Source organism: Gossypium hirsutum, chromosome D05 (genome assembly GCF_007990345.1).
Source record: "Gossypium hirsutum isolate 1008001.06 chromosome D05, Gossypium_hirsutum_v2.1, whole genome shotgun sequence".
In the NCBI taxonomy this organism is placed as follows: domain Eukaryota; kingdom Viridiplantae; phylum Streptophyta; class Magnoliopsida; order Malvales; family Malvaceae; genus Gossypium; species Gossypium hirsutum.
The window spans coordinates 35,696,096-35,768,184 of NC_053441.1; the positions used below are offsets into that span (position 1 = coordinate 35,696,096).

Below are 72,089 nucleotides of genomic sequence, written 5' to 3' on the forward strand. Positions count from 1 at the left end.
AAACTCGTCGCGACACATACTTACAATTTTTTTTTACAATTTTTCTAAATTTTTATAATTTTTTTCAAATGAAACACTTACCTAAAATTTCAAGTTAACTTATGCACACATTCTAACTATATTTCTAGTCAAATCATACAATACACATGGACTATAATGCCTTATCATTCAATTACTACATCTACTTGATTTGTAACAAATCAAGACATATCAACTACTTCAAACATTAAAACACCAACTTTACCTATACCAAACCACCTTGAGAACATGACCTTTTACTTTCAATATAAGCACTTATAAACGCATGTATATAGCTATGACTTATAAGTCTTATGCATAACTATCAACTATCCAATTTAGGCTACATTTCATAAGCGTACCTCAAATTATAAGAATTCAAACTCAATTTCATCTCAATCACTTACTAACCAAGTTATCAATTTGATTTTTCTACCTCAATTATGTCATTTCAATACCATACATATCTCAAACATGTCAATCAAAATACACAATCACCACCAGGCATTAACCATTGCCAAATTATACATTTCAAATCATATATCAAAATAACATTCAAACTCATCACAAGTTCCCAAATCAACAAGACTCTTATACATTAAAGTATATACCAAAACACTTATATACATGCTACAATTCTTTGACTCAAAATTATCAAAAAGCTACCAATTCAGCGATAGGATAGTGTGAGCTTCAAAATGATCCAACTTGATGTGTTCTGCAAGGTAACGATCTACAAGAAAAAGGAAAAACAATTAGGTGAGCATATAAAATGCTTAGTAAGTTCATAGGCATTTAAACAAAAACTTACATTATCTTTTAGTTAGATACAATAAGCTATTAAGCTTGACATAGTTAACTAGACATGGCAAAACACAACATAAACAAGGTGAGTTTAACATAAAATCAAACCATATGATATCTCAATCATATATCATGCCAATTCATATCATTTTAACAACAAATCTCAAAACTCATTCAATTAAGAATTGATTCAATCATATATATATATATCAAGTCATGGTTCCAATACATGGTTCAAGATCAATTCAACATTTTTTTTCCAAGTGAACTTCAAGATTATTATATCTCATATCAATTTCACATTTCATATAAACCGTTTCACCCGATGAACCCTAGTAAATGGACTTGGATACACAGATATCTATGTCACACCAATTGCTTGTCCAAGTTGTATATACATGTCAGGTTACCAGTTCAGGCTAAACCTTTATAACGACATATCCAATTGCTTGTCCAAGCTGAATATGTATATTTTAGTTACCTATCTGGGTTGAACTTTTAAAACGACATCAAGTTACCAATCCAGGCTAAACCTGCGTCACATGTATCTTTGAGTCCGCAACAAATGCTAAATCTGGGTAATATTTGTAATCAGTCATGTAAAAGCCTACACAAAACCCTATTGACATGCCAACCGTATACTAACCTTTACAAAGTTCACTTAGGCCTCTTTTTCAATTATAATCATCATTTTACAATTTAGTCCAATTCTCACCTTTTTCATCAATTCACAAGTAAACACATATATAATTACAAATCAAATACACAACAACCTATATATAAAAAAAAATATCATATGAACTTACCTAGCCAAAACAACAAACAAGTTGAACCTCCAGGGACTAATCAATAATTTTGACTTTGCTCCGATTATCTCCAGTTTGATTCAATTCTTAATCTAAACAATTATTTTAAACAATTCATTAATACCAAAAAATTTTGTGTTATGCCACAATATGTATGAGCCTATATAATTTCATTTTTTTGATACCGCTAATTTTTTACATTTTATTCAATTTAGTCCCTAAAATTGAATAGCAATATCTTTCAATTTTGAGCTTCTATTAAAAAATCGGTTCCAATTACATCCCTTAGGGACTCTGTACTTTCTATTATTACTAAAATTTCACATCAATGTCACAATTTATTCACTTTAGTCTTTTTGCACAAAACTAATAATTAAACATTACAATCTAGTCCTTTTTCACATCTAAGATTAAAACCTATCTATTTAACACCAATTTCTTCAAGAAATCATTAATGAAAACTTTCAAAAACTTCAACAATTTTACAAATTTGTACATCGGTTAGTTAAATCAAAAGCTTTTATGACCTCAAAAACATAAAAATTACGAGCAAATGACTTAATTGAACTCACCAATTGAGGACAGAAAGCTTAAAACTAAAAAATGGATTCCTTAGGTTTTTCTTCATGTTTGTTTGGTGAAGAAGAAAGAAAAAGATGACAAATTCCACTTTCACAAGCTTTTTATACCTTAATTTATTATTTAATCACCTAATTAACATTAATTTAACTTAATCACAATTACTTAAAATTAATGGATGTTAACATCATCCTCCACCAATTGATGAAACAAAATTGTTTATTTACCATTTTGAACCTTTAGCTATTTAAAAATATATAATGATAAGACTTTTACAATTTAGTCCATGTACTTTAATTAAACAATTAATAGGAAAATTTGAAGGATCAAACTTCAATATTATTTTATAACAACTCTGTAAATATTTATATTTAATATTTATGGACTCTATTTAAGGAAATGGGATCCAAAACCATATTTTCCAGCACCATTAAAAATCAGGTTGTTACAACTATCCCCCTTAAGAAATTTCATCCTCCAAATTTTTACCTGAGAAAAAATGGGGGTGTTATGATTTCATAGTTTCTTCTGGCTCCCACGAAGCCTCTTCTATACCGTGACGGTGCCATATCACTTTTACAAATATTACACGTTTATTTCTCAACTCTTTTACTTCCCCGAGCCAAAATCTTAACCGGTTCTTCAACATACGTTAAATCAGGTTGTAACTCGACTTTCTCCGAAGTTAACACATGAGAGGGATTGGATTTGTATCTTTGAAACATCGATACATGAAAAACATTATGAATCTGATCTAATTACGGAGGCAGAGCTAATCGATAAGCTACAGAACCAATTCTCTCAAGAATTTCATACGACCCAACAAACCTCAGACTAAGCTTTTCTTTCCTGCCGAAATGTAGAACATTTTTCCAAGACTGTACTTTCAGAAAGACTTTATCACCAATCTCAAATTCAATGTCTTTTATTTTTAAATCAACATAAGATTTTTGTCGATCGAAAGCAGCTTTCAAATAGTCTCAAATAATCCTGACTTTTTCTTCTATTTCACGTATCAAATAACTTCTTGCCAGCTTTATTTCACTCAACTTTGACCAACATAAAAGAGTTCGACATTTACGACCATATAAATCCTCTTAATGGTCATTTTAATGCTCGACTGATAACTGTTGTTGTAAGCAAATTCAGTTAACAGTAGGAATCTTTCCCAACTACCTTCAAATACAATTACACAGCATATCTTCGAATATCTGAATAATTCGCTTTGATTGCCCATCCATCTAAAGATGAAAAGTTGTACTGAAATTTAACTTAGTACCTAGAGCTTCATATAACTTATCCCAACATCTTGAGGTAAATCTCAAATCCCAGTCTAAAATGATAGACAAAGGTACACCATGCAATCTCATGATCTCAGAGATATAAATTTCAGCTAATTTCTCAAGTGAATAGTAGATTCTTAGAGGAATAAAATGAGTCGATTAAATTAACCTGACAACTATCACCCAAACTGCATCTTTCTTTTTCAGTGTTAACGACAAACTTGATACGAAATCCATAGTGATTCACTCTCATTTCCATTCAGGAATTATTATAGGCTGCAATAAACCTGACCAGACCTGATGTTCTGGTTTAACATGTTAACATACCAGATTTTTTCCACGTATTCTGTGATCTCTCATTTCATACTCGGCCACCAATACAATGGTTTCTAATCATTATACATCTTGTTGCTATCTGGATGCATCCTATAGTACTATTGTAAGCTTCGTACAGGATGTATTATTTCAATTCAGTATTCTTCGGTACACACAAACGGTTCTGAAAGTATAGACTCTCGTTATTATCAATACTTGTCTTCAACAAATTTCTGACACCACTGAAAATCAGGTTGTTACAAGTTTGCTGGAAATGAAGAAGAGAATATGAAAATGACTTTTGGTTTGAAGAAGAAGAGGAAAGAGAGAACCTGTGTGGAGAAAGAAAGAATAAAAAATAATTTAATTTAAGGTTAATATATAATATATTAATTCCACATGGATGATGATGTGTGTAAAAAATGGCATGTGAGATGCTTTGATTGTCTCCACATGGTTGACTGTATTTTTTTAACAGTGTTAACTCAAATGGGTTGAACTGGTTGACAAAAGTGAAGTTAAGGTACCAATATGGGACAAAAAAAATATTTAAGTACCTATATGGGAAAACAAGTATAGTTTAGGGGCTAAATTGTGAATAAAACCTTTTAATTTTACCATTTCAACCAAATTCACATTTAAATTTAAAAAAGGTCACATTTAATTTTTATATCAATCTTTTTATAAATTTATAATGGTAGTGTTTGGAAAGCACCTAGTAATTGGATTTGTGTGTAACTGCTTTTAATTATATAGGTGTGACATATTTAGGTAACCATCGTAATTGATGGGTCTCATTGAATTGAATACATTGAAACTCCCCAGTATACTTTCTAATTCTTATGGAGAGGTTGAGAATTGGGGTAATTATGCAGATAATTATAAGCAATTACTAATTATCTTATAGCTTTCCAAACAAACATTCATTATATAAGTTTAAAAAATTATTTCTTTTATGTAAGTTTGTAAAAGTTATTTTTATACACTAGCATGAATGTTATAAAAATTATTGAACATTTTATAAAAACCTTTTTTTTATAAAGACTATATTATAGATTTTATATTATTATTTACCTAATTTGCATAGAGTAATAGTAATCAAAAGATTATAAAAAGGGTCATAAACTTGGCTAGCTATTGGAAACCTTAGCATAAGTCAAGTTTAAAAAAGCTATTATAATCAAAGGATTATAAAATTAGTTTGCGCCCCAAATTCTAGAATGTTAAGAAATATTGTTTTGGAGAGATCTCAAAATAGGTTAAAAATTGCATCTGGCCGTAATCCACTAACATTATCATCATCTTATTGTTTTTTATTTTATTTTTCTTATAAATTATTCAAACTATTATATGTTATTTTTTAAGGAAATATTATGCAGTAGATGTTAGTTATGTAAATACAAAAAAAAAATTTACACCATATCCTGTGATACGATATCATATGAGAGAATAGAGCGAGACATAAGCAGTAAAGATGACTCATGAACTCTTTAATTTAATACAAATATGAAGAAATTGGTTAAAGACCAATAAATGATGATAATGAGTATATAATGTTAAAGAGAAAATAGCCTAATAAATATGGAATGCTAAAGTAATTAAATAAAACTTACGTATGGTGTTTATTTTTCTTGTTACTTTTATTAGCAATTTTATTGTTAACTACTTTCTTGAACTAACATATGACATACGATGATTTGATTATAATTTATTTTACTTGTTTAGAAAGTTTTCTCAAGTATTATTGATACTTCTTTATAATAATTAATATTTTTTTTAAATATAAGTTTTATAATTTTATTATTACTACTTATACTACCAAACATTTATATAGAATTACAATATAATTACATTCTATTAACCAAACATAAAACTATTACCCGAATAATTTTATTTTCATCCAATTACTTGGTAATGTTAAAACACATTTTATATAATTTTCCACTGCTATAATACTACTGGTGATGGTAGTATGCAAAATTTTGAATGGTCTTTCATTACTTTGTTTTATGATGTATTGAAGTTGTCACCCACTCATCATAATTTTAAGGGTGTGGTTATTATTGGATAAGTTTAACCACTAAAGGATTATATATAGTACTGTTTAAAAATATTAAAATATAATATAACATCAAATAATAATATAAACACCATATTATCCATATGTCAAAATCTAAATAAAAATATCCATCAATATTCTATTCTTTTATTTGTATATAAAACATATTTATCTCCAATCCTAATGAATATAAAGAAAATCATAATAAATAAAATAAAATATACTTTATATATGGGTTGTATTTAGTACATACTCACAACCATTTTTAACTCTACAAATAAATTTAAAAAATTGTCATGTTTTCTTTTTTTTATTTATTTTTAAAATGTTTTATTATGGTACAATGTTAATGAAATTTTTAGACTTCACAAGTAAGGCCCAAGGTTAACAAGTGTTCTATAAAGATATAGTAAAACATTAGGAAAAGAAATATTTAAACAAAAGAGAAATACAGTAATAATTTTTAAGGCTACTTATGTAATAATAAAAAATACACTGGCAGTATACAAAACACTAACCCTTTTACTATACATTATAGGACACTTGTCATCACCCCAACACTACTTGTGGGGTCTAAAAATTCCACTAACAGTGTATTAAATATTTTCACTTTATATATTTATTAAAAGATAGGGTGAGTATTTGGTACACTAGTAGTATGTTTTTTTTTAATTCCACAAGTAGCCTTAAAAATTAGTATGTGTCCCCTTTTTTTAAAAAAATATTTAATTTTTTTTAATATTTTACAATGAAATGATATTTGGTGGAGTTTTTAGACTCCATAAACAGAGTGAGAGGGTTGGCAAGTACCCTATAGAAGTATAGTAAAATATTAAAAATAAATAAATATTTAAAAAAAGATACATGATAATTTTTAAGACTATTTGTATGAATACACTAAATATTAATGTTAGGTGTAAAATCTAAAATTAGGGTAGGATATATTTTCCGTAAAAGATAATAAGATGACGTTTGGATGCCCCACTTCTTCACTTACGTACCCATTCTGATTCCTTTTGGCTTTATGTATCCATTATAATTAAAATGGCGTATGTCACATTTGTTGTCTTTAATTCATGTATGTGAATAATAAAAGTAGGTACTTTTTTTGACTTTGGCCTATCATATTTACCACCACAAATCTCCAATCCCATAATTTTGAAGATATAAGATATTTAATTAACAAGTTGCTTTCGAAAAATATTTAATTAATAAACGTAAAAATCATAAATAAATGCAACTCCTCCTTAATCCTCAAATAATTGAAAGTTCACCATAGTAATTAACATACACTGAACTCAGCATATGATATGTTGTAGATATAAACAAAATGGAAGGATGATGGCAGAAGCAGTGGAGGAAAATGAGTGGGAAGGAGGTGCGTCCAAAATCTAAAAACGACATTCAAAGGCTCCACATCAATCATAGTGTTCCAATTTCATCACATCCCAGCATTAGGGTTTTTATATATAATTTTAATTTATATGGAAATCCACCTCTTCCTCAACTGCAAGAATTCATGTCCAAAAACGATGTAGCACAAGTGAAAGTGTAGTGACTAATTAAGGCTTCTCCCCACAAATTTAATATCAAATCTTTTACTTTTTTGTTTCTTACAGACCTTTGCTTGTTATTAAAAGACTCAAAAAAATACCATCAACATGGTATATATCTACACTCTATATCATTTAATTTAAGCAAAAAGAAAATGGATGTGCTATTTAAATGCTACATAAAATTGAACAAAAGAGAGAGTAAATTATAAAAAATGGTAAACAACAAAGGAGTTAGGATGAAATTGACTCAAAATGTCCCCCTCCCAATTAAATACGATATCAACACTCTTCCAAAAAACTGCTTTACTATTCGCTTATAATTATCTCTAAACAAGGAATGGAAACAGAAGATTGTCATTCATTATCCTAATTTATTGTCATTTCATCCTGTATACTAATTCTCATCTTCTTCACATCATGTTTAAAACTATTCATAAACCCTTTCCAACCCATAAATAAAGAGATAATGTGCTTCACTACACTTAAACACACATCCTTCTGAATTGACAATAATCCTCATACTAAAACGAAGAAAGAAAAGGCTCCATCTTAGAGAAATGTAGGTCAACCGTCGGGGTTGGATGATTTCCAAGCTAAAAGTTTGTTTGGTTTTAAAGCATCCACTAAAGCCCCCACTATTATATATTTCTTACCCACAAATTTTCTACAACTGAAATATAAAATTAATGGAGAATTTGAAGGGTAATGAAGTTTTCATCAAAGTTTAAGGGGTAAGTATTTTCCAAGGAGTAAATCATTTGTTTTATCAAATCTCACGGTGATTCCAGCACTTTTCTCTTATATGATGAGACTCAAATGTAAAATTTTAAAAATATTGGTGAATGTATTTAGAAAATCTTTCTTTGGATTAAAATGGATCAATTTAGTCTTTTTACTATTAAAAAAAATTTTAAAGGACAAATTGGAACATAGTTAACATTTATACATGAAATTTATTATTTTTCATTTACACTTCAAATCTAAATAAAAGTATCTACAAAATTATGAAATTTTCAAATATAACTCTAAACAAAAAATGACTTTTTTAACCATAAATGTTAGGGTAAACTACCCCGTTGTCACCCTAAAATATGGTTGTTCTTATTTTATCACTCTAAAAAAACTTTTTAATTTAGTCACTATCGTTAAATAAATTACTCAAAAAGATCATGTGCATTTTCTCCTAAATGGAAAGATAATCGAGCATGCCACATTGTAACACCCCTCACCCAACCCGATCATCGGGTCTGAGTTATGAGATGCTACAGTCGATACCGAAATAGTTACAACATTTAATAATCAAATTACACCATAATACAAGCATTCATAATCAAAACATTTCATAATTACATTATGCAATCTTTTCCATGACTTGATCGAGCTTACGAAAGCTCAAATACTAAATTCGAACATGAATTGGGACCAAATTGCGAAGCTTTCAAAATTTCAGAACATGTATCAATACCCTTTCTAGGTATCGATACCATTTCAAGCTTCGATGTTCGGAAAATCAATTTAAATCAAAAGGTGATGATACCAAGCTTATAGTACTGGTACTTGTACCAATACATTACCTTAGTATCTATACCATTTTAGCATTCTATTTTGCAACAATTTAAAATAAAAGTTCAATAGTATCGGTACCTTTGTATAGTATCGATACTCTGATATGAAGTATTGATACTTTGGTCTGGTATTGATACCATTTTAACATTTGGTGTTTTGAAAAAAGTGATTGAAAAATACATTGTGTCGATACTTCATTTAAAGTATCGATACCTTAGAGCCAAATATGTTAAAAAATCCTACATTTTGGTCCCTTTTCCATGCCCAAACTATCTCAAACTTAATTTGTGCTTGTAAGCACATTGCCAACCTGCATAAGTCAATTCAAACATGCATATATTTCAATTCTCCAATTTCCCAATCATTTAAAACATTCATACATCAAATAAACACTTAATTTGTGCTTTGTCTACTACTGAAGCTGAGTACATTGCGATTACTGAGGCTTGTAAAGAAGTTATTTGGTTAAAGGGACTCTTTGGTGAACTCAATAAAGGCCTTTAGATTGGTACAGTGTTTTGTGATAGTCAAAGTGCTATCTATCTTACGAAGAATCAAATGTTTCATGAGAGAACAAAGCACATGATGTTCGGTATCATTTTGTGTATGATATTATTGCTCGTGGTGATATTGTTGTGAGCAAAGTTAGTACTCATGATAATCCTGTAGATATGATAACTAAGTCACTTCCTATAACCAAGTTTGAGCATCGCTTGGACTTGGTTGGTGTTCATTATTGAAGAATACCCCTTAAAGGTTTCATGGAAGAGGTGGAGAACTTGTTCGTTGAGAGTTCGCGGTAAAGAACTTGTTCGTTGAGAATTTGTGTTAAGGTGGAGATTGTTGAGGCCCTCGCGGTACGGACCATGCTGCATAAGTAGAATCCGTACAGAACTACACTTCTTCTATTTGACATTGATTAGAATAAGGTTTTTCAACCTTTAAATAGATGTAGTCGAAACTCCTCTTGTATCATTCAATTTTCAACATTAGTGAATTCCTTCTTCTTTGCCCATATTTTTTTCCCGAAAGGGTTGTCACGTAAAATTTATGTGTTTTATTTTTCTTTTATATTGCTTTGGGATCGTTCTATATTACCATTATCGACACTTAGTTTTAACAATAATCAATTCGATTACTAATTCTAATCCTCGTGTTTGCCTTATAAATTTTCAATTATCAATTTTTTGATGGCTTGATTTAGGAATTTTGGCCTTGATTAAATAGATTTAGTTTTAAGAATTCTCATTTTCGAAAGAAAGGCCGACTTAGGTGGATTTGAACCTAAGAAATCGCCTAAGGCCACACGATTTGTCAGACTAAATTTCTAACCCTGTGGCACAATGTTATACATGAGCTTATGAATTTTAATTTGATTCAATTTTCACAAACTAGTAATAGAACTATCAATATAGCACAATTTTATGTTTATATATTGCATACACGAGTAATTATATTAATATAATATGAAAATAACTTAATGCATTTATTTCTTAAATGTGTACAATTGAATCAAAATCAAAGTTCCATGTGTACAATTACACCAAATCAAAATTCATGTATCAAATTGCATATTAGACCAAAACTTATGTGTAATTTTGGTTTTATCCCTTTTTATTTAGAATCCTTTAATATATACGTGGCATACCCAATCATCTTTCAGTTTAGAAGAAAACGACATAGTTTTCATTTTGAGCAAATTATCTATTGACTGTGATTAAATTGATAATTTTTTTATACTGATCAAAATAGGAACAATCATATTTTAAGATGATTAAAGGAGTAGTTTACTATAAATATTAACTTTGTTGAAATATGACCTTATTTATTTTTTTAATAATATAGAGATTAAATTAATCTATTTATAGTAAAAAAAAACTATTTTAATCCAATCCTTATAATACAATAACCCATTAAATACATTTAGCCTAATAAATCAGTATAAATTTTATTTATAAATAATAAATTTCATAAAAGAAAAAGTTTTTCATGATTAAGTCAGCTCATATAGTAAAAAGTTTCACTTGTTAGTGGACAACTTGATTAATTCCGCCCATTTAGTCATTTAAAATATTAAAACATAGGAAATTTATTTCGTATTTTTAATTAAAATAATATTTTTTTTATTTCTATTAACGATTATAGCTTTCGTATGATACAAGTTTAACACCTATTATCTTTTTTTTCTCCAATATTTAAAAAATATAAAATAATATTTCGAATAGAGTCTAACTCAAATATATATATAAAAAATCTGATAGGATTTAATAAAGTGAAAAAAGCGGTGGGACACTTAATCAACATAGGATAGTTTACAAAAAGAAAAAAAAATGTATAAATTAAATGTTTGAAAAAGAATGACCTTTTTATACATTGATATTCAGAAAAAGAGAGTCTAGTGGAAATGATGACCATGATTAACCCAATGATCTATGAAATATCCAACAACATTACTAAAATCATAAGCCTAAAAAACAAGAATTTGACCCAATCACTAATCCAAAGTCCAATCACTATCAACTATACCCCAATTTCATTTTTAATAGAATGCACATTTTCACTGCATTTGACTTTAAAAACTATATGAACGAAAAATAAAAAGAGATTGGAAGGTGGGGGAAAACTGAAAAAGGCTAGAGTAGGCATATGTGTTTGACAGGTAGTCAATTGGATCATTAAAGGGTATATGTATCAGAAGCCTAACATCTGCAATGCTCTTTCACATGGTGCAGCAAAATGCCAAATACTCTTACAATTACAGATTATACCCCTTTTCTTTGATGCTACCCTTTTCACTTTCTTTTATAAGGCAAGCCACTTCTATTTTTTTGCCTTTGAATTCCTTCACCTTCTTAACCTCCTTATGAGTTTGAAGTTAGAACCAGACACAAAGAACCTCAGCAAATAAAAACCCAATCTTTTTTTTTCTTTTTTGTTTTTCCTTTGAGTTGTCAATATCTCTCTTGAGTGGTCTTTCCCTTTTATGCTCATAGTTTTAGCCCCCATATTTTTCCTTTTTACACAAAAAGGTTAGCTTCTTTTTTTCTTTTCTTTTCTTTTTTGCAATGGAAGAAACTGAAGAGCACCACCATGTGAACAAGAAATGCACTACCAAAACCAGGACTTTCAAGGGCGGGAATAATAATCCTCATAAGCATCATTACCAGCACCCATTGTTGCAATATTCAAGCCACTTTGGGTTGTTTAACCAGAACCAGTTCCAAAGTTACTCTTACTACCCTGCTTTGCTCCCTTTACCCCGTCCAATACCTTTGCAGCTGGCTTTAACCCCACCTCTCTCTCAAAACCAAAACTTTCAAACTAAAACCCACTTGCAGAAACTTCCATGTAAGGTTAATGATTTTCCTCCACTTGCCACCTCTTCCCTCCCTGATACACAAGTCCCAGTTCTAACAATGACACCAGGTGACCCCCCGATATTTATCTTTGTTCTTCTTATTTCATCTGCATGTATCATCATTTTAAGGTCATGGTTTATTTTTCTTCAACAAAACTGATTAAAAATAGGATCTTTGTTATATCCTTTTGTTCCAATCTGTAGTTATATGCAAAAAATGATAAATTTATAGCTAGAGCCTAGAAATGATATGTACCTCCTTAATTCTTATATTTGAAACTACTGGACTTGATTGATTTTTGTTTGGAACTTTTATCTATCCAAGTGGTTGTATTCAAGTTCTTAACTTTTTTTTCTCTTTCAATGAACCAATCAGCTCCAGAGGGGCTTCATGGGAGAACAAGTTTCCCATATAAAGGAAGGAAGGTGAGGAGTAGTGATACAAAGGAAGCACTGGTGGCTGCTAGGAGACCAGATTCTGGTGGTGTTGAAGGGCCAGTAATCACTCTCCTTGCCAACCATTTTGTAGTGAAATTTGACCCCTCTCTTAAAATTTACCATTACAATGTTGAAATATCTCCTAGTCCCTCCAAGGAGGTTGCTAGGATGATCAAACAGAAACTGGTGGAAAACAACTCAGGTTTACTCTCAGGTGCTCATCCAGCTTATGATGGTAGAAAGAATATATACAGCCCTGTTGAGTTCCAAAATGATAAGCTTGAGTTCTTTATTAGTCTCCCAATACCCACCACCAAGTCAGGCTTACCTTTTGGGGAATTGAATTGCTTCCCACAGAAGCAGAATCAGCTCAAAGTGTTTCGAATCAATATCCGACATGTTTCAAAGTTTGATGGAAAGGATTTGAGAAGTTACTTGAGCAAGGAAGGTGATGATTGGATCCCACTCCCTCAGGATTATCTCCATGCTTTGGATGTTGTTCTTAGGGAGGGTCCAATGGAAAAGTGTATACCGGTAGGGAGGTCGTTTTATTCGAGTTCGATGGGAGGTACTAAGGAAATCGGAGGGGGAGCTATTGGATGGAGAGGTTTCTTTCAGAGCCTTCGACCAACGCAACAAGGATTAGCGCTCAATGTTGATTTCTCCATCAGTGCCTTCCATGAGAGTATTGGAGTTATCCTTTACTTGCAAAAGCGGCTGGACTTTCTCCGAGACCTTTCTCAAAGAAAGACAAGGAGTTTGAGCGATGAAGAGAGGAAAGAAGTGGAGAAGGCATTGAGAAATATCAGAGTTTTCGTTTGCCATAGAGAAACGGTTCAACGGTACCGTGTTAATGGCTTAACTGAAGAAGCTACCGAAAATCTTTACTTCCCTGACCGGGGTGGTAAGAATTTGAGGCTTGTTGATTACTTTAAGGATCACTACAATTATGACATACAGTTCAGGAACTTGCCATGCTTGCAAATCAGTAGGAGCAAACCATGCTATCTTCCCATGGAACTTTGTATGATTTGTGAAGGCCAAAAGTTTCTTGGGAAGCTTTCGGATGATCAGACTGCAAGGATCCTTAAAATGGGCTGCCAGAGACCGAAAGAACGAAAAGCCATAATTGATGGAATCATGAGAGGACCAGTAGGGCCTACAAGGTAATGTTATACAACACTATGAAGAATTCACTTGATTATATTTGATTGCAGGTAAAACTTAAGGATTTGCACTTTTTCTTGGCAGTGGCAACCAGGCAGAAGAATTCAAACTCCAAGTTTCGAGAGAAATGACTCGGTTGAACGGGAGGATTCTTCAACCTCCCAAGCTCAAGCTTGGTGATGGTGGACACATAAGAGATATCACTCCTTCCCGCCGTGATCGCCAATGGAACCTTTTGGACAGCCATGTATTTCAAGGAACGAGAATAGAACGGTGGGCACTTATAAGTTTTGGGGGCACCCCTGATCAAAAGTCTAACATCCCCAAATTCATAAACCAGCTATCTCAAAGGTGTGAGCAGCTGGGGATCTTTCTTAACAAAAGCACAATTGTCAGCCCTCAATTTGAATCAACACAGGTGCTTAGTAATGTGTATCTTTTGGAATCTAAGCTCAAGAAGATCCACAGAGCTGCTTCCAACAATCTCCAGCTGCTCATATGTGTAATGGAGAAAAAGCACAAAGGCTATGCGGATTTGAAACGAATAGCGGAGACAAGTGTGGGAGTTGTGAGCCAGTGCTGCTTGTATCCGAACCTTGGGAAACTCAGTTCACAGTTTCTTGCAAATTTGGCCCTGAAGATCAATGCCAAAGTTGGAGGTTGCACAGTTGCTTTGTACAACTCGTTGCCATCTCAGATTCCACGTCTTCTCCGGCTCGATGAGCCTGTGATCTTTATGGGTGCTGATGTGACACATCCTCACCCGCTTGATGATTTCAGCCCATCAGTTGCCGCCGTGGTTGGTAGCATGAACTGGCCTGCAGCAAACAAGTATGTATCTAGAATGAGGTCTCAAACGCATCGACAAGAAATTATTCAGGACCTCGCTGCAATGGTAGGGGAGTTACTTGATGACTTCTACCAGGAAGTAAACAAACTGCCCAAAAGAATCATCTTCTTCAGAGACGGTGTAAGCGAAACTCAATTCTACAAAGTGCTTAAAGAGGAGCTGCAAGCTGTTAAAGAAGCTTGTGCAAGATTTCCGGGTTATAAACCTCCCATTACTTTCGCAGTAGTACAAAAGAGGCATCACACAAGGTTGTTCCCATTTGAAATCGATCCTTCTTCCATGCAAAACCTACCTTTTGATGAAAATATTCCCCCCGGAACCGTAGTGGATACCGTGATAACACATCCAAAGGAATTCGATTTCTATCTTTGCAGTCATTGGGGGGTGAAGGGTACTAGCCGCCCGACTCATTACCATGTGTTGTGGGATGAAAACCATTTCACTTCTGACGAACTGCAGAAGCTGGTTTACAACCTATGTTACACGTTCGTAAGATGCACCAAGCCCGTGTCTTTGGTGCCGCCTGCGTACTACGCGCACCTGGCAGCATATAGAGGGAGGCTTTACCTCGAGCGATCAGAATCCATTGCTTGTATGAGAAGTTCTCCCACAATTTCACGTCCAGCTCCTCCGAAGGCAACACCATTACCGACACTAAGCGAGAATATTAAGAAACTCATGTTCTACTGCTAAAACTAAATGATCCTCACAATCACATGTAAAAGTAGTGGATGAATTTATAGCCAAATTGCGCAGTTTCATGTGATTACAAGTGGTAGAGCTTGGATTTGGCCATGCAAATAGTTGTACAATTATGATAGCAGCAAAGAGAGAAATCTTAAATTCCATGTTGTGGACTTTTTTTCTTCGCATGAAAATTCTTTGGTTGGTTTAAACATGAAATATTAATATCCAGAATCACTGCAGACAGGACGTGGATTAGTTGAAGTGATATAAAATCATTAATGATTTAAGCTAAAAGGAGTAAGTGAGTAAATGAATGGCAAGAAGAATACTGAAATGAATATTTTGGTAATAGTTAAAAAAGAAGTTGAACCTAATAATATTATTTATGAAATGATGATAAATAGAATAGGGTTAGGAAAAAGGGTCCAAAAAATACTACAAAACCAAGTCAGCTTTTGAGAGAGAAAAAGAAAAACAAAAGAAAAGGCAAGGAGAAAAAGGGGAGTGAAGTCTGACTTTGGACATTGCGTTTTGTCTGAGAAAAGGGGTTAAAGTAGAGACAGAAAGGACTCTGCTACTCTGAACCAAACATGGGTTATACAGGGGTCCTCTCTTACCTCACTATGTCACACGTGCTTCATCCTTTCTCAGGTTTTCTGTTTTTTTATAAAATTTTTAAAAATGTTTCACAAATTTTAATTTTAACATTTCGAAATAACAAATATTTATTTGATAATAATGTAATTATATAAAATAATTTTATAATAAATTTGAATTTAATAAAATATTTTTATCAATATTAACAATTAAATTTAAATTTTGAGATGTGAAAATTGGACAGATTAAAAGTATGTATTATATTAAATTAATTTTTTAAATTTTGATGGGATAAAAGAATATACTTGTTTATTTAAGGAAGAGGTTAAAGAAGATTGAATTCAATTATTAATTAACAAAAGTGGCAATAGAAATTGACAGAAATTAAATTATTATTATTTATTATTACGAGGGATTAAAGTTTTAGTTATACAAATAAATGTTGAATTATTTTTAAAAAGGTTGATGGTGTTTATATTTATTATAAAAAAATATTTTTAAAAAGATAAAATCATCATTTTAAACATGAGGTTACAAAATAATTTTATTGAAAATATATTTTTTTAACTAAAACTTATTTTTTTTTTAACTTGGATTAAAATATCGTTTAAAAAGCTATTTGTTTATTAATGATTTTTGAAAAATATTTTTCACCCTAATAATAAAATAAAACCTTAATTAAAGTAAGACCAAAACCTTTTTATTTTTGGCTGACTATACCTTTAATCTGGACTAAATCCAAAATCATGTCAAATTAAATCTCTAAATAAGAGATAAAATCAAAAAATACCCGAATTAAGGTATTTGAACTATTTATAAAATATAAGTTCAAAAATCACGATTACTCGGAATCGAATTAAATTCTATTTTTTTTATGAAACCAAATAATATAAAAGTTTATAAAATAAAAAAGAAATTAAACCATACCAATATCACCCATACTCAACTGAATAGGAATTTTTGTTTAAAAGGGTATAAAAATTTATGTCACATAACGTAGAAGGTCGGTTCCATTGATAGGGTTGGGACATAGAAGAATAAAGGAAGAAAATGGGTGAGAAGTGAGTTGATGGTGGGTATCCTATTTCACATTCATTGATGTTTCATTCATCTCTCCCTCATTCCCAGTCTCTGGTTTTGATGATCCCCTAATTATACTTGGTGTACATACCAAATCTTTTGTCTAAATTCCCTTTCAATGTTTACCAAATTTAATCAATCCTACCAATATTTTCACCCATCATGTAGTTGGATAAGGAAATCTCACAAGTTGCTATAATTTTGTTTTATTATTTAAAACATGTATCAAACTTTTTCTACAGTTGAAGGCCTATCCTTTGTTTTATCTACCAATTTCTTTCCTCTACAATGTCGTTGAAATATTATTAATCAAAAAGTTAATTTTTTTTGAAGTTCTAAATCCCACCGGATGACAATGAGATATGCATTTATAGTTGGTGAATATATGCTTCAAGTCCCTACATTTTTTGTTTATTTAGAATTTTATCATTTATTTTTATTTCAAAGACTTTTTTTTTTGCTTTTCAAATTTTCAAAATGTAAGTGTAATTCTTAAAATCATTAAATTATTTTATTAAATTCAAGTTTATTACAACACCCTTTTTTTATTATTATTATATGATTTCCAAGTAGATCTCTCCAAAAATCAAATAACCTACCCGGCCTGATATCATCTTGACTAGGGCCAAGCTTGAACAATAATTTTTGCACTTCATGTTGGCCCAATTCAACCCGAATTTAAATAATAAAACTTATATTTAAATTAAATTTTTTTATAAAAATATATCAAATAACAACTAAAATATATTCTTAATATTTTATTACTTTTTTAATAATAAAACAGACTTTTTTGGTGGGGCAACCAAGCAAAAAAGGGCTTGAAAAATATTAAAAATATTTTGGTCAACTCATAGACACCTTTGCTACCAAGTTATTTTAAAATGTTACAACTACGAATTTAACAGAATAATTTTAAGAGTGTTTACAATAGAACTTGAATTTTGAAATTTACAAAATAAAAGTCTAAATTCATGAAAATAAAAATATATAGATTAAATTCTAAATGTAGGAAGAGTACAATTTCTTGTAGCATATTTTAACCTTTATCAAAATCATCACATTCTATTCCTTCGCCATTTGATTTTTTAATAATGAAAGTCCCATTGCAAAGGTAGCAGCAGTGCAAAATGGGATCAAGTGAGAAAAGTTCCATTTCATTGTGCTCTATTTCATCATCTCTCACAAACAATGTTAGTCATAAGGCCAAGTAACAGAATTCATAGGTATACTTGTTGTAAACGCTAAAAAACGCGCCCTTCTACGGTTTTCTCTTCCGGGATCTGAAGCAATTCTCGAATTCCTTCACAAACCTGTAGCAAGGGTAAGTAATTCATTGTTAATGCAAACGAAAACAAAATGGTCACCCATGTACACAGAACTTTCAATGGGACATGACATGTACAAACATACCATTTTAATTTGTGCTTTGATTGAAGCAATTAAGCGAGTATACTCTTCTATTTGCCTGCATGGTACAATTGACAATTAAAAAAAAAAATTTTTGAGAGAGGAAAAGAACCAAGAAGAAACTATTCAACTGAGTGTGTTACGTTAAGTGAATTTAAGCTTAATACATCCTATTGCAGAGGCCAAAGACTGATTGTGTTCCTTCCAACGCTGTCAAGCGCATGAGACACATTCTTGGCGCTAACTCAGGCGTAAGGCACAAAAAAGAAAAAGAGCTAGCCTAAGTAAATCGCAGCATGTATATGTTTGAGTTTTTGTTTGCGTCTACATATATTTTTATATAAAGCCTAAACATATCATGGAACTCTAGAGTCTGATCTAGTTTATCCAGAAAACAAGAAAATATTTCATTAGTCAATATGCATGATTTCATCAATTATAAATTATATATATGTATGAATGATTTCCTTATGGTCCATGTCTATAGATGAATGTTGAAATACTGAAAAGTATACACTTTGATATTATTTTTCTTACTAGTAAAAGTATATTTAAAGAGATAAGTGGAAAATAGAAAAAAAAATTAAACAGAACTTCAATCAAGCAAGCTTTTTTGTAAGCCTAAAGCTTTACAAAAAAGCACACCTAGGTGCACCAGGCATGCATCTAATTAAATGGGCCTCGTCCGAAAGGGTCTGAAGCACTTTTGTTGTCTAGTGCTAAGGCACATGCACACCTAGGCACATGTCTTGACAACACTTCTTTGATCTTTAACCTCACCTATGGACCTATGTTGATGGTCAAGGCCAAAGTTACACCTAACATAAGTGATGATGAAGAATAAAAAAAGGTCAAGATCAGCAAAACCAGCTTCTCGAGTTGTACCAGAATATAGGAAATGATGGATAAAGTTTTAAGTTTCATACTACTTTATGGTGACATTGGTGGATCCCATGACGATATTAAACCAATATATCCTTGCATAACATGTTAGAGTTTGCAATGACTGACTTGTACATAGCATTTATATACAATTCTATCTGACTGGTTAGAAAGAAGTAGGTTAGTACTTTTGTGCTTGAGGCTATAAGCAAGTAAGACCTACAGAAGTTCCAAACAGGGCTTCTTGATCAATTGAAGAAAACCATATACCTTTCCAGTTTTTCCTCCCTCAATGAGATGAACTTTAATGCTTCTGACCAGGTGAACTCCACATGAAACCCGAGTCCGACATCCACAAATATACGTTGGGTATCTGGCCTGTAAACATCAAAAGAGGAAGCCCCCAAAAAACCACAAGCACACACAAATCCAAGAAAATTTAAATATAATAATAACGGATTAAACATGGGATGAGCAAATTCTTAAGTCAAAATCCAATTGCAATCACAAAGTTCAACAGAAGTCTTAAGTTTTAACCGTACATTACATACAAGCTCACCCTTGAACCAAAAACAAGTAAAGGGCATATAAAACATGAATAATCCTATTTCATGATACTATGACAATGTGAAAATCACGAAATAAATGCATAAATTGCAGTAATTTTTTTTAATTCTGAAAAGGAAAATGGAGTAAACATTAGTACAAAAGTAAAGTAAAAACAGGTGTATGATAAACCAGAAACGATAGACATAGAAAACTTACACTTCTGCTTGCATGTACACTTCAGACCCGAGATTAACCAAGGTCCGAAGACTAGTTACACTGTTTTTCTCTAAATTTTCTATGTTCTTCCGCAAATCAGAGCTACATGAAAAAGTGTCAAAGTAAACAGATACAAAGCTCTAATCTTTCAGCAACAAAAAAGAAACCCCATTGAGGGAAAAAAAATTAGCATTGAAAATTCTTAAAAACTGTGTCCTTGTTACTCAAAAAGGAACAAATTCGTCTCTAAATAAAAGGATACAAAATTTTTTGCTGGTCAAAGATTTTGTCGCTGCAAAAATATGGGGAAAATATGATTAGCAATGTCGTTATTCCTTTTACTTTTGGTGTTCAAATATATAAATAAAAAAAGCAGGCTAAATATTAGTAGAGGAAAAATGGGAACGTTGTCAATTCATACCGTTCAACAATAGCATGAACAAGATCAGGTTTAAGGCGGCGATCAACAAATTCTTCGAATTTCTGTATTTTCTCCTGGCGTAAGCTGTCCATTTCTTCTGCCCGGTGAAAAAATAATATTAAAGTAAATTAAAGTAAACCTGTCTTCAAATCGGGCTTCAGCGAAAATTCTGGTTTAGGCATTTCATCGAACGGCTAAAAGGCATGAGCTTTTTGGTTGTATCTAGCAGATAAGCCCCCCCCCCCCAAAAAAAAAAAAGTAAGTGCCTTTTGAAAGCGAAAGTGGCTCACCTCACCTGTCGAGGGCCGGCCGATTGAACGTCTCCTCCGGATGTTTGAAGGTAGGAAAAGAAGGGAAGCCCTACTACAATACTAAAAAGGGGAAGGTAGAAAAAGAAAAAACATATATATCGAGTTGAGGAGAGTTGCTGTTTGAAGCAAAAAGGCGCCCAAATGTTGTTATTATTAGCAAATACCGATAAAAATAGTAACCTCTTAGTAAATCTATAGTTATATTAAAAATTTTATCTATTTTTATTATAAAAAAATTAATGCGGGCCGGGTTTAATCAAAATTTCAGTCCTAATTGGTAGACCCAGGCTGGCCCAAAAAAATAGATTGATATTTTTGTTTAAGTCTGGCCCATATTATATATATTAAACTCGGGCTCGACCTTTTTTTACCCTAATTTCATCAATCCACTCTAATCAATCTTTGTTTCTTCTTTTTTTCCGATTCAATCGAAAATAACAAGTCTAAAGTATCGAAAGAGAGAATCCAAATGATTTTTCCCTCGATCGAATTGAATCCAAATGGAATCAAAATGAATAAAAAGCAAAGCAACCAAAAAAACCCAAACTTTCGAAAGTAGTAAAAAGATAACAAAATTGGGTTCAAATAAGGAAGCGTAGATCTAAAGGGAAAGGAATGATCGTGAAAAGGAAATGAAAGGAACAATGGGTGAAAGATCAAAAATTCTCGCGGTCAATATTTTCTGCAAAAATAAAGAAATTAAAATCAGCGAAAAGTAGTAAAATGAAGATAAGCAACAGTGATGGCAATGACAAAGAAACAAGGAAAATGTTAAGGATTAAGGGGAAATAATGATTGGAAAGGGAAAGAAAAGGGGAATATCGGGACTAGGTTTGCTGGGAAGTGGGGAATAAGGGTAAAAATTTGGAGTTAATAAACTTGGGTCTGATGGGTGTCGAATCCACCAATATAAACCTACGCCTTAATTTGCAAATTATGCAGTATAGGGAGTAGGGTCGATCCCTCAGAGACTGGTTTACTGTAAATTGTTGCTCGTTTGACCAGATTTATGTTGGGGCAGCTGTCGTGCCCAAGACGTTCGGGGGGATAAAAATTTGAAAACCTGAAATTAACAGAAAAATAACATCAAAAGTAAAGGTTGAAAACAGAATAATAAAAACCGTGAAATAAATATTAAGAAAAATTAATTAGAATGAGCTCAGCTTTAGACACGAATTTTTCTCGTCTTTAAACTGATCCTCGAAATTGGATGAACTCCTCTTTTCCAATAAGCTAGTTATAGCTACCAAGGACGCCTCGGACACCTACTCTTCCTTGTGTAAATTAGTTATGGAACGTCCAATAACTAACCCTTACCGATCGAACAACCACGAAACGTTCGTGATTTAGTACTCCGGCAGCTTTGCGTTCTAGAAGAGCCTAGCTCGAACCAATGTGCTCAACCGCGTGGGACATTTAAATCCGGTTACTACTTCCCTTGACGGAACCAAACAGCAATCTCCACTTGGCACGCCAATGTGTTCACAGAAAACCGATTGGAAACGTTCCTTTTGGAATTCCAACTGTACGTCTAACCACACTAAATCAAACGACGTCTTTTTTGACTTAGTGTTTATCTGACTTTATGAGCTGACAAAATCACACTCTTAATCCGGAGAAGTAATAAGTACTGGAATTTTAGGAGTTAAATGGCTCGGGTTCGTAACTCACAGGTTTTGACGAGGCTAATTTAGGCCTAAAGCTGAAAATGGGTTTAGTTGGCTAAGGTTTGGGACATGTTGGTATTTGATAAATTAATTAAGGTAAATGGGTGAAAAGATGGGTGATGTGTTTGAGTATGGGGGTTGGAATATATTAAAATGGGGTGGTTGACTATTTGGAAAAGAATTGAAAAAAAAAGGAAATTGCAAATGGCTTGATTTGGTGATTAGCTACTGGAAAAAATTGAAGGAAAGGAAACTAAAGAAACAACAATGCTACGTGAGAAAAGAGAGAATGTATTGAAAGACAAGAGCTTAATAATTTTTTGATTGATGAAATGATGAACAATACAAGCTCTATTTATACTAGAGGATTTACTAAATTAGGAGCCAACTAGTCATAGGAAATTAAGGAAAAATATCCTATAATAAAATAAATCCCAAAATATTCTCCCACCAACTCAAAAATTTCAGCTAATTAATTTTGGAAAAATTCTTCTTTGGCCCTCCTTCTTTGCTTCTTTCTTCAATCTAGCCCAATTGTTTCTTTTTTCTTCTATTTAGCCCCAAATTACATTCCTGCACAAAATTCAATAAATATGGTAAAATTAGTGGTGCACTTTCATAAATTAACCAAATTAATTACATAAAATATGTAACTTTAGTATTTAATCAGGGTCGAACTAGACTAAGGCTTCGTTCTTTATTGCATCTGAGATGGGCTTTTACATGTACAAGCACTTTTCTCTAAAAAGAAATAAAGAACGAACTTCATCTCTTGCAAATTTCCAGCATTTTTGAAGTGCTTTTGGGCAGATGAAAAATGAGATTTTTTTAGCTTTTTCAGCCAAGAAGTGCTTTTGGGCTAGTCTTACTTTTTTAGCCACACAACACACAAACAACGATGGTTCTTTGTTTTCATTCAAAATGCACTTTGCTTCCATCTCTTTTCATTGTTGGTTCTTTGTTCCTCTGCCGATTCTTTGTTCCTCTTCTCCACTGAAGAAGTCTCTGGTTCTTTGTTCCTCTTCTCCACCACCGGTGAGTTTATCTTTTTCTTCTCTGTATATTTTTGTTTGTCTTTATTATGGGATTGATTTTTATCATTATTTATTCTGTATATTTTCTCCTCTTCTCCACCACCGTTGCTTCTCTTTGGAGGATTTTCCTCTCCCATTCAAAACCCACATTCAGGAGACCATCCTCTCTTTTTCTCTGGCAGGAGGAGAGTGTTAGGATTTTGTTTTTGAGTAATCATGAACATTTCTTTTGTTGTCTAAATGCTTCTTGATCACTCTGCACTAACTTTTAATCTTCACTATATCTAGGTAACAAGTCAAGAGACCAACCTAGTGGCTAGATGTCGACGAGTATACGACCATGCTCATGATTATCACATCAATTCTATTTCAAATAACAGGTAGCTAGTTGGTTTTGTTTTTATTGCAATTTTGTGGTGTTTTGGCTCCGTATTTTAGTATTATCTGAAAATCAATTGAAGAGGAAGTATTCTTTTTCTGGGATAATATGTGGTAGAATCACACATCTTACATTTTTCTTCTCTAATGGAAAAATAAGTCTTCATTAGCTTAGTCTCTTGAATTCCCTCACCAAGATTTCTAGCCTAATAAATTGCTTAACCTTTATTGCATATTTGTTCTTTATTATTATTAGTGTTTTTTTTGGCAGCATCATTATGAGATGTCTTTTGAGAAACTGATGCCATCTAGTTTAGGTTCTGGATTGGAGTGTAGATTTAAACTGTTATTCATTGCGCTTCTAGGCTCTCTTCCCCCTTCCCATTCAAAGTTTGCATTCTGGAGAAGGCATATGGTTCTCTAGTTGTAATGGTAAAAGGATGATTGTTTCTTTAAATAATGATATAACGAATCATGGTTCCTTCCTGATAACTTTTTGTTGCTAAACTTGTGTTGTCATGTCTGAACTTGTGTTGTAATTCTTTCAGAATTAGTGTTCCTTTTTTTCTGTTATGCCTATTTTACTTTACTGATTTGCTCTGCTTTGCTTTAGCGATTGCTAGATCCCCACCAATCAGTTAGTGCAGGTGTTTAATATGTCCTAAACAGGCATATAATGCGGAGGGTAGCAACTTCTTAATTTCCTCTGCTCATCTATGATCTTATTAAGAGTTTGAAGCTGTTGATTTAGGTTGGTATTTCTTGAGACAAATGATTTCAACTATGGTTTCTTTTCTTGTTTTAATCTTCCTTTCTCGCTTTCTTGTTTCAATCTTCCTTTCTCTCCTTGTCTTATTTTGCTCTCATTCTGTTTGTTGATGAGATCCGAAGTGATCATTTCTTCTTGTATTTGGACTGGGCTTGAAAATGTTTGTTTTGTTCTTGAATTTGTTAGTACTGGATGGATTAGTTCATTCATGTAGTAGATATTTGATACAATGGTTAACATAATTGAATCAATACACTTCACAAGATATTGATTAAAATTTTAAACCCCATTTTAATGGTAAAATATCATGGTGTCATGGAGTTGCAAATGCTGGTCCTCATCCATTGTTCAAAGTTTATAAGTTAGAAACGTCTAATGTAAATTTCTTGACCAATCAGTGCCATTGGCTAGATGGTTTGACCCATATTATCAGATCTGTTTATTTTTAGCCTATTGTTTGTAATGTCTGTTAATGAGTTTCTTCTTATAAACTTCTTTTGATTCTTAGGCTCAGATGTGAACGACTAAAACATTTGCTTCCCCCATTTTCTTTTTCGTTTTATATGATTTTTTTTAACACTTAACTTAGGTTGGAAACTTCTCTTATCACATTACTTGTTAAGGCTAGAGGCCAAAGTTTACTTCTTGCTAATATCAACAATCTTTTACAACAAGATTTTGATGTGCTACAACAATCTGTTGACCAATATTTTCATGATTGGCTTTTGCAAACACTGCAGCTTGTACACTGTAACAATCTGTTTACTTCTATTCCTGGAAACATGTTTTGCTTTACCATTTACTCATGCGTGGTGTATGCTGGAAGTAGGATATTGGATTTTGGGTTTCAGCTAGAATCATACAGGCTTGGTGAAAATGATGATTTCTTGATTGTAACTATTACTTGTTGATAACTTTTCTGGTTTTGCAGGCAAGAAAGTCAGTAAAGCTCCAAAAATCCAGAGGTTGGCAACTCCATTGACACTCCAGAGGAAGCTAACTAGAATTGCAGAGAAGAAGAAAAGAATTACAAAGGCCAAAGCTGAGGCAGCTGAGTACCAGAAATTGTTTGCCATGAGGTTGAAGGAACAGAGGGAGCGCGATTGTGAGAGTTTAGCAAAGAGGAGGTCTAAGCTCTCTAATGCTTTTAAGCCTTCTGTTGTGGCTTAGACTGCTTTTTAAGTTTTGGTAAACAGGTTTTGCCTAGTGTTAGATATTTTGAATAGTGAAGACCCAGAGTTAGCTTAGGCTTTTTTGTGAATGCTGAGTTTGGTATCCTATCTATTATGTTGTTTTATGTGGTCTACACTTACTGCCTTGTGGATGTGCTCATTTGGCACGGCAGATCTGTTTATTGTGTTTAAATTGTAGCCTTATAGTATAAATATATGTTATTATGTGCCGCACGCATGGCGTCCCCAATATTGAGTTTTCCCTCATCAGAACTCTACTCCTGATACCTGAGTGATTCTTTTTGTCCAATATTTGAGTACTTTCACTTCTGACCTCTTTTTGAGTAGGGCGAGAAAAGATAAATGATTTTTGAATCTCTTGATTGCTTCAAAGTACACAGGTTCCAGGTGGCAAAAAGCTCCTAATGTCCGGCCTTATTAGAGTTGAATGCAACCAAAACTACTTATGTGAGGACTGATGTAAGGAAAAACTGAATTGGAAGCTGTGAACATATCATTTAACAAGTATCCTAGCTAAGACCAACCCTGCAGTCATTATAGCTCCAAATAAAGCAGGCAACCTCACACAATAATATTTTGCCATGAAGATCATCCTTTTGTCCAGTAAGAAAGAATTTCAATCAGAATTTTCGGTTGGTTAATGTTTTATATTTGGTATATAAATATTATCCCTTTTTAAAACTTTAATCCAAATATATGTAATATTTTAATTTGTTAGGTTTATATTTTCTATGTTATATTAATATATAATATGAGTTATATATTCAAATACAGTTTAAAATAAAATAATGCAAATGTGTTAAAAACATTAATTAGAAATAAAAAAATAATTTTTATAATAATACAATTGTGTCAATATCTAATTACAAATATTTAATTTTTATATTTAAATATGGTTTATATATTCTAATTAAATTTAATAAATAATTAATATTAATTACTTAGAAATATTTAAAATTAATATTATATATTAAAATATTAATAATAAGTTATAATAAATTATTTTTTTTTATATTTTTGCTAAAATATCATAATATTAACTAATTCGAACATTATTTAAATACATATATGTTACTTTATCATATCATGTCTAAAATGGACATTTTATTCTTCAAAAGTACTTTTGACAGCAATATCAAATAATCAAATTTTTTAAAAGCACTTTTCAAAAACACTTCTCAAAAGCACTTTTCAAAAGCAATGAAGAACTGGCCCTAAACCCGGGCTGAAAAATCCTAACCTAAAACCCAACCCATTTTTAAAAAGGCCATCATTCTTAAATTCAAGACAATTTTTCGAGCCTATATTTTTATCTAAACCCTCCCATATTTTGGGCGAGCCTTCAGACCGGATCAAGTGGTTCAGCCCATGGACAGGTCTAGCTTGTATACGTCAGCATAAAATACACATGACACAGTTAAATGGACAAAATTTTTAACAGAAAGAATCAACCTGCTTTTTAATCTAATAAATAGGAATTAATTTACATTTTTAAAGTAGAAAAATAAAATAGAATGTAACTATTGATACAAAAACTTATACAATACTTTTAGCCTTGTGTGATTACATTTCATGGTAATATTCCGAAAAATAAGGTAAGATTCTAGCTTCCATCCTAATTACACGTTTGATCTAGAATTGCTTGGGATTAATTTTGGTTGACTATTTTGAATTTAATTAAGGTTGATTTTATGTTTGAATTATTTCTAAATTAAATTATTGGAGTTCGTAAATGAAATATAAGTTTAAAGTGATTCAACCTTTTTAAATTTCAGTTTCGATTTTTTATATTAACTTTTATGATTAAATTGAATTACGTGGAAATTAAACTTTTATATTTTGTTATTTTAAACCAAAATTGATTTAACATGACCTCATTATTGCTATTTAGAAATGTAAAATAAAATAATTTATTTAAGCAAATATAGTTTTGTGAAAAATTAATAATTATTTATGAAATAATCAAAAACATATAAATAACTCTAAAAAAAATAAACCTAAATTTTATTTTTAAAAATAATTAATTGTTTAATCTTATAAATTAAGTAAAATCAAACTCAACCACGACTTTTAAATCAATCTGATTAGTTGTTAATTTAGGTTAGATTAAGATAAATAATATACTAAGTTTGCTATTAGAGGTGTGCATGGGCCGGGTCGGGCTCAATTAAAAATTTCAGGCCAGTTTGCTAGGTTCGGGCTCAGCTCGAAAAATAAGCCTAAAATTTTACCTAAGTCTGACTCGGATAAAAATGTTAAAACCCAATATCGACCCAGCCCGCCCATATTAATTTTTATATAATTTTAAAATATATATAATACATCAAAAATACTAAAAACATCAAAATAAATATTTCCTAACAAATTAAAAATAAATGTTAAAATATATGTATACTTAAATAACATTAAGATGCAACTTAACAAGCAAATGCTTTTAAAATAATAACAAAATTAACAAATATCTTTAAAATAATAACAAAATTAACAATAAAATAAATTTTATATAATATCTAAATAATAACAATAAAATAGTAGCAATATAATAATAAAATGATAAAAAAATTAAAGAGAAAACAATAATAAAATAATATTAAAAAATAAATTTTTTTATCCTTTAATGAATTCAAGCCGGATTCAAACTAAAACTAAAAATGCCTTATCTAAAATCCGACTCATTTTTTAAACGGTATTATTTATTCTTCTAATTTTATTTTTTGACCCTATATTTTTTATTGAAGCACTCCCAAACTTACTTCGGCCGGCCATGAACAAGCCTATTTGCTATATTGTGTATTGATTCTCCGAAGGAGTTAAAACAATTTTGCACTTTAATTAAAGGAAGATTAGAGGTCAAGAAACCCATTCTTTGCTTTGCAGTGAATGGGTAGATGGAGAGCAGCTGCTTCAATCCTCTTTAACCACTTAATCAAAACACCCTTCCCTTCTCCTAAATCCCTTTCACCCAAACCTCTTTCTTCTTCCAACCTACCTCTTCTTTTTCGATTCACGAGACATTTCTCCGCTCTGCCCTCTCCAGTTTCTGTTTATGCCACCGATTTCGATAATGGGTCTCCTGAATTTCCCCATCAAAATCTTGGGTTTGTTTCCCAAGGAGAAGAAGAAGAAGAAGAGAAACTCGGCAAGATACCCGTAAAAGCTTATTTCCTTTGCACCAGGTTTGCTTCCTCCTCATATTCAATATTTCATATTCGAAGCTTTGGGTGTTTATGGATAGTTCCCAAGATAATACCTTATTTTTTTTAATTGGATAGTTCAATGTTTCATTGCCTTTGCTTTTTGTACGTTGTGGTATATTACTTTCTTTTGTTGTTGGTAGGTTGGTTTTTTTTCTTTTTCTTTTTCTTTTTCTCAGACTTATGGTTTTGGCAGTATCGATTTGAAGAGTATGCAAGCTGAGAATTTAAGCAACATTATACCTCCTTCTTCTCGTTCATCAAATTATATTGCCCTCAGATATTGTGATTTCCCTCCAGATATTACTGTAAGATGTTTTAGCATACTTCAGTTAAACCTGTTCATACGTTGTTATTTTTCCCACTGTTTAGCAATTTTTGTTCAATGGAGATTTTGCTTGTAGTCGCTTTGAATTGTTAGATACGTTAGTTCCTTAGACTGATCAGTTTTAAGGCTTACCATGCGCACAACAGTATAGTATTTGGCATGTTCAATTTTGATATATTAGTGTCCAATACTTTATTAACAAAGTTGCATATGTCGTGCTGTTCATTAAGAATGTTACGAGTTGAGTAACATGTTAGGTTTTTGTGGGGAATCTGCCAAGTTCAAAAATAGAGGCTTTTCATATTGTTTGATTAAATAATATCTTTTCTTCCATTGGCTTTAGGGACTTGGAATGAAAAACAAAGCCAGCTGCTTTAGATATATGGTTGTTTTTCAGTACGGATCTGCTGTCTTGTTTAACATTGAGGACCATGAAGTTGAGAGCCACCTCGAAATGGTTCGGAGACATGCTTCTGGATTGCTTACAGAAATGAGGAGAGATGGTAGGTTCCTTCATTATTTATTGTCTTTCCTTTTGTTTCGGGGTACACATAATCTCTCTTATATATTATGAACTAATTTTCTCTTTTTTATGTGACCTTTTTGCATTAGATTATGACCTGACTACATTGTTCTCAAAACTTTGGATACTGATAGTATCCGCATTATTGGAAGTGTTCTTGGTCAAAGCATTGCATTGGATTATTTTGTGTCGCAGGTACTTCAATTAATTTCCATGGAATCATAAATAGTCTAAACATTTAGCTTATTACGAGAAAAGGTGTTCACTTAGATTTTGACAACCATACTGCTGATTCCTAATGATTTCTGGCTTGAAAGCCTGTTATTCTGCATGGTATTTCCTGCAGGGATTGAATATGGTCTCTCTTAATCTCTCTCAGGTAGACGGGATGGTTGAAGGGTTTGCTGATATAAACCGTGCAATGGAAAAGACAGGAACATTCACAATGGATAGGACAGAGCTCATTAAACTCGTTGGAAAAGCCAATTCAAATTTGGCTGATGTAATTCTTAAAGTTGGTCTTTTCGAGAGGTAACATCTCTGGCTAAATTATTTGTCTTCTTGAGAGGTGGCTACATATTTTCCATACTATAAATTCCAATTTTTTTATGAATCATTGTGCTCTGTATTTTCTCGGCAGTTATTTAAAGGTTGATATGAGAAATATACCTAATAAATTGGTTGCTCCGAAAGTGCAAGATTCTTGCCTTTAAACTTGCAATAGCATGAACAGTTGTGTATAATAATGATAAAATGTCTCGGGCTGATGACTGCAAGAATAATTAGAGAAGTGCCTTCTGAAAATCATTTTAATAGTATGATATTGTGTCTGTATGTTTTCTAGAATCTCATATTGGTGGGCTTTTTTTGAATAAAACCATATAGTAATATTGATTCAAATGGTGCACACAGGTCGGAAGTTTGGTCTGCAAGCCTATTGGTGAGATAAGCTTGCCTTGGCTCAGCAAGCATAAATGTTTGTCTTTGCCGCATGTCACTTCTTGACTCTAGTGTGGTTTGAAGTTTTTCTTGTCTGCAGTTAGTCAAGAATAGGAATAACAACTTTCATTTCTTATTAATTTAATGCATTTGAATATTCGAGCACTAGATGCATGCGTTGTATATGTAAGAAATTGTCTTTGTCGGTTTTGTTCCGTTATCCAGATCGGAAATTGCTTGGAGAGAAGCAAAATATGCTCAAATATACGAGTACCTTCGGGAGGAGTATGAGGTGACGCAACGGTTCGGGAATCTAGATTTCAAGCTAAAATTTGTGGAGGTACCTTCGTGATCCATTTACACTCATAGTAATTTGAATGTGAAGCAAAAAAGGATGGCGTGTTAGAACTTCATGTGACCTCAAATCTTGGGAATCTTAAATTTGACTTTCACTTGGTTTATTGCAGCATAACATTCGTTTCCTTCAAGAAGTTATCCAAAATAGACGGTCCGATCTCTTGGAATGGTGTATCATTTTCTTGTTGACCATCGAGAACATAATAGCAATATACGAGATTGTCCGCGAATCAACTGGCGTTTCTCTGTGATTTGGCTAGCTGATTTGGAAGTGAGGATAAACTTGATTACAGTAGCAAAAGTTAAAGTAGTTTATAACCAAGAAAAAAAAGAAATTACAGGAAGAATTTAACATACATTTTTTTAGCCACCAATTTTTAGTACATTAATTATGTAATAACTCAGTGCAGCAGACAAATCAAAGATGCAGTTCCTGGTTTATATTGAAATAGTAACATTTATCATATATCAAAAAATCTAATTTTGTGTGCACAACTGTATTAAAGACTGGTGTATATATACATTTGTATATGCATATACGTATAGCTTTTGAATATATTGAAACCACAGCAGTGTTTGCAGGCAATATGAGATTAAAGAATGTGAAATATTTCTGATAAAGCTACCCACTGCATTCTAAGGACCGAACTCGGGTTGGTTGGTTGGTTTATTCATTAAAATTAAAATCTACATTTTTCGTATTAAAATGCTCTTTTTTATTTTATATTCTTTTATCATAATTTGTTAAAAATTTTATAAGAATTTTGTTTTTGGTAAAGAAAATAAACCTAAGATTAACTTGGGAGTAATTACAGGTCCTCGTCAACCTCTACAAGGCGAGCCACTTCATGAGGAGGGTGCTTGAAGATGTCTGAAAATTGCAGCTTAGCCAAAGCATCAGCTAACACCTCTCGCAACATGTCTTATAACGACCATCCAAGACCAGCATCCAGAGGTAGTGATAGTGAAATAAAATTTTATAACATAATTTAGTTTAATTATGATATATAACATTATATAATCCTTGGGGACGAATTGAAGTGGGATTTTTAGAAAATTATTTCAGAATTGAAGTACTAAAATATAAAATGCGTGAGTGAAAGTCATCTATTAATTGAATTTTGATTTGTATATGTAACATGTTTGATTGAGAATTAGAGCAATTATGTAAATAATTACAAATAATTATATTCGAATTTAAAATCATGTGAATTTCGAAATACATTCGTACATTATTTTTATACAATACAACTAATATTTTAATTTTAAAACATATATTTTATTTTTTAAGATATAATTATATTTTATTTTACTAATTTTATTTAAATAATTTAAAATTTTATTAACGAGGTAATTTTCTTACATTTCAACCTACTAAATATTAACTAAATTATATACTACTTTTTATAAATTATTTATATTAATCTTAACAAAATTACATATTATTTATTATTAATTCTTTATTTATATGTGGTCAAGGACTAATCGATGATGACAAGGAGTACATGTTTAATTTTAGAGAGCCAATTAACCCAACAAATATAAAATACTAGAGTAATTAGATAAAGTTGCATATGTACTTTTTTTTGTTAATTTTAGTTTTAATCCACAAATTGGTACAAAAAAACTATATTATTTTTTCATTTTAGTACCTAAACTTTTTTTTGTCACAAGTACTTAAAATTACTTTTCCCCCCCAAGTTGGTACCTCCTTTAGTCCAACCATTAGCCAAACCATTAAATCTATTTTAGAAAGTATTTAACCCACAAATTAGCACCTAAATTATACATTTTTTTCTAAGTTGGTACCTAAACTTTCTTTTTGTCATAAGTGTCACCTAAACTATTCTTCTATTATCCATTTTATGCTAAAATGTTCTGTTAAAAAATATTCAAGCCAATAATAAATTGCCGCATCATATAAACTTCAAAAAAAAATTACTCTTTTATTTTCCTTTCTTCTTTTACATTATTTCTCTCTCTTTTTTTCTTCCTTTATAATGTGTAGCAATACCAGTAATGCTCGAAATTTGTCTTATTAAGGTTGAGACACTGGCGATTAATTTTGTTTTTGAACTTCACTAACTACTTGTTCTACCTGACGGGATTGAAAAAGTTATTTCATTAATTTAAATTAATGTTTTTAGAAACAGACCAGTCGGTCGGACTGATTGGATCGAAAATAGATCAAGGTACTGGTTCGAAGATAGGAGTTGAACTGATTGACCACGAACTGATACAAATCGATTGAACCAAGTTAAAAAAATTAGTTGAACCTATTTTCTCTATTTTTATGAAAATTTTTATTAACTCATTTGGTCGAACCCAACGAACTAATCTACCCGAAAACTGGTAGTCTGATTGGTTTGACCATCGGTATGGTTTTGAAGAAAAAAATATATATAAGAAAAAATAATATGTTTTGTCTTTTTTTTTCCACATGTCAATTTTTAATTGATTATCTTTTTTTAAATAGACTTAACAATTTAAGTAATGATTGAACTAAGCTTTTTAATTTTATTATAATCGTATTATTGGATACTCTTTTAGGCTAACATAATACGTATGATGATCTAATTTTAAGTATTGTTAGTTATTTAGAGAATTTTTCCCAAGTATGATATTTTTTTATAATAATTAATATTATTTTTTAGAATTTAAAATTATGAGTTGTTTAATTATATTTTGTATTATCAAATCTGATATAAATAATTATGATGTAAATACATTTTGCCAATAAAACCAAACATATCTAAAAATTTAGATGGAAATTAATGGGATCAAGGGAAGCAAAAAAAAAAAAAAAAAGCTTCCCAATTCAACCATATTTTTTCAACAAAACTGGGAGATAGTGGGCCCACTAGTGACAGATGCTTGCTTCAATTTCCATATTACGGGAAAGGCAAAATTTTGGTTTACACAAAGGCATTATGGAGCATTTTAGTCACTATCTATAAGCTTGTGGTTTACAAAGTTATAGCCAAAATTTTGGTGAAAAGGCTTAATTTGATTTTAAATTTCCTTATCTCGCCTTTTTAAAATGCCTTTGTTGAAGGGTGATAGATTAGAGACAATATCATACTTTGCTCGAAACTATTAGGTCAAATAAAGAAGAAAAAGGTGAAGGGTATCGTAAGTGCTCTTAAATTAGACATGAGCAAAACATATGATAGGTTAAGTTGAAACTTTATAAAGGCAATTCTCATTGCTATTGTATTTGAAGGAAGATGAATCAATTTGGTCTTAACGTGCATATCAACAGTTTCATATCAAATTCTTCTTAATGGAGTAACATTAGGCAACATTATTCCAAATAAAGACATTAGACAAGGGGATCCCCTTATTTATTTGTTCTTTTGTCAAAATGTTTTATCTCTGATGATAATCAAAGTAGAAAGGGAAAAGGAAATTAATAGGATCAAAGTAAGCAACAAGAGTATCCTAATCTTATATCTCTTATTTGCTTATGACAGTTGTCTCTTTTTTAAATGCTTTCTCTAAATCAACTTTTATGGTCATTCAAGTCTTCTAGTTTTTTGTGACCCACATTGAGTGAATTGCTTCTTGGGAAATAATAATATTGAATGAGATGCTACACCCAACTATGAAGCTAGCTTGATGTTGTCTAACCAATTTTTGCATTACTAGCCGAAGTCGATTAACTAAAGTTTTAGTAATGCCTCTGTATATTACATTACATAGGTTGATTGGGTGATATTGTGCTAAAGTTTCTGCCCCTTCCACTTTAGGAATCAGCATCGATAAAGTCTTGTCGAGACTTGGATCAATCAGACACCCATTGAAAATATTTTTAACTAGATTAAATACACTGTCCCCCACAACTTCCCACCGTATTAGTAAAATTTCGCATGAAGACCATCCACTCTTAGAGCCTTCAAAGGAGCCATGCTGAGGAACACTTTCCGGGCTTCATCAGTTGAGACTTTAGCATTAAGAACCCCCAAATCATCATTATCCAAGGATACAAATCTTCCTTGATAAAAAAAATTGTTCAATAGGAAGGGGTGCGTCAATTGTGTATAGATTCTTGTAAAACTCGATAGCATGTTGTTTAAGCGCGTCTTCATCATAACACTACCCCATTCCTTCAATCCTAAAGCCTTGTATTCTATTTCGTTTTCTTCAAGCTAAAATATGACTATGGAAAAATTTTGTACTTCTGTCACCGTTGGCAAGCCATGTACTTTTAGGCTTTTGGGACCATAGAAGTTCTTCCTGCTCTAGGATGTCCTCAATAGTAGTCTTTAAATCAATTTCATGGGAACGTAGGCTTGGATTATCTCACAATTCAAGAGACCTTTGCACCTTTCGCAACATTGCCATCAACTCCTTCCTTGCAAAAATGTTCCTAAAAACCCTTTTATTCCACTCTTGCACTCCATCTATGAACCCTTTTATATTAGCAACCATCTTAGTTGACACATTCCAATTACCTTGTACTAAATCATTAAACTCAGGGTGTGATAGCTAACTTGCTAAAAACCAAAAAGGTTTGTCACCAACAAATGAAGTAGTTGAATCTGTGGTCACAAGGAGAGGCCTGTGGTTCAATTTGAGTTTGTGCAGATGACGTACAAAGTAATTTAGAGCAAAATTTACCCACTATTAATTACAAGTGGCTTTGTCAAGGTGCTGAAAAATTTCACCCCTATTCTAAGTAAACATTGGCCCATGAAACCCCATATCTTGCAAACTATTATCTTGTAAAAATGACCAGAAGAGCTTGCAAACTGTGCTTTTGTTCTTCGACCCCTCTTTCTTCTCATAGACATTAAGAATGTCATTAAAATCCCCAAAGCATATCCAAGGGTCTAAGATACCATTAGCAAGTTCTTGCAAACAATCCCATAATAGCTTGCATAGCAACAGCTGTGTACTTCTATAGATAGCAGTACAAAGAAACGTATATGGCCCATTGTAACACCCTTAACTCGTCTCTGTCGCCGAATTAGGGTTACGAAGCATTACCTATCAAACAGAAAATATTTATCGTCATAACATTAAATAATATAATCTCATTCAAAATATATCAAACACAAGCTTTTGGTCCCTAAATCGAGCCTTCGAGGCCGTAAAAATAGCTTACAAGTAATTCGAGACTAATTTGAAGAAATCAAAAAATTTAAGGAAAATGTGAAAAAAAAATAAAAAAAGGGGACACACGGCCTTGTGGAATGCCCCAGGCCGTGTAACTTTCAGAATTAGGATACACAGCCATGCCCCAGCCTGTGTCCTGCCTATGTAACTCACTGAGTTGGGCCATACGGCCGTGTCGCAGGCCGTGTGCCAGACTGTGTAACTCCCTAACTTGTGACACACGGCCGTGTCGCAGGCCGTGTAACACATTGACTTAATAAACACGACCGTGTGTCAAAGTGGCACAGGCGTGTCCCAAGCCGTGTACACATAAGTGAACTTTAAATGTTAAGTTTACCATTTCAAGCTTTCTTGGACACAAAGCAAACCATTTACCAACCATTAGACCTATTCAAAATAACATTAAACAAGCTCAAATCATACTATTTTCAACCATCCTAAGTGTCTAACCAATGTACCCTCATTGGTACTACAAGCATACACAGTTATAAAACAATATGAATCATTAACCAAAACATGTCAATTCACACAACTTAAAACCCAACCAATATGCCTATCATAGACACCTCAAGTCACAACATTTTAAGAGAGACCATTTAGTCATACATTCACTACAAATTAATGTCAAAAACACCTTTCATCATTCATAATCCATAGCAAGTCATTATCTAAACATTTGCCAAATAAACATCAATGTCATACAGTGATGTTCATGTTACCAACTTGCACATAGGATCATTCTATACAAATATACATACCAAAACAAAAGTAATGCAAAACAAGCCTATTACATGCCATATAATCCAAAACAAACGTTCCAAAAACTATCGAAAAATAGATGGATTGTGTGATTTGAGTGTTGATCCGATCGTCCAACCTTCAAAAGTATCTACAAGAACATAAATTAACACAAGTAAGTTTATTGAAGCTTAGTAAGTTCGACGTACAAAAATAATAAATCTTACCGAAGTAAATATAACAATTCAATAAAAAAATGATCCAACAACACATGCTTCTTGTCATTCACAACTACATACCGGTGAATTGCATTTCTTAATTCAAAGCACAAACAATAATATCCGGGAAAATATATGTAACACCCCTAACCCGTATCCGTCGCTAAAATAGGGTTACAGAGCATTATCAGAGTTTTCATTTCGAAACAATAAAAATTTTTAAACATTTTAATTCATATCATTAATCATAGCAAAACCAATAAATAACATACATACTATCCCTTATACGAGCCCTCGAGGCTCTAAAAACACATTAGAAACAAGTCGGGACTAAATCAGAAACATATAGAATTTTTCAGAAAAAGATGAAAATTTTCAAACTATAGGGATCACACAGCCATGTGACTCACACGACCAAGAGACATGCCCATGTCTCAAGCCGTGTAGACATTCGAAGTAGGGACACACGGCCATGTCCCAGCCCGTGTAACTCACTAACTTGGGTTACACGGCCAAGGCACACACTCATGTGCCAAGCCGTGCACCCTTCAAAATAGCCTCACACGCTCGTGTTCTAGGCTGTGTGCTAGGCCCTGTGTCATACACGGCTGAGACACGCACCCGTGTCTTTGCCCGTGTAGACCAAAAATAAGATATTTCCAAGCCATTTTTCTCATCCATTCAATCACATACCTATAATCAAATTTCCACATATGAACATGCCTTCAAATTGCACTAAAACCATGCATATTCAAGCTATCCTATTAAGGTACATATTCATACAACCAATATGCCTAAAAGGCACCTCAATCACAACAATTAAACATGTATAGCCATATGCAAAATTTGGCCAAAAGTTTGACTAATTTATAACTAAGTTTATGTCAAAACTTACCACTTTGTTTACCTATCAAATTTCAGACCAAAAGCAACAAATATGCCATTTAACATCTAGCACGAATAACCATATATGTCATCTATACCAATATATCAAATCACCACATTCAAACGTACCACAAGACCATTTATAACATATATTTTTACTACCATTCCATCTTAAATCATTCAAGCATCATAAGCCACGATATCAACCATTTTAAGGCCAAATATATACATGCCAAAATTAGCACTATTTCACCAGCCAAAATGCCATAAACACAAGCAAAAAACAAATGGTTAAAACATCAAACAAAAACACCTATACATGTCATTATAACCAAAACTTAGAAACACCAAAATCTACCGATTTAGCTAATGGATTGTGTGATATAACTCTGACAAGCTTCCAACCCGAACGAGCTTCCAATTCACTATAAAACATGGAAAATAACACAGAGTAAGCATAAATTCTTAGTTAGTTTGTATATTGTAAAGCTCAACTTACCATTTCAACACATATTAAGTAAGTTAAACATGGCATAATCCAACCACAACTTGGCCAAGGCCTAAGCAACCACAACTCTTACTATTCTCTTTCAAATCATGTCCGTTGAACCATTTAGAATACCGTTGGATACTCGAGATAGCTTACACATAGTGTGCTAGCTCATATAACTGTAATATGTCAATTCTTGTACATGTATGCTCACACGAGCTATGAAAATGGGTTTGCTTACACGAGTTGTTAGTCAGTACGTAGCCACATGATGCTGCTCACACGAGGTGTGGAGTATCCGCAACACATGTCGGACCTCAGCCATCGGTAGGACATTCAAGACCAGCACCCGAATCATGTATACCGTAATGACATGTCATTTGTATCCTACGAATTCTTAAGGTTCAAATAGGGCTCGGTAGTCGACATAACATCGTCTGATATGCAATCGATATATATATGGCAATCCACAATACATGTATAATTCAATTAAAAATACATAAATACAATATAATTACACGAACTTACCTCAACGATTAAACGTAGATACAAAGGCGATTATTCCAAAACTTTATCTTTGCCCCAATCTAAAGCCATACGAGGTTTGTCTTGATCTAAATGAATAAAATCAGCTCAATTCAATATTTAATTTATTCAATTTAACCCTAACTCATATTTTATCAAAATTACATTTTTGCCCTTATAATTTTGATTTCATTTCAATTTAGTCCCTAGCTCATAAAATGAAAATTCTCGAAAATTTCCTAAAACCCACCATAGCCAAATTTCATATAGGTCCCTAAAAATAGGGGTGTTCAGTCGGTTAACCGACCCGAAATTTGTAAAACCGAATTAACCGACCTCTCAAAATTTTTAACCGTTAACCGAACCGAATTTTTTTAAAATAATTAACCGAACCGAAATTTTTTTCGGTTAATAAGGTCGGTTAACCGAATTAACCGAAAAATATGTTTTGTTCATTTTTGGTTAAAAATTACCCGAATTACCCGAATTACCCGAATTACCCGAATTAAATCACTACATAATTAAAAGCATTACATAAATCTTTAAATTGCTACATAATTAAAAATATTACATAAGTCTTTGAATCACTACATAATTAAAAACATTACATAAGTCTTGAATTAACTACATAATTAAAAACATTACATAAGTCTTGAATTAACACATAATTGACATGTAAGTTTCTAACATTCTCCATTTATATCCATGTCATCTCTCCAAAATATCTCCATTTTCATTAAACCTAAAAAAAAAACATGAGCAAAAATTTAGCATATAATAGAAATATACTCATTTAAAAAAATCAAATAATATAAACAAACGAATAGATTATAAATTAACAAGAATAAGATAGTAGTAAGCATACCCTTCAACTCACGAAAGCTCATGAATCTAGGGTAGGCTCTAATGCATTCCAAGAAATGTCTAAACATTGAATCAATTAAATAAGTAAGAGTGATATGGTAAAAAAATTGAAACTATTAAAATAAAACAATAAACATACCATTTTCAATCTTGTCAAGCTCTTGGATTTGTTCTTCAATCTTTTTATGTCTTCTTGTGATGATGATCTTCGAATCCAATCTTGAGTACACACAAGAGCTTGTACAATTTTAGGAGTTAAAGAACTCCTATATTGATTAAGCACACGTCCCCCGGTGCTAAATGCAGACTCTGAAGCAACCGTAGAAACCGGTATAGCTAGCACATCTCTGGCAATTTTTGAAAGAGTGGGAAATCTAGGGCTGTTCACTTTCCACCACAATAAAATATCAAAATCTTCAACAAATTCTTCATTAGCCTCAGCTAGATATTTATCCAACTCAGATGTTTTATCCTCACCACAAATTTCCAACTCACGCTTTTTATACAAAGCTTGCATTCGCCTTTTCATTTTTTGTTGTGGCTCACCAATAGAAACATGTGTTGACACACTCGAACTCGATTGGCTACAAGTACTATGAAGTGGAGGCTTATACTCATCAAACAATTCATACAAAGATTCCTTCAACTTTTGCATCATTTCACAAGCTTTTTCAGAACTAGACATTTCACTAAGTGCAAATTCAAGATACTTTAGTTTTTGTCTAGGATCTAAAACACAAGCAACAAACATAAGCAAATTCATCTTATCAATATCACCCCAATACTTATCATACTTCTCTTTCATCTTGATGGCCATAACATTGAAATCAATATTACTATTTAACTGAGCATCTCGTAAAAGAATATCAATTTCGGAAAGCTCATCAAAAAAATTATTGGACGTGACATATGAAGTGCCAGATATACGCAAAGTGACTTCATAAAAGTGTTCCAAGAAATCCCTCAATTTTCTAACATTATCCCAATCATCCACACTAGGCCAACCCTCTCCCCTTTCTAGTTCAGCCCTAAAGTTTGTATCTTGCTCCTCAAATCTCTCAAAAGCTCTCTCAAAGTTCTGAGCAGTGTCTAACATTAAGTAGGTCGAGTTCCACCTAGTACAAACATCAAGACATAACATCTTCTTGCACTCTATCTTTTCCACCACAACACACTCCTTAAACTTTTGTAATCTAGCTAGAGATTGTCTCACATATCTAACAGCCCCCTAACACGTTCAACAGATTTATTCATTTCCTTTAAGCCTTCAACAACAATCAAATTCACAATGTGTGCCATGCATCTCATATGAAGATATTTACCATTTTGAACTAAACCCCCTCGAGGGTTAAATTTCTTTCTCAAATAACCAATAGCAACATCATTTGAACTTGCATTATCAATAGTAACAGTAAACAACTTATCAATCCCCCAATTCAACAAGCATTTCTCAATCACCATCCCAATGGACTCACCCTTATGACTAGAAATTGGACAAAAGTTTAAAATCTTTTTATTCAATTTCCAATCGTTATCAATAAAGTGAGCATTGATACACAAATAATTAACTCTTTTTATTCAACTTCTCAAAAGTTGTTTTATCTTGACCCTTTTATCTAGATACAATTGATAAACATCCCTAGTCATAGTAGTTCGTGAAGGAATATGAAACCTAGGACATGCCACAAACATAAATTTCTTAAAACCTTCACTTTCAACAAACTTGAAAGGTAATTCATCAATCAGAATCATTTGTGCTAATCCTTTCCTACATGCTTCTTGATCAAATCTCCAAGTTGAAAGATTCCCTTCCCCCCCCTTCAACTCCCTTTCTAGGTAAAACTAGTTGTCCTTGACTAATGTCAATAACATTACTAGGATTTTTCTTACATGAACCAATATGATATTTCAATGACTCCGTACCATTTTTTTTCATATCACAACAAAATTCTTTTTCACAATAATTACATTTAGCCTTACTTGCACCCTCACTATTAATAAACTTAGTGAAGTGAGACCAAACTTCTGACCTTTGAGGAGGGGCTTTTCTTTTCCCGGTAGTCCCCTTTGTTTGGATTGAAGCTCCAACTCCCGAATTTTCAGAATCTATCGAAGTAGGAGGTGTAACACTACCCTCAATAGATGTTGGTTCGGTTGACATTCTGCAAGATCAAGAGCATCATATACAAGTTTAGTTTAACCTATTACAATATACAATATTATCATTACACCGTTAGTATAAATAACGATGTTTGATAAATATGTTGTTTTACTTCATTCTTTCTTTTCTCTGATTCCATTTAATTCTTAAACCGAAAATGCAGCAGTGTCTAAAATATGGGTCTGCTTGTGTTAACTTACTCATATATGACAATACATTTGATGTAAAACATTAATTAGTATGAATAGTATTATTCGAAGAATATGTATAAAGATAACTTTTCATATATGAGTTTTTTTAAGTAAAAATAATATCATTGGATTATATGTGAACTTAAAATAAAATAAATTTGAATTAAACTTATGAATGACGAGACACAAATTTAAAATATTTTCAAAAGATATATACATTAATTACAAACAGATATATCTCATATGCTGTTGTCAATATATTCAATATGTACATTAATTACAAATAGAGCAGTTTATATATACATTAATTAATAATTACAATATATTCAACAATTGGTTAACTGTACCTACCAGTTGTAGATTTAAACCTTTCGAAAAAACAAGAATAAGTGCAGTAATTTTTTTGGTCAAATTCTATAAAAGGTCCTTTATTATACATTGTTTTGCATATTTTCTCCTTTATTATAATTTTATTTTTTTAATCTTTCTATTTTTAAAAATTATATTTTCAATCTTGAATCTATCTTTTCTCTATTAATTCCAATCAAATAATTCGAAGTGTCTTATTTTCTTTAAACATGTACAGTTTGTTTGTTTGTTTTTTACAATTAGACAAATTCTTTTGCATATTTAAAAAGGGAAAAAAATGTATAGTAATATTTATCAATTTTTTTAAAAAAAAAATACACGTGGAATCATAGTTTATACAATCTTTTCTCTAATGAATATGATAAATTACATCTTTAAAACGAACGCATCAAAGTTTTGATGAAATTAACGGGGGAAAAAAATCTAAAACTGAAAACATATTTCAGAAAATAGAGTATTAAAAATGATTAAATTGTAATAGAGAAACTAAATCCAAAGAAAACACATTGTACAGGGATCTTCTATACAATTTGATCATTATTTTTGGTGTTACACGTAGTTTGAATAAAAAAGATATACAAGGTATGAGGTTCCTGGAGGTTTAATGGAAAGCAACATTTGGTTATTTGCAAGAAAGGGTCAAATTTCACCGTTAACCGTTAACCGATTTAACCGTTAACCGTTTAAACCAAAAAAATTTAACCGACCCTCGACCGAATTTTTTCGGTTAACCGACCGATTAACCGAACTCGGTCGGTTAACCGAAAAAATTCGGTTTTAACCGAATAATGCACACCCCTACCTAAAAAGCCATGTATTTCATTTATTTCAAAATTTCACCATGAATATTTTCTATTTTTCAATTTAATTCCTATTGACAATTTTATCAAAAATCACTTAACAAAAGTTGTTTATCTGTCAACAACTAACCATTTTATTTCATAAAACATCAAAACTCATACACATTCATTCATGGGAAAACCCTAACCTTTTAACAGTTTTACAAGTTAGTCCCCGGGCTAGCTAGATTACGCTACAACGCTCCCGAAATCATAAAAATCATTAAAAACGGGACTAAAATACATACCATGCACTTAGAAATGAACTAGCCAAATGTTGAAGCTTCTCAAATGGCTTTCTAACCCTTATTTTCGATTGAGTAAGAATAAAAGAGATGATAACTTGATTTTGTTTTATTTTATTTATCATTATTTACCAAATTACTTTAATAACCTTTTAAAACATTAAAAATTTCACTAATACCAAGCCATGTACATCCACTATCTTTATTAATGGTCTAATTACCACATAAGGACTCATACTTCAAGGTTCTATAGCCATTTAATACCTTTAACTACTAGAACATTAGTTTTGTACTTTATGCGATTTAGTCATTTTTTTCAAATTAAGCAGGCAAACGGTAAAAATTCTTAAAGAAATTTTTATACGATAATAATAACATACTGTAAGCCTTCAAATAATAATAAAATAAATATTTTTACGTCAGATTTGTGGTCCCAAAACCACTGTTCCGATTTCACTGAAAACGGGCTGTTACAATATACATGTCCACAATAGAATCAATTCTAGATATCAGTTACATATCATGCCATTCAAAGTCATTATACAAGTTATAGTACAATAATTTACAATCCGATGATTGACTTACGGCTACAAGTACACAAGTAATCCAACCGATAACATGCCAAGTGCTCCGAAGAGCTAATCCAATTGATAACACGCTAAATGCTACAAAGAGCTAATGCAACAGATAACAGGTCATGTGCTCTAAAGAGCTATACATCCGCCCCTATAACACGCCAGAACAAGATAGTATAACACGAGGGTTCGCAATAAATGTTGAACCTCGATATACTCAGGAAAAAAAATAAAGCACACCTCATCAATCTCCACTCCAAACCCCACATAACACGCCGTCATTACATTGTACTCTATCTCGCATTCATTAGACCCAAATGTCGAAATTTAATAATGTTTTCTCAAACAACTTTACTTCATCATGAAACAATTAATATCCATTATATCATATTATATCATCATACAATTTATATAGATATTGAATTATAAACTGTACGAACTTACCTGAACTAAGTTGTAATAGTTGTAGAATTTTAGAGACTACTTCACAATTTTCCCTTTTCCACGTAAATCAACAGAATCTTGATCTAAAATTTAAAATTCTCAATTATTAGCTTAAATTTCATATTTCAATTTAATTTACATTTTATACCCTTTTATTTTTTAAAAATACACAATTTCCCCTAACTTTTACAACTTTTACAATTTAGTCCCTTAACTTGAAAATCATCAAATTAACCATTTTCACAAATCAAAATTTACAAACAAATATTCATGGCTTCTAAACAGCCCACAAAACAACTCTTATTCACCATTAAACCTTAAAATTTTGACATTTTAACAATTTAATCCTTAAATCAAAATCTAACAAAAATCACTTCACAAAACAACCAAATACCAAAATAAAAACTTCAAACACATAATTATCATAAAATAAATTCAAGAATCATAAATGACAACTTTTAAAATTTTTAACAAATTTAAAAAAAAATGTACAAGCTAACTGGACCTAATTGCAATGATCTTAAAAATGTAAAAATTACAAGAAAATGGGTCAATTTCCATACTGTGCAAAGCCAAGAGATGACTGAAGCTCCCTAGGTATCCAATGGTGGCTTTCGGCAAAGAGATGAAGATAATGTAAAAGAAATATCTCAATTTTCAATTTGTTTTACTTAATTTTACTTTATTTACAATTTTACCATTAATCATACATTATTTTATCATTTTTCATTCATAATGCCGTCCAGCATTAATAACTAGGGACTAACTGCTACATAGGTCCTTCATATTTTAGTAATTAAGCTATTTAATCACTTAAATGCAATAATCACTAAGTTTTTCACCTTTTTCAATTTAGTCATATTTCTTAAATTAACGATCTAAACGTTAAAATTTCTTAACCAAATTTTAATAAGACTCTAATGACTATGTAAATATTCTATAAATAACATTTACGAGTCGATAGGATGGAAATTTATGGTCCCGAAACTACTATTTTGTCACCACTAAAAAATGGGTTATTGTACCCATACTTGCTCTTTACCCGTATGCGGATGAGCTGGGGATGTGTCACAAGAACCTCCACACTGATTTCATTAGTCACAAAATCCATATTCCACCTGCAAAGCTAGTAGATTCTACTCGAAAAGAATTGGAAATGCCTAACTTACCAATAACAAAATCGGCTTTACTTCCACAAATGCTAGTCTCAAGCAAAACAAAAACATCAGGGTGAAAATTTCTTGTATATTCCTTAATGAAGTTGTGAAATTGTGGATGGCCACAACCTTGACAGTTTCAGAACATCAATTTTATTTTTAATGACATAATAATTTATATACCAAATTGCAACAAGTAATAAATAAATAACAAATGAAGGTTAAAGGAATAAAAAAAGTAGTAGGTTGCTATCCCTAATTCGGAGCCACAAATTAAAATTTGGAGTCTAACATAATACTATACCAAAGGACATATTATTTTTTAACGGTATTGGTATGTATCGGTATCGGTTTATTTTGGTGTATCATTTTAAATTTATCGTTATTTTTTAAAAATATTTGCTATTTGTATATAAAAATATTTATAAATATCAAATAATGATATTAAATAAATTTTAAATATAAAATACTCATAAAAAATAAAGCATAGGTTGGAGTGATAAAAAAATATTTTAAAAATATCAGTGGATGGATTTAAATCTCACTATATGTAAATTTTAATATACCGAAAAAAATACTCATCAATTATATAAAATATTCTTTAATAAGCTTCACAAATACAATCTATCACTAAACAAACTAAAAATAAATTAGCAAAAAATTTATTCCATAAATTAAACAATAAGATAACAATTCAGAATTCAATAAATAATAAAAATTTAAATTTAAAATTAATTTTTTAGTACCGGTTGGTACATTATATTTCAATCGGTATTGATCAAAATTTGTACCAAAATGGAACCTAAAGTTTGTTGTTTTGGTAGTACTTGTTTACTACCAGAACAAAGCATTCTAATCGGTACTGGAGATATCAAAGCAGTACCAACTACCAAGATTTGGACACACCTTAAGCCTCAAAACAATGTGTGACAAGTTGAAAATTATTTACAATTAATTTTAAATACTTATTTAAGTCCATGGTAAATTACACGAATAGTTACTCAATTATGCACCTGCTTCTAGTTTTGTTATCTTAATCACTAAGTTTTTCGAAATTAAATATTTTATACACTAAATTGAAAATTTTAATAACTAAATCAAAAAGTTAATAATTAGATTTAACTTTAATGTATGATTTGTTTGTAATATTGTAAATATTAAACAAAATTTGTTCATCCAATACTAAAAATAGAGGCTAAATAAGGCCTATAGGTTGATTTTTTAATAAGGGTTTTACGCCGATTTTAAATTTAGTTAGGGATATAAGCTGATTTCACTGGAAAGCCCGTCCAGCTGGATGTGCTTTCCAGTTCTCTTTCATAAGAATAGGGTTTTTATTAGGGTTTTTATTTTAAGAGTTTTGGGTACTTTAAAAGTATTCAGGGTTTTTGACAAAAATTTTTAGGTAAATCATGGACAAATCTGATTTCGGGGTAATAATGCTTGATACAATCAGGGGGCGAAGTGAACGTGAAGGTCTCAGTTGGTGGTCGTGATACAATCATGGATTTGAGTATAATCGGGAGGCCAGGTGACGGTTGTTACGCGGTCAGGAGTTCAAGCTTTTTGGATACCCGTAAACAATGCTCTATATATACCATATAGAAGATTGAAGTCATAATTATACAGACAAACTTTTGGACTTCCGGTATAATCAACGTAATTTTTTTCTCTATTTCCAAATAGTCAGTATTTTTAACCTTTCATTCTTGTCTGAAGGCCAACACCGAGGTGGACATAAGAGGGCTCTCAGGAGGAGAGCGAATGTTCTGGCATAGTAGAGGTCAAACTCGAGTTGTCACGACAGCAGTTGTAGTTATTAATGGGTTGTGTAATAACAACAACCATCGTCGCTCCGAAAGGAGTATCACTTTTACTGCATTGTAACAGCCGCTGCCCATCTGAGAGTACACTTGTGTTCACGACGGTGCCAGACTTCAAAAAAGAATGAAGGTTAAAGGTACCGGTTACCTGGAAATAAAGAAAAAGTTTACACTGATTATAGTTAAAAGTCCTAGAGTTTTTCCATATCAATATGCCCTCAAACTTTTATATAATATTATAGGGCATCATTTTCAGGTATTCGAAAAGATTGAGCTAATGGCCGTGCAACGACCATCAACTAGTTCCGATGTTATACCCCGATCTATTATTGCATGATAGTTGCTGATTTAGACCTACACGTCGAGTTCTATCCTTGACCGTATAAAGTAAAATCACATCATAACTGGCTTCCCTAGGATATGCTTCGGAGGTAATACTCTCATCTCGACATGATATATGAAATGTGTGAGGCTCGAAGCGATATCACATCATCTAAGACTCAAGAATACCTTGAATGTAAACAAAATATCCTTTGCGACCAAAAAATTTAAAACCGAAAAATAATTTATAGTGGAGAAATATTGGAAAGAAATTATATGAGTGAGGGATGATTAAGGTTGGTATATGATGGCCAATTTATAGGCGCATGGAAAGGTTTATTTGTAAAGGAAAACCTTTGAAAGCGTATTGGAGCATATTTTAAACGTGTTGAAGTGTTTAAATCATCCGAAATATTCAAAGTGTTAAGTTTTTCAGCCCGAGAAATAGTAAATTCGTTACAGAATGCTTTCTCAACTACATCAGGAAAGCCCCCTAGTTGAGAAAGCTTTCAGTAACGAATTTATTATTCCCCAGGTAGAAAGTACCTTTTTGTATGACTGTTGTTCACATTATGAAACGCAGAATCTAGTTAAAATTATATCAGTTCTGAATGCGTGATGAAAATTATTTGCACAATACACTAAGAAATAAATGTGTGCATTAGTAAAATTAATTTATAGCACGTATCCTTTTTCTCCTTACATAATTTTCTTATAAAATGGGAGTAATTTTCATAACATTTACACACATTAAGTTAATATCAAACAACTCTCTACTTATTTTTCGTGTTTATTCATCCAAACCATGACCAATATTGAAATGATTCGACGAGTGAAATTCGTTATATACTACAATGGTTAAATCTGTAATATAGAGTTCGTGGTGGTGTTTATAGGAGCGCAGTCCATGGAATTGGCGTTCAATTGTACCATTCAAATGCATGAGCTACCGACCAGAATCAAGAGAAAAGTTGGGAGATCAAGCCGGGGAAGAATTACCAGGTTGCAATGTAGATTTCTTGCATCTATTGACCCCTATAAGTGTGAACTATTCGATTTTGATCAACGAGACACATTTTGAGACAGTCATATCATTGCTCATCTCAAGCGAAAATGTTGTTATTAAGTTACATGTCGAGTTCATCAATGCTGATGGATTTAGCTCATCTTCGACCTCAGTTGCAACGAATACAAGCACCGAAGTTCAAGCAGAATGTCCTACTGCACAGTTATGTGATAGATTTTTTGGTCTCCTTTAAAGTAGCTGCTACGATGTTCCTGAAACATCTATGAGCAGACACTCATTGGTCTCCAGCATCGATCTAAACTTTGAGGATCAGTACGAGTCGAGGTATCAGCATAACCCAAATGTAGACACTCGGGCTCGACATTCAATTAGTGCATTCGATTTTAACTTTGGTACTAGGTCGATGTTATGGAGCGAAAGAAGTTATATCGAGGGATCATCGATGTACACCGGTCTTTAACTCGAAGATTATTCTGGCGGGCACATGAGTTACAGAAGAATCGATAACCTAATTCTTTCGACAGGAGCCGATAAGGGTACATCCAACATTGTGCTCAAAGGTGACAATGAAGACACAGATAAGGAAGGAGATGTAGGTGAGGAAGAAAGGGTTGCGAGTGCAAACGAGTGGGAAGAGTCAAAACCTGAACCAATCTGGCAGTGCGATCCAGATGATTCTGAAGTGGTATTATTTTTAAAACCAAATCCAGTTACAATAGAGCCAGAACCTTGCGAGTCTGATGATGAAGCATCGGACAATGCTTCGGACCCAGATCTGTGATTTAGGGCGTATGAACCTCCGCCCTACATGACGAATATTGACCTATCGATCGAGGGTAGTTTAGAGTTTTCTCAGCTTTCGTACAGAATACTTGATCATGCAAGCACAATTAGTAGTATACGAGTATTGGAAGTTAGAATGGAATACCCTAACAAAAATGTTTTTCTTCATACACTAAAGTAGTACAACATCAAGAACGACGTGAACTACTACGTTACAAAGTTCTGCTCCGAAAAATTCGAAGGAAAGTGCACAACGAATGACATGAGATGTACGTGAAAAATCATGGTGTCTTATCGAAAGAAAATCGGGCTATAAATGATAAAGAAGTATGTCGGTCCCCATACGTGTGTTGCAACAGATGCAAGTCAATACCATCCAGGGCTAGACTCGGATATGATTACTCACATTGTTCTACCAATGGTGAAGGAAAGTCCCCATATTGAAATACTGGTGTTGATTCCAAATATACGTAGTCAGTATCAGTACACTTCAATGTACTAAAAAGTATGGGTTGCAAAACAAAAGGCTATGAAAAATTTATATCACGGGTGAGAGAGTTCGTATAACTATATATGAAAATGGTGTCAGGTATTGAATTGATACGTACCAGGTTCCATAACCGATCTCAAAATGTACCCAAGGTACTGCGGCAATCAGATAGTCTTTAGGAAAATAGTATTCCAATAGTTCTTTGGACCTTCGAGCAATGTAGATAGACATTTTAGCACTGTAAACCTATGATCCAAATTGACGGTATCTCATTGTACGAAAGGTATGAGCAACGTCTGTTGCTTGCCATTACATAAGACAATAATCAAAAGATTCTCCTTATAGCATTCGCAATAACTCCCACAGAAACAACAGATGATTAGGATTTCTTTCTGAGCCAGTTGCGCCACCTCTTGCCCGTAGCCTGACATATGTGTCATATCAAATATGGGACCCAAAATACTCTTGGCAATTGATTGTCACGGATCCCTCTGGGATCACACTTATCATTGGAATTGCATACGACATGTGATATTTAACTACTACCAAAAATATCCTTCGGTGATTGAGTGAAATCTAGTCATCAACATGGGTTTGTAGTTCCAACTATGTATTCATTTCAAATTGAATTTTTAATTACGGGGTTATTTCATTGCGCTAACTAGTACCTATTTATCAACATGTTACGAGCTCATTCAACATGTTTTCCATCAAAAGTTGAACAACTTGAGCACCACTAATGCATACGGTGCAGCGTATGTTTCAAATATACCATTCGAACAGTGGATGCAGTCGTACGACGAGGATCTACAATACAGGCGCATTACATCAAACTTGACAGAATGCATCAATTCGATACTAAAGGGGACACATTATTTACCTACAACATCGATTGTTAAAGAGACATTCTTTTGACTTATTGCCTTATTTCCTAAAAGGGAGTCACCGTATGCTAGACAAATAGCAGACGGCAATACATTCTACAATGACGTGATGAAAGAGATTCAACGAAGTACAGCGAGAGCAAACATGATGTATATAGTGTGCCACTCGTATCGAAACCTTAATTTTCAAGTCAAAGAGCATGCTAGGCCCGACTAGAAAATGTCGGGTGCATCCTACCGTGTGAACCTAACAGAAGAGACCTACGATTGTGGAAGATTCTAAGCACTTTGGTTTTCATGCGCATATGCAATTACCGCATGTGAGAACATATGGATTGACTACGCGTCTTACATCAACGACGTCTACAGACTATAACGCATTTGTAGTGTCTAGAGTCTTGAATTCTTATCCATCCTAAATGAGAGTATGTGGCCGCCTGTGTCCAGCGTGTCGTTCGAGCTGGTACCAAACAAGGTTCTGCGTCGCGTCACGAAAGTTTGCTAGAATTCTACCCGGATAAGGAACAATATGGATATTCAAGAAATGCATGATCAACAGAAATTATGCGGGTATTGTAGAAACCCCGGGCATACGAAGCCTACTTGTTCTCTAGCACAGGGAAATGTTGCGGCTTCAACGTCGATAGCATTGTTTTCAACCAAATTTCATATGGTCATAAGTGTTTGTTGTATTTAGTATAACTAGAAAGGTTGATGTTTTGTATTGCGATCGGTTTTAAGGACATACAATTTATTTAGCTGTCAATAACAAGGTAAATCTAAAAAAAATTATATTTAAAATAATATGTCGATAACAAAATTCGACTTTTTTATTTATCGATGAAACATAGATAATAATAATGACAAGTGGTTTGTTTGAATGAATAACCTTTTTTTTATTTATGATATGTCTATATTTACATTAAAAATTAAAAGAAAAAATACAATCAATGGTTTTATCGGGGAAAATGTGTGTCACAAGGCGGTGGATGGTGGTCGTGTGGAGGATTTCTGCGTACAATCGGTCATACCACCGTAGGTTTATCTGGAGGTGTGTGCCTGTAGACTTCCTCTTCCTCATCATCGCCTGAGTACGTAGCTAGCATGACCCCCTGGGCAATTGTATCTTCGAATTCGGCACCGTCATCAGCTTCTTTCGTGGTCGATTGTTGACTCGTCCTTGCCAGCCATCGTGTATTCACCACTCCCTCGTCCACTGATAACGACAATGAGCCACCCCCGTAAAATAGGGATGTGCGTGGTGTTTGGATCACTATTGGCATGAAACCATAAGATTCCCTAAATCTCAGGTATGTCAAAAACTTATCGGGCATAGATTGCTACATAGGTGCTTGCATCAATGGTGGTGGATACATTGACGACTGTCTCGACACGTGGTTCAGTATCGACATCTATGCAGGGGTGTAGTATGTAAGGGACGTCAGTAGAGCGAAATATATAGTTGCGGGACTAGAAGAATTGGCCAAGTACAGTGGTGGTCTATAGTGCGGTGGTGGTCCATAGTGTAGTGGTGCTTATGAATAAAACACAAGGTTAGTTAGTTAAATGAGAATACTTGTAGGGAAGTGGCATGGATATTGCGTAGCAATAGGCGGTGCATTTTCTCTCGGAGTGAATGATGAACCTGTCATGCAACCACGTCCCCTCCTAATATGCTATGGCGGTCGACGTGACCTTTTCAGCTAAATTTACCGACTCCTCTCATCCAGTAATAGCAGATACGGCTTACCAAAAACTTTAAACCATGCCAAGTAATCATCAAATGCCTATGTGTCCCCTATGAACAATTATTCGCGAACGGGTATGGTTGCATCATACGGCCTGACGCCTCGATATGCTCCTCGTATCGTGCCGACCAGTCGATGTTATCCTTCCTACACATGTTTACTTTGTGTAGTTCCTTCAGGTCTTTCGATGGCGACGAAATTCGTTGCCTCTACCCAAACTACTTCAACATCTGGTCTGTTTCGTGCATTTTCACCGTCGTATACACTATCAATGGCACCTTCTCATCCCACATCTGCCGATTGCCTGAAACTTCCAGCGAGATGCAATATATGACATCGGTATCAGCATACAACATCCATTCAAACTGATAAGTAAAATTGTAAATATCATTATTTATGAATTTTATTTTACGAATAATTGTGTCATTAATATAGGTTCAAAAGAATAGGTAACTAACATCGACTTCTGACCGTTGACCTAAAAATAACCTAATATCTTCTAAAACCTTAGGCAATCCTACATAGCTCAAATCATAGTTTCACCTGTAGAAGCGATATGTTAGTCGAAACATATAATAATAAAAATTATTGTACAAACTACGTATTTGTTCATAAATTATTTTTACCTCGTCATCAACGAGAACATAGATAGGTCGGTCACCTTAGGACATAGAATGGTAGTCGCCACCAGGCCCACGACTGCAGCAGGAGCAGATAACCACCGATCGATGCCACACTCGGTAGGGTGATCCAACACATCTCTCGGTATAACGTGGATAATTCGGCAGATCCTCAACTTAGTTTCTTACAGTCATTGAAGCCCACTAGATGTAGTAAACACCTTACGTGCACCAAATTTTGAGATTTGTTGGGCATTAAAATGCCCTCGATTTACCTCTTGATATATGCTCGGGCATATTGTTGTATCACCTTGTAACAACCCGATTTTTTACCCTAATTGGAACAGTTGTTTCGGGACCACAAATTCGAGTCTAAAAAAATAAAACTAAAAAATATATATCTTAATATTATTTTCTGTGTTTATTATGCATGAATTAACATGTGTGAAAGTTTCGTGAATTAATTTTATTGTTTGTTTGCTTAATTTGAGAAAAGGGCTTAATCGCGTAAAATGTGAAATTGACTACTTAATGTGTAAAGTGCTAACTTGCTAATGCCTTTATAATGTGAAGTCCTTAATAGGAAATTAGGCCATTAATTAAGATAGTGGATGGCATTATGTTTATAATATATAGTTTTTATATTATTTATAAAGGTTATAATAATATATTATATTATAAAGTTATTATTATAAAAGACAAACAAATTTAAAAGCAATATCCTCATCTTATTTTGACCGAAACTAAAGAAAAAAAAGAAAGAAACCTAAGCTAGGTTTGGTCATTTTTGAAGCTTGATTCAAGTTTTATTCGGTTTTTGATAATTTTTACGTTTTTGAGATCGTTGCGTTGTGTTCTTTAAAGCCCATGCTTCAATTTTGTGAATTGGTGATGATTTTGAAATTTTCCATTGATGTTAGCTTGATGTTTTTTTGTGGTTTGATGATGAAATATAAACTTTTGTTGATAGATTATTATGTTTAATTAAGTGATTTTTGATAAAAATGTGTATTAAGGATTAAATTGAGAAAAGTGTAAATTCAAGGTTAAATGTGTGAATAAACTAAAATATGGGCTGCTAGTAGTATGGGTAGAATTCGGCCTAACAAGGATTTAGTGAAATTTTGTGTATTTTATGTTATTTTGAAATAAGGACTAAATTGAGAAAATGCAAAATGTTAGGGGATAAAATACAAATTGCCATTTATATGTTCTTGGATGAAAATTGAATGAAATGTTGAATAATTAAGTTAATTTTGTTATTAATTAAATTGGAAAAAAAAGTGGAAATCGAATTTGGATCGGGAAAATTCAGAAGTTATCGATTAGTCGTTCCGGTCCGTTCGCGTCCGTACGAGGTAAGTTCATAAGTAAATGAATGCTTTTAAATTTGAATGTATATATGTTATATGTGCTGAATTGATCTTTAATAAATATATGTGTATATGCCGAATTGAATTTAGAGTTGGAGAACTAGTTACGAGCTTGAATCGATGGAATTACGACGTCCGAAAAGCCCCGTACAAACCATAGGAATAGTTAGGATACATATGTCATGACATAGGATTCCGATATGTGTTATCGTGTAAGACCACGTCTGGGACGTTGGCATCGATTTGAGATTTATGCATAAGACCATGTCTGGGACATCGGCATTATATTTGATTTCGTGTAAAACCCTGTCTGGGATAGTGGCATCAATATTGATTACATGTAAGACCACATCTGGGACGTTGGCATTGTACGAGTTTTTTTTTAGCTATCCAAGTATCCTATTTGATTCCGAACGGTTTAACGGGCATTCCGAGAAATAAATGAGTATATGAATGTGCATCCGGATCAGGTATGTTTGTGATGAATATGAATTTGAGCAATGAAAGTGAGTATGATTATGATTATTCGTTATATAATTTATGTGAAAATGAGATGTGAATATTAGCAAGTGAACTATGAACAAATTAATCATATAAGAAATGTAGAATTGTAATTGTGTTTTTTCCATATATGATTTAGGTAAAAATGATTTGTATATGAAATTTTGATATGAAATGTGAGTATGATTAAAATGATGATATTTATGAAATATAGGATAATGAATGATGTGTTATATATGCTCGTTATATGAAATAATGGTTCTATGTTTCGGACATGAGAATTATGAAACACGGAACATGGTTTTGATGTGTGAATTGTTATGGTTATTCGGGCTTGGAAGTGTATAAAAAGAAATTGATATATTTTTACGAATAAACTGTAATAAATGACCATGATTCGGTTGGTATGTAATGAAATTGTGGAAGCTTAATCCTACGAATGAGCTAATGGTAGATATATAAATTTGAAAACACGATTTATATGTCCATCCATAATTAAGTCTAGTGAAGTTACCTAATGTGGTCTTAAGAAATTACGATTATGATGAATGTATATGTGGTTGAGATTTGTTAAATTCAACTTAGTTAAATTGAATTATAAACATTATTGGAATGATTTATTTACTTATGGCTTACTAAGCTTTCAAAGCTTACTCTGTGTGTTTTTCCTATGTTATAGAGTTTCGGAGACTTGCTCGGGTTGGAAGTCTTGGGAGATCTCATCATACTATCCAGTATTCATTTCGGTAAATAAACGCTTTGAGATTTGGTTATATGGCATGTATAGGCTACTTTTGATATATTTGATTTTTTGAAATTTGTATATGTATATAGCCATGCAAAAATGGCTTGTTCATGATGCAAATGTTGGTAATTATATTTGGTAATGTTATAAGCTTAATTGAGAGGTATGATTTATGGTAAATATGTTGTGATGTTGGTTATATGATTTGGCAATGAGAAGTGGTAAGTAGGGTATATATTCGGCTTATTAATTAACTCACTTTGGTAGCATGAAAAGTGGTATAATATGGTTTGGTAAAAGGGGTCATTTGAATATCTATAAATGACATATTGTTTTGATGTTAAGATATGAGATAATATGTTTATCTGATAGACTGGGTGATGGAGATGTTATGATTTATTAAGTTAAATTTGATAACCGAAAGGTTGTTTTTTTCAAATTGTTGGACATTTGAAATATGAATACATATGCCTATTTAATGTTTGCTTGTAGTTCGTTTTAAAAAGGTCAAATCATTGATTCAATGATGGTTATAAAATGTGTTATATATATAGGTAGTTATATGTTCGGCTATGGTATTTGACTATTTAGGCTCGATTTTTGAATGACAAAGAATGTATATGATCTAATTGATATGGAGGTTAATTGAATGATTGATTATTAAAAATATTAATTGGTTGTGTATATGAATTATAGGCATGATATTTCACATGCGAATTAGGTATGGGGTTCATGTGTGTGGTTGAATATAACATGTTAGGTATGTTATTTAGCTTGCAAATTAGATATTTTATGACTTGGCATTTGTATTCGAAAATGGTTAAATTTGATTTAGTAAAATGTACATAAGGTTATAATGTTTAAAATGCTATGATTTGGTAATTGAATTTAGAAATGACTTTTGGTTTTAGGGTGTTATGCACATGGTTGGATGATGTTAAAAAAAATTAGTTGGTCATGTATAAAGTTACCTAACGTTTTATGTGCAAATGATTATTAAACTGCGAGATATGGCTAAATTAGTTTAACAGGTGTATGTATAATGTTTATTAAATATTACATTTGTTATTTAGTTAATGATATGGCTTGGATTTTTGTAATTTTGAAACATGTACAAATTGGTTTTGATATTTGATGGCTTGGCTTGAAAGTTTTGAATTAGCAAACGTAATTGAAATGGTTAGATATTGAAATATAGTTCGTATAAGAGAATGTTCGTAAAAGCATGATCTGTGTGGTTAGATATGTGATTCGAATAAATGATTTTGACTTGTATGAATAAGAGGTTGGTTTATTAATTTATTTCGAAAATTTTTATAAGGGAGAATACATTACTGGGCCTATGAATTGTAAAGAATGTATTTTCTGAACTATGTTTTGTTTGGTAATACCTCATAACCCTAGTCTGGAGACGGACACGAGTTAAGGGGTGTTACACACCTTCTCTGTTCAGTCTTCAGGGAGCTCGTTGAAATTATCCTTCAACCAATTCATCGATATCCAACCACCTTTGAACTTGTCCGAGACCTTTCCCAACAGTGATTGGCAGAGGGTCACTTTGTCTGGAACGATTCCAGATCCCGTGATAACTAGCCCATCCACTGTTAGACCGAGTTGTAGTGCTACGTCTTAGAGTGCAATTGTACACTCGCCGCATGGAAGGTGAAAATTGTGTGTTTTGGGGTTTCATCTTTCCACCAACACGCTGATTAATTGCAAATCATAACCTTCAGACATACGAGACGCATATAAGGATCCAGCCGTTTGCAAGTGGTCACGAATTTTAGAAATCACAAACTTTTCCATATTATGGATGAAGCCCACTAAAACACGATAATCTGCCTATTTACACAAAAACTATAATTATAATAAAAAAAATTAAATTTAACAATTTTGAAATTAACGAAATTTAAATTTTGGTCTTACTGTTACTAATTGGGCAACAAAAATATGCTTGTCTTCGAAGCGGATTAGGGAGTTGACTATTCGTGAGAAATCGATTTAAAAGAATAAAAATAATATAATTTTAAAAAAAATTTGAGTAAAAATATTGAAAATTATTAAAAATGAGAAACTTGAGAGGGTTTGAGAGAATTTGAGAGAATTGAAAGTTAAAGAGAATGATGTGGATGAAAAAAATGAAATTTGAGGGGTATTTATAAGGTAAAAAAGTTTACCGCTGGTTAGGGTTTTATTTTTTTACCCTAGGCGGCAATGTTCAAAAAGCCATTGGGATTTGACCGTTAGCTGAAAACTCGTCCAGCTGGGCGCGCTTTCTAACAAAATTTAAATTTAAAATTGACATAAAACCCAAATTTAAAAAGAACGAGCCTTATTTTGCCAAAAATGGAACTTAAATAAATACATATAAAAAATCCAAATATAAACACTCACCAATATAAATCACATCATTAGACCTCAATCACTGCAACGAATTTTCTAAGCTGATACGTTAGACATATTCAAGATTTTACACGCATATGTACTTGGAAATTAATTATTTAGAATATATATTTATGTTTGAAGATAACATACAATAAATAATGAAAAGATTAAAGTTTGTTCGAATAATATAATATAAAAGGGTATTTTTATAATTTTTTTAATCGAGTTAATACTTTATTGACTTGTGCCATCAACTTAATCAGAGGTTTAGAAAATAGTATAGATATACAATTGATTAAAGTAATAAAATGTAAATAATTAAATTAAAATGCATAAAAATTTAAAATAAAACTTTGATTAATTAGTATTTAAAGTTTTACGAATTGGGGTGAATTCAAATGATGCCATAAACATTTCGGTAGGCTAAGTCCAAAGAGGATAAAGGATTTTGCTTCAAGAACTCCGAGGAACTCAGAGATTGGAAGAGCTGGGGTGAGAAAATGATCAAATGCGCATTCCTCGCTAAGGAGATTCAGCGATACCGTTATGGGGGAAAAGAGGTTAAGGGAAAGTTAAGAATTTTAAGGTTTAGTTGTTATTTCTTTAATTTCTTTAGGAAAGTGTCTAATGGTTTCTTTTCAGAGTTAGGCGCCTGTTTTCAGACTTAGGGAAGTGTTGCACCGAGACATCGCCCACAGGTAGCAATTGATTGCTGACAGTTGTTAGGATTAGGAGGCAAAGCAAGTTTTAGGATATTGTAATTTTCATCTTAACTTCCCCTATTTTAATGCATTGGTCAATTTTGTTTCAAAAAAAAAATCTACTATAAACATATTTTTTGTTTTTATTTTAAATAGAAAAATTAAAGTGTCTTCAAATAATATAATACGAATGAATATTTAAAAAAAATTTCTAGCCAAATTAGTACTCACTATTTAATTAGCTTTTTTGATAAAAATAGATTGAAAAAAAAACCAACATTTAATTTTTAAATTTGACAATTTTCTTTAATTTAATGTTTAACTTAACGACATTCTCAAATTAAATTATAGTTTTTTATTTAAAAAAAAGGAAATGAAGTGGAAAAATTACGTCTATTTATTTAGAAAAATCAAATTCAAAAGGTTTATAGGTTGAAAAAGAATTATCGAAAAAGGCGGGGGGTGAGGATGGTCCTTCCCTCGGCTTCCCATTCAGCCAATTTCGTCAACATAATAATGTCAACAAAAGGGTAGTTCCGTTATTTTGAGAGACACTGTGGGAGTCAACTTTGCTTTCTGTTGGTTTTGGAAGCCCAAGAATCTTGGGCAGTACAGATCGGCATAGGGATTTGGAAGCAGCCCCTCTTCATATTTTATTTTTTTGTACGGATAATAATGGTATCTTTAGGCCCTCATTTACTACAATACCCTTTACTTACACCATGACCCTTCACCAAACAAGATTATTGTTTGAATTGAGCAAATTTCCGAAATTGGTTAAATTAATTTTTTATGAGATTTTAATAATTTATTAAACTAAAATTAATCTAATCAATCCTCGGTAAAGAAGAGACAAAATGTTACATTTTCCTTTTTATTTATCCCAATTTATGATTACATAAAAAAACAATTTATCAGATTTGTTGAATTTTTATTTTAATAAGTCTTTAAAAGTCACATTCATAATTCAAAAAATTTAAAAATATCTACCATCCATTAATTTGTTAGTTAAAGGCTATAATTGCTTTTTAGTACAATCATACAAATTACGTACCCAATAGCTAAACATTATAACTATTATATTTATGTAAATATCATTTTTCAATCCACATGACCATTAATATATGCTTAACGATGAAAAATAAAATTACTCCAAATTTTAAACCATTTAGATTTTAAAAAATAATATTATTTAGTATAATGTTTGTTACGGTATTCGTCTGATTGAAACCTCTACTCTCAATTTTCTTTACTTTAGTAGTCAAACCATACAATTAGGCCCTAGAATAGAATACATGTTGGCATGCATGGAGGCCTACTTAGTACATCACATCTAGGACCGTGCCATATAAATAGAAAAATTGACCTACATGAAGAGAGAGACTCACGAAATACTCAACAACGATGGTGGAAAATATTAGTTAATTGTTTTATTACTTTTAAATTAAGGATAATGATAAATAAAAATTATAAATTAATTAAATACTCACAAAATATTTAAAGTTTTTAGTGTTGTTTGCGTTAGCTATTTTTTTAATGTAGTTAATTTTTGCTTGTTTTATGGTGAATACATGGGAATTACTAAAGCAAGTGGGCAATTGGATATGTTGGAAATCATTATTGAAGGACTTAGTCAAGAAAGTAACGTGACATTAGATTTCGAGATGGCGAGGAGGAGGAGGATAAGTTATTTGGGATTAAAAGTAAAATAAATTTTGACCAGTGAAAATTTTTTAGGACTAAATTGATAAAATATGTAAGTATCGATGATTAAATATGTTATTATACTAATTTAAAAAAATCACATCATCATTTTCATCAACAATTTAATAGAGGGTGACCAAAACAGAATCAAATGATAACAGTAGTGATCAAACTGAAAATTTCCATAGTTGAGTGGCGTATAATTTACCCATAAATTCTAACTTTGCCTTGAGTTTTTTTTTTTTTTGATGAAAAGTCAAATCAAAATTGTATTTTATAATTAACAATAAAAAAACCCTTAATATATTTATAATAGCTCATTAATAATAATTTTGGCTTTCTTAATTAAAACCATGATTTACTTTTATTATCAAACAGATTCAACTTTTAATAGCTCAGATGTCCCCTTTAACTTGAAATTCAATAATTGGGAAATTACCAAAATATTGTCTTTTAAATATAATTTATTTTATTGTTATTATCTTTTAAAAAAATTGTGTTTGAAGGGTCTGTTTTGGCATGTGAATTTATGGCTTTTTTTTATATATATAAATATATACAGAGACAGCTATGAAAATTGCAATTATTGGTTTATTCTGACTTGTTTGATGCCCTTTTTTTTTGGTGAATATAAATAATAAATAAATCCCACCTACTTATTTTAATTTTTGGTTAATGAGTTAAATATTTTTTCTATTTGAATAAGGTGGTTTATATTTGTACATACTGATGTTATGTATTTTTACACATCGTTGTTAATTTATTAACATATATTTTTATATATATTTAATTTCAGAATTATTAATTGTGTGCAATAATTTAATTTAATTATTTTATAAAATAAGTTAAAATACAGAAATGGCAGTAATTAGTACAGATTGGTATAGTACTGAATTAGAATTTATTGTTTTGGTAACATGACATTTCGACTACAATTATATAATTCATTTCCTTAAAAGCTTTCATTTTATTTATATATTCACTCACTCTAAAATTAAATTATTTATATTATTAAAGAAATTTACTTTTCACTCAACCATTAAATCCATTTTTCCATTCTTATATATATATATATATTCCTTATTTTTCTATCTCCCCTCCTTTTTATTACCTTCTCCCTTTTAACTTAAAATCTTTAGTCACTACTTCCCTTAAAGATGTTGTTGCTTCTGTCACATTACCTCCAATGAACTCAAAAGTCGAAAGACATCTCGACATCATTAATCTATATCGACATTAGGACTAAGAGATCGGAGCACAACAATTTTAAAGCTTTGGGAGTGACCTCATAATTTTTGAAGGGTTTTTTTTTTCTTTGAGAAATCTAATCTTATAGATTTGAAGAGAAGGCTTTAGGCTTTACCTCGGTGGTTTTTGATCAATAGATTGACATCAGGCAATCACAACAACGACAATGAGAAGCGACAATCGTGGGTAAGAAGAAGAAAAGAGAAGGAAAACATGAAAAATTAGAAAACAGAAGCATCCCTTAGCGTCGTTCATTGACATGGCAACGCTCACTAACAATGGTTTAATGGAGGAAGTGACGACATCTTTAAGGGTTTCCAAATTAGAATGGAGAAAGTGAAGGAAAAAAAAAGAAAAAAATATTAAAGGAAAAATAACAAATTAACAGAAAAATTTAGAGTGACATAATTTCAAAATGACTAATGTGGTAGGTTACTTTTATCTATATATAATATAAAACCAATAAGAGTATTTTAGGCATTAAGACTTAATAAAGGAAATTTAGGTATTTTATTAAAAAATTAAAAAATTAATTAATTACTTTTATATCTTATTATATTTTAGTTATTTTTTTAATTTTTTGTTATTATTTATCATATGTAATACTTTTTACTTTAAATTTAATTTTTCTGTCACTTTAGTCTTTCAATTTTTGGTTGCTTTTTTCACTTTATTCTGTTTAATTTTAGGTTTGCCGTCACTTTATTTTGTAGTCTATATATAGGCTTCACATTTGGTGTTTAACAATCAAATTTTTTCTTTATTTAATTCTTAGCTTACAATATGTTTGGGTTTTTTTTCTTTAAATTCATCAATTTACCTTTTCTGTTATTATACTTATAAAAATGTTACTTTAATATTTAATCTTATACTTTATTTATTATAGTTGGCTCAATTCATCTGATATTATTCCGATTGTGTTGGGTGTTATTATTCATTTTATCTCAAGAGAAGTTAATGTTGAAGTTGATAAAATTACCAAAGAAGTTTTTATTCATTGCATCGGTTCTAGCTTGATGTTGCTATAATTTTAGATTTATGCCAGTTTCATGGTTAGGGGCGTAGCTAGGGGATGGCAAGGGCTCCAGCCTCCCTTAAAATGGAAAATATTTCATTTTGGTCTTTTAAATTTTTTAAAATTTTAAATTAATAAAGATAAAATTGTATTTTGACCTCCCCTATAAATGATAAAAACTTGATTTAATCCTTTAAAGATTTTAAAGATATAGACTATTAAATTGATGAAATTATATTTTTACTATAATAAAAATTACAATTTAATTTCGACTCATCCATAACGTTTATGTTTCTACAAGTTTTTCAACTGCATTGTCATAATTTAAAATTTTTGGTGAATTTTAAATTTACTTCCGTTTTATTTATCAAGTTATGTTTTTAATTTGTTAAATTTTGTTTTTTTTTTCAATTTATTTTCTTATTTCTTTTATACGATGAATTGAATATCTAAAATCGAAAAATATGGTAGAGAGTAAAGGGTTAATTGTGCTTAAACTAATAATAAATTAAAATATTTTTTAAGAAGATATTATATATTTCAATCATTTTTATTTTATAAAATGACGTTGAAACTTGAAAGAAAATGGGATTAAGGCGTTTTATATTGATACATAAATTTATTAAATAATTGGATAAAAATATAAATTTTTATGTTAGATTGTATATGTAAAAATAAAATTGTTTAGAATTGTTGAGTATTTTTCTGTTTATCTCATTAAAGGAAACATTCAGGTATTTATACATATTATCACTGTTCATTGTTTGACTCCACTATTCATGGACTTGACTCCACTGTTCATAGGACTAACATTCTGAATAGGCCTCGGGCGTATTGAACATGTGTACCGTTCTGGATCTCTTCTTAGGCCTCACGGTCCCCTACATGCAAACTCTTTGGGTATATGCGAGCTGGGACCGCAAACTCCTCTCAACCCGTGCAAGCTGATATCACGAGCTCCCCCGGCTGTACGCCTTGCGCATATCCATCTGGTGGAGCCTGGTCGGATCGCGAGTTGTCCTACTTGAATTTTGAGTTAACAATGATTGATATATAACAAGAATATAAAACATGGTCTCAAAATTATACTCCCAATATATTTAAACCTCATTAATTATTATTTTTCCTAATGAAAATTGTGTCCTTTTCTGGGCATTGCAAAAATGCATCCCACAAGTATGGCAAATCCTTTTCACATCTCTTTTTGGGGGAAATTCCACATCAACTTCTCACTTGTAGCCAAACATGAAATGAATGTATGTAACTAAATAAGGCAGGCAAACTAATCACTTATATTTGTTTTCTCTTTTATAAATACCACCAAACCTAAAACTTTGTGTTGGGACGAGGAAATAGTATATTCCGAAAGATTAATATTATAAAATATGCGAGGCTTTGGATCTATTGATAAACTTAGGTCTTAAGTATTCAGGTTTGAGATCTATTAAGTGTAAAATTATATACATGGGCAGTTGTCATACGTGGTTTTAGTTCAGTTCAGTTTGTTAACTTTAGTTTGGATTGTACCAGTTATTAGTTCGTTTGTGCTTGTAATTGTTTGATTCTATTTTGTGATTACTCAAGCAATCTATATTGTAACAATTTGATACTTGTGATCACTCAAATATGTATTTATATTGTACTTGTAACACTTTTAAAAAAATATTATAAAATTTATCTTAAAAGCGTTTAAATTAAGTTTATTTTATACTTGTTAAAAATTAATATAAGAAATTGTATATAGAATTTTTAAATTTATTTTTACTATTTTAAATATAAAATATTTATTTCTAAATAATAAAAAAATTAATTTTAAATTAAATAAAAATTGTATTCTAAAAATTGTTTGAACATTTTGGCTTGAATTGGTTTTCAATTTTTCGTTATATCTTGTTAAAAGTGTTCATGAGCCGATCAACTCAATCCGCTTTGAGTCAAGCTTGAGTTTAACTTTTTCAACATTGATCCAACTTGTTTTATTGATAAAAATAAAAGCATATTAAAAACAATTTTATATAAATATTAATATATTTTATAATTAAATTTAAATAAAATTATTATTTTTAATAATAAAATGGACCAATTGGATTAAATCCATTTTTAAAAAAAAATTATACTTAAGTCGAACTCAACCCGGGGATCAACACCTCTAAGGTTAGGGTTTAGTATTTATTTTAAATTTCTTATTTCAAATTCAATTCATTTAAATTAATGTTCAAAACCCAAATTGTTAAAACAAATTATATTTTAAATCTTTTTATTTTCTTATAAAGAAAAAATAGTTTCCCCTCATTTTCTCTCACTTTATCAATTTCTAAATATGTTTATTTTTTTGAATTTTTTTATACATTTTTAGGATTTTTTAATTTAAAAAATTGTTTTTATCATTTTATACAGAATCAATGTCAAATTGACAGCAAATATAAAAGATGATGATTAAAATTGTTAATATATCCACTAAAAAGTGTCACCATTGATCAGTTAAAGGTTAGGTAAAAACAAATTTGAAAATATTAATGATCAAATTGTAATTTTTTTAATTAAAAAAATTATCCATATTAATCTCATTATATATTTTTGATATAATACTTAGAATTATCTATAGCCGCTCTTTACCTCTTAAATAGGAAGATAATACTTTTTAACGCACTCAAACTCATATTCTCCTATACAGATAACAATATCGATAAAATTGATATAGCTTACACTATGCTTCACAACTTTTATTTTTTACCCCTTAAATCATATATCGGCAACATGTATTTTTTTTTTACTTTTTAAATTATATTTAAAGTAAGAGGAATATATAAATTATGTTAAATTTAATGGTGCGACATTATTAAAGTATAATGTTAATGCATTGAATAGATTGGTGGTGTCCCACACATTTCCCCTTGAATTGCTGTGATGGTAATGATAAAAGAGCATAAAAAGAATTGATTTCTCCAACTTCCTTCACACGCGCTAATATCCTATCCTATGCTCTTTTAAGTTACTACATTTTCTCTTCTTTCAAAATTAATAAAGTATTTTATGCTCTTAATACATAAATCTAAACTAATTTTATGCTAAATTTAATCTTTTATGTTTATATATTTTGTTAATTTAATTTTTTATTTTTATTTATTTAAAAATTAATTAATTGTTGATGTGACATTCATGTACATGTATACATCAGTAAAGTTAACGTGTATTAACTTTTTCATCTATTTTGTGGTGATTTGACAAAATAGTGTAAGTTCAAGGGTTAAAAGAAATGAAAAATTAAATGGTAGGCTAAAAGGACTCTTTTTTTTTTTGTAAACTTGGAGGGCTAAATAAGTCACGATGCCATTTTCAAAAAAAGCCAAATCATTTTTTAATGAAAATGCTAACTGTCGAAACTATTTTTTTTTGAAAACAAAAAATTTTAGGTTGTCGACTTAAAAAAAAAAGAAAATGAAAGTTGGGAGTCGCCACCAATCTTTTATTAAGGTGTGATTGGGTCACCTAAAAACGACTTTGGTCTACGAATTTTAGAAGAACGGGTCCGGGAGTCGGTTACGCATGAGGAAGGATTAGCACCCTCATTACGCCCAAAATTGGTACCTAGTTAATTAATTAATGTCTTAAGGTCGAAAATTTTAAAAATATAATCTTTAAAAACTTAAAACGTTGCATATTAAGACCCTTTTCAATTTAGAGAAGCAAAAATGCCACACCCAATACGTTAGGGCACAACATTCTAATTTCCCCCAAAATGAATTAGATCAGAATACTTATACAATAAAACTTTAAAAGAACATCCACTCATCCAAGATTTAAGAAATCACACCCAATACGTTAGGGCACGATCCCTTTAGAATCCCAAACTCGGAATATTTCCTTTACTTTAAAAGAACATCCACTTATCCAAGATTTAAGAAATCACACCCAATACGTTAGGGCACAATTCCTTTAGAATCTCAAACTCGGAATATTTCCTTCATGATTTTTAAAAAAAATCTTCATTTCGAGAAATCAATGCGTCACATCCAATACGTTAGGACACAACGTGTTGAATTCCCAATAATGAGTTTTTATTTTAATTAAAAGAATATCCATTTTGAAAAAGTTTGATTTTAAAAATCGAGTAAAAAAATGTAATGTTATGCTACATTAAATATATAATGCAATAATAAATACTACGATAGCATAGAAATAATGCAAATATATGAACAAATAAGTAAAATAATGGCCTGCAAAATATCAAATAAATGGACAAGATAATAAAAAATATATGTAAACATAAATTAATAGACAAATAACTGAAATAAATAAAAAAATATACATACATCCATGAAAATATATAAGTTTAAAATAATTAAGATAATATCAAAATTAATAAAACATGTGTCTAAAATATACGAAAAATATTAGTTTTTTTAAGGTGTAAATACATGCAAAAGAAACATATTTATATATATACATATAATAATAATTTCATAAAAAAATTAGAAATACTGATTTTAAGAAAAATATGAGAAAGGACTAAATTGGGTCGGAAGTAAAAAAACAGGGGTAAATCCGCAAATAAATAAAAGTAAAAGGATTAATTTGAACGCGCGAATTACATAGAGGGGCTAGAAGGGAAATTTTCCCTTCTCCTCTAAAACGACGCCGTTCAACTTAGACCCAATTGAAATAAAAATAAATAAAAGGGTAAATTAAGAAAAATAAAAATAAAAAAAACTTAATTACAAAAACATTAAAAGGCTGAGGGGCTAAATAAAATAAATAAATAAAATTCGCAGTGGTATCACCTTCTCCCCCTTTTTAAAATCATAAATAAGTAAAAAAATAATCAGAAGAAAAAAAATAGTAGGCCACCTTTAAAAAACTGCCAATCGTTCTCTTTTTTATTCCTTTTCCTCTTTTTTTTTCAACAATGAAGGGAGAGGCCTCTATTTATAGTTGAGCCTCCCCAAATCCAACGGTACAGATCAATTACATCAACGGCTGAGATTAAAGGGTATCTACAAATTAAATCTCTAAGATTACAAAATCATATATTCTAAGATTGCATATCATATCTAAGATTATATATCATATCTAAGATTGCATATCATATCTAGGATTGCATATCATATCTAAGATTGCATATCCTCAAAAATTATGTTTCCATATGCGAGCCCGGGCTAAAATTGGGTATTACAGCTGCCCCTCTTTGCTCGTTGTCGTGTAACAGGAACGAAGCAAAGACTTTAAAAATGCCCAATTTTGCCCGGTCTTGCTGGAACATGAAACTCTTCTTCTTCTTCAAGTAGCCTCATTCCTTCCTACTGCATCTTCAGAAGTATAGGAGCTAGTGCTTCAATCTATTCCACTGCAACTGCAGGGAGATAAAACTTACAATCTTCAACCTATTCCACTGCTGACCAGGGAGATAGAATTACTGACTTCAATGTACTCCACTGTAACCACAGGGAGGTAAAATCCACCATCTTCGATCTACTCCACTACTGCTTAGGGAGATAAGATCTGAAATCTTCAATCTATTCCACTATTGCCTAGGGAAGTAGAATTACTAGCTTCAATGTACTCCACTGTAACCACAGGGAGGTAAAATCCGCAATCTTCAATCTGCTCCACTACTGCTTAGGGAGATAAGATCTGAAATCTTCAATCTATTCCACTGCTGCCCAGGGAAGTAGAATTACTGGCTTCAATGTACTCCACTATAACCACATGGAGGTAAAATCCGCCATCTTCGATCTGCTCCACTACTGCTTAGGGAGATAAGATCTGAAATCTTCAATCTATTCCACTGTTGCCCAGGGAAGTAGAATTACTGGCTTCAATGTACTCCACTATAACCACAGGGAGGTAAAATCCGCCATCTTCGATCTGCTTCGCTGTCAATACAGGAATGCAAGATCTGCTATCTTTAATCTATTCCACTGCTGCCCAGGGAAGTAGAATTATTGGCTTCAATGTACTCCACTATAACCACATGGAGGTAAAATCCTCCATCTTCGATCTACTCCACTACTGCTTAGGGAGATAAGATCTGAAATCTTCAATCTATTCCACTGCTGCCCAGGGAAGTAGAATTACTGGCTTCAATGTACTCCACTATAACCACAGGGAGGTAAAATCCGCCATCTTCGATCTGCTCGACTACAAACGAGGAAGGCAAGGTTTTGTTTTCGATCTGCTTCGCTGTCGATGCAGGAAGACAAGATCTGCTCTTTCACTGATCTGTTCTCTGGGGAGCATGACCTGTATTATGAACTTAATTATGCCTAATGATTAGAATGGCATGATCAAAATGCATCAAATACATGAATGCAAAATTTTATTTTTCCGAGAATGATCCCGCTTAGGTTGTCATTACTCGAAGTTTATTAAGGCTTTGTGACTAACGTGCTACAACGCCTTCTTACTTGACTGGCTTTTCTGAAGAAACCTTTAGTCAGGTTGCCCTCCAAGTTTAATCCATTGGGGCGCAAAAATTCATACCATCGTTCTCCCACTAAAATACGTGGCTTTCCTCAATCCTTTCCTATCACAATTCAAGGATACATGATCTAAATCTTTATGGTCCTTTACACCATTCCCAGGATATCGTACCAAAGGCTCATGCGCAAATAAAGGCTCTCTTCCCCGAGGTAACCTCCTGGTGATCATTACTTGCTTGTTTGATTTAGGCTTTGTCATCAACACGACATCCAATGTTTTTGATAGCAAAATCCAAAGAGAAAGTCCTAGTTTAGATTGTTCCTTTTCAGATTTCCAACCTTTAAACCCGGTGCGTTCTAAATAATAGTCCTGTTTCAGGCTCTTGTATTATTTAGAAACTCCTAGAGTAATATGCAAAACCTCATTCGTGAAAGTTTCATTAGTCCATTAATCATTATTCTAATGCAACATGCTTGCAAAAAAGGTATAACAATGGATGAGAATACAATTGGTTCTGAGCATAGCTCGAAAGGAATAGATTATCAAAAATAGTAAACAATGATAGCAAAGAAATTGATTGGGAATGTGTATCTTGGAAAAGAATGAAGTATTCCAAGAATAAAAAATTCAGTATGAATATTGGGTGCCCCAGATATCGCATCTTGAACTTCTCTGTACAAACTTTTTAAAGATCCTTCTGAGTTTGACATGTGTTTAGGTGATCCACAGTACTCTACCAATGCCCCAAGATGTTGCCTACCTTTTCCTGATAATTCAGGTATAACAAGATCACCACATGCCCCAATCTGGTTAAACTTTGAGTTTCTCTAATCACCTCGTGCCCCATTCTGATCAATATTTGAGCCGCCCTTTTTGGGTTTTCAACTCAAATCCCCTTTGGTCTCAAAGTGCCTTTTGCGGGTTTTCACTTTGGCCTCTCCATTTTCTTTTCTTTTTTCTTTCACTTTCATTTTTTGTTTTTGTTTTTGTTTTTTATTTTTTTTTGTTTTTTTTTAATCTGAACTCATAGGATTAGATAAGTTCTCGTTATCCCTTTCGATCAGCACCAATGTAAGATCTTCTTTGTGATCAAATTTCTTTCATAGAGCCTTTTGGGGCAAAATTTAATTATGACGAAAACTTTAGATCTTCCTCTTCAATTAGGATGAAATCCAACAACGGAGAAATGACAACTTGACTTCGACAGGCTAAACCATGATGAGCCAAAGGAGAAGGCATTGCCTCGACAAAGAATTCTAAATGCATCGTTCATGAGTTCATGATGTTAATCTTGAACATACTGTAAATTCTTGATATCGTATTGTTGTTCCAATTACAATGTCGGTGTTTACTCAAGCATATCCTGATATGACCATATGAAGACATCTTTGAACTCTTTGAAGTAACTCAACAAGGTCATGCTTCATTTCTTCGGTTATGCACGCAATCTTAAAGTCACAATCTCCATTTTTCCCTCATGAAGTAAGATTTCATTCCTGTTCTACCATCCTCAGCAAGTCTGAAAATAGGCTACAATCTGTGTCATCTTTAAAGTAATGAGATCCCTCTAAACACAAATCCCACTCAAAAGGAACTTCTCAGTCCGTAACAGCAACACTCATGTCATTGATATCTGGGGACCCATAGTAAATACCAAAGAATACACAAAAGAATGTATGAATAATCATTTGTACAATTACGGATGAATAAAAGAATAATATGGAAGAAGATCCGAAAGAATGAAAGTATAATTATTCGAAAAGAATATTGGCTTAAAAAAATAAATGTAAAGATGTATTTTATTAGAATAACGACGTTCAGACATGAGCCTATTTCATAAAGGAATTCTTATTGCCTCTAGGCTGAAGGCAACAAGTGTGTTTTGAACATTACTCTGAGTAATCTCTAAATACTACAGGGGCTTCTTCTGCAGTCAAATTATTTAAAACACTCCTAAGTCTATAAGGGCAAAAATCTGACAAGGTCTCTTCTTCAGTTGTTTCATCGTGAACACTTCTCGACACCCCTTCATATTCAATCATGACTGGGTACTAGATGAACCATCTATCTTGACAATACCCATGTTGATGAATTTTTCAACTAGCTTTTTGAAGGTAATGCAATTTTCTATGGAATGCCCCGTAATTCCTG

The 72,089-nt window shown here is 31.9% G+C and overlaps 3 protein-coding genes and 1 pseudogene across 8 annotated transcripts; 3 read left to right on the plus strand and 1 right to left on the minus strand.

Annotated features, from left to right (window-relative positions):
* Positions 1-11,704: 11,704 nt before the first annotated feature.
* Positions 11,705-15,645, plus strand: LOC107903936 (protein argonaute 7). The gene is made up of 3 exons (XM_016830161.2): positions 11,705-12,412; positions 12,721-13,948; positions 14,034-15,645. Exons 1-3 carry the CDS (start codon positions 12,052-12,054, stop codon positions 15,490-15,492), a joined length of 3,048 nt encoding a protein of 1,015 aa, XP_016685650.1. The 5' UTR covers positions 11,705-12,051; the 3' UTR covers positions 15,493-15,645.
* Positions 15,646-18,131: 2,486 nt separating this feature from the next.
* On the minus strand, positions 18,132-21,431 carry LOC107903935 (protein UXT homolog). Of its 4 annotated transcripts, none has more exons than XM_016830156.2 (7): positions 20,929-21,431; positions 20,639-20,735; positions 20,480-20,509; positions 20,218-20,319; positions 19,723-19,830; positions 18,574-18,628; positions 18,132-18,473 (listed from the first exon to the last, which is right to left on the minus strand). In XM_016830156.2, the coding sequence occupies exons 2-7, from the start codon at positions 20,728-20,730 to the stop codon at positions 18,405-18,407; spliced, it is 456 nt and encodes a 151-aa protein (XP_016685645.1). In that variant the 5' UTR covers positions 20,731-20,735; positions 20,929-21,431; the 3' UTR covers positions 18,132-18,404. The 4 variants fall into 4 exon arrangements, with proteins under 4 accessions (XP_016685645.1, XP_016685649.1, XP_016685646.1 ...); XM_016830160.2 differs by having other exon boundaries at positions 20,639-20,732; positions 20,934-21,120; XM_016830157.2 differs by having other exon boundaries at positions 20,934-21,119.
* Positions 21,432-23,308: 1,877 nt separating this feature from the next.
* Positions 23,309-26,279, plus strand: LOC107903934 (40S ribosomal protein S6). Of its 3 annotated transcripts, none has more exons than XR_001686018.2 (4): positions 23,309-23,651; positions 23,939-24,030; positions 24,642-24,779; positions 25,729-26,279. XR_001686018.2 is itself a non-coding variant. In XM_016830155.2 (3 exons), the coding sequence occupies exons 2-3, from the start codon at positions 23,991-23,993 to the stop codon at positions 25,965-25,967; spliced, it is 279 nt and encodes a 92-aa protein (XP_016685644.1). In that variant the 5' UTR covers positions 23,309-23,651; positions 23,939-23,990; the 3' UTR covers positions 25,968-26,279. The 3 variants fall into 3 exon arrangements, 1 of the variants encoding a protein (XP_016685644.1); XR_001686019.2 differs by having other exon boundaries at positions 24,652-24,779; XM_016830155.2 differs by lacking the exon at positions 24,642-24,779.
* Positions 26,280-28,735: 2,456 nt separating this feature from the next.
* On the plus strand, positions 28,736-31,797 carry LOC107903932 (protein RETARDED ROOT GROWTH, mitochondrial-like; annotated as a pseudogene).
* The last annotated feature ends 40,292 nt before the right edge of the window (positions 31,798-72,089 follow it).

What these genes read in the sequence shown, in the direction of transcription:
- LOC107903936 (XM_016830161.2), top strand. Translation starts at nt 12,052, where the DNA reads ATGGAAGAAACTGAAGAGCACCACCATGTGAACAAGAAATGCACTACC. An exon ending in AGTTCTAACAATGACACCAG is followed by an intron (nt 12,413 to 12,720) that starts GTGACCCCCCGA and finishes TGAACCAATCAG; the next exon opens with CTCCAGAGGGGCTTCATGGG. An exon ending in GGACCAGTAGGGCCTACAAG is followed by an intron (nt 13,949 to 14,033) that starts GTAATGTTATAC and finishes TTTTCTTGGCAG; the next exon opens with TGGCAACCAGGCAGAAGAAT.
- LOC107903935 (XM_016830156.2), bottom strand. Translation starts at nt 20,730, where the DNA reads ATGGACAGCTTACGCCAGGAGAAAATACAGAAATTCGAAGAATTTGTT. An exon ending in TTTGACCAGCAAAAAATTTT is followed by an intron (nt 20,320 to 20,479) that starts GTATCCTTTTAT and finishes TTTTTCATGTAG; the next exon opens with CTCTGATTTGCGGAAGAACA. An exon ending in TCAAAGCACAAATTAAAATG is followed by an intron (nt 18,474 to 18,573) that starts GTATGTTTGTAC and finishes CCCTTGCTACAG; the next exon opens with GTTTGTGAAGGAATTCGAGA.
- LOC107903934 (XM_016830155.2), top strand. Translation starts at nt 23,991, where the DNA reads ATGCTCATGATTATCACATCAATTCTATTTCAAATAACAG. An exon ending in AATTCTATTTCAAATAACAG is followed by an intron (nt 24,031 to 25,728) that starts GTAGCTAGTTGG and finishes CTGGTTTTGCAG; the next exon opens with GCAAGAAAGTCAGTAAAGCT.